The 69,923-nt window shown below is 44.1% G+C and overlaps 3 protein-coding genes across 6 annotated transcripts in view; 2 read left to right on the forward strand and 1 right to left on the reverse strand.

Moving 5' to 3' along the window:
- The first annotated feature begins 3,706 nt into the window (after positions 1 to 3,706).
- Positions 3,707 to 49,956, forward strand: LOC104344076 (ubiquitin-conjugating enzyme E2 E1). Of its 2 annotated transcripts, XM_086467849.1 has the most exons (5): positions 3,707 to 3,873; positions 5,994 to 6,044; positions 40,426 to 40,558; positions 48,686 to 48,833; positions 49,834 to 49,956. In XM_086467849.1, exons 1-5 carry the CDS (start codon positions 3,722 to 3,724, stop codon positions 49,929 to 49,931), a joined length of 582 nt encoding a protein of 193 aa, XP_086323975.1. In that variant the 5' UTR covers positions 3,707 to 3,721; the 3' UTR covers positions 49,932 to 49,956. The 2 variants fall into 2 exon arrangements, with proteins under 2 accessions (XP_086323975.1, XP_086323976.1); XM_086467850.1 differs by lacking the exon at positions 5,994 to 6,044 and having other exon boundaries at positions 3,722 to 3,873.
- A 4,808-nt stretch (positions 49,957 to 54,764) lies between these two features.
- On the reverse strand, positions 54,765 to 65,009 carry NKIRAS1 (NFKB inhibitor interacting Ras like 1). Of its 2 annotated transcripts, XM_086468197.1 has the most exons (4): positions 64,916 to 65,009; positions 59,409 to 59,444; positions 57,819 to 58,060; positions 54,765 to 55,008 (listed from the first exon to the last, which is right to left on the reverse strand). In XM_086468197.1, the coding sequence occupies exons 1-4, from the start codon at positions 65,007 to 65,009 to the stop codon at positions 54,769 to 54,771; spliced, it is 612 nt and encodes a 203-aa protein (XP_086324323.1). In that variant the 3' UTR covers positions 54,765 to 54,768. The 2 variants fall into 2 exon arrangements, with proteins under 2 accessions (XP_086324323.1, XP_009959494.1); XM_009961192.2 differs by lacking the exon at positions 59,409 to 59,444.
- Positions 65,010 to 66,785: 1,776 nt separating this feature from the next.
- The window catches only part of RPL15 (ribosomal protein L15), a 5,187-nt gene continuing 2,049 nt past the window's right edge, over positions 66,786 to 69,923 (forward strand). The window contains exons 1-3 of one of the 2 annotated variants that reach the window (XM_086467814.1): positions 66,786 to 66,833; positions 67,796 to 67,980; positions 69,009 to 69,145. In XM_086467814.1, coding sequence (XP_086323940.1) covers positions 67,809 to 67,980; positions 69,009 to 69,145 — 309 coding nt within the window. In that variant the 5' untranslated portion in view covers positions 66,786 to 66,833; positions 67,796 to 67,808. The remainder of the gene's footprint in view (positions 66,834 to 67,795; positions 67,981 to 69,008; positions 69,146 to 69,923) is intronic. The other variant, XM_086467815.1, reaches the window with a different exon arrangement.

The following is a 69,923-nucleotide window of genomic DNA, read 5'->3' on the forward strand; positions in this document are numbered from 1 at the left end:
ATGCAGAGGTCCAAGGAAACAGAGGAGAGGGTGACAGAGGGAAAGACTGTCCCTGCACGGGTGTCCCCTCCAGGGGTACCTCTGGCTTAAGGATTACTGAGTATAAATGGTGAAAGATCAGTGCCACGACCCGATCCTTGTGGTGACCCACGAAAGTGTGAAGCTGCCGTCCCATGGAGGAGAGCCTCAGCATCCCCACGCAGTCCTGCTTACAGCTGGCCTGAACACCCCTTTTCTTCAGGTCCCAAGTATCCCCAAAAGAAGCCACGAGAGGCTCGCCTCGGGGGCCAGCTTCACACCCCCGTCCCACCGGTGGGCAGAGAGCGGGTCCCACGGGAGCAGCACCTGGGCAAGGCCGCCCGCCGCCGCGGCTCGGCAAGGTTTCTCCCGGCCGGACCCAAGCCCTCCGCCCGCCGAGCCCCTCAGGCCGCCCAAAAACCGCGGCCCGCCCCCGCCGCCGCCCGCCGGGGCCATCTTGGCGTGCCGGGCCGGAGGGAGCGCCGGCCCCGGGCCCCGCGGCGGCTCCCGGCGACGGGCAGCGCCTGGCAGCGTGAGACGGGCGGCCTGGGCGTCAGGAGGAGCCGGCCCCGGCTGCCGCCCCGCCGCCCCGTCGCTATGAAGCGGAGATGTCCAGCCCCGGGATGTCCCCCCGGCGCGGGGCCATGTCGCCCCTCCGTCCCCGGCCGCTCCGGCGGCCTCGCTTCTGTGATCGAGCCTCCGGGACTCCCGAGGCGTCATGTCGTAGCAGCGCGCTGTCGAGGCAGCAGCCGTGCGTGCGCGCGGGTCACCTCGAGGTCCTCCCGCGGGAGGAAGGGTGGCGGTGCAAACTCCCGTTCGTTATCGTGACGCGCGGAGGTGACAGGCTTTGTATTTTCGGTCAGCGAAGGCACCGAGTAATTCGAGAGGCGATCCCTCGATAGGCTGTGGAAACCGGCGGCACCGAGCCAAATTTGCCCCGGGTGAGGTCAGGGGGAATGCTGGTCCCAACTGTCCCTTCACGAGGGGGTCCGGCACCCCTAGGCAGAGCGGCGGCAGCCCCAGCCCGCCGGGGCGCCCCGGGGGCGGCGGGTGCTCTCCGCGCCACGCGTGGGCTGGGGGTGGCGGGTCGCTCCGGCCAAATCGCTTTCCTCCGTTGGGTGGACAGCGAGAGATCGACAGCGGAGATTTCGGGGAGATGAGTAAAACGCCTCGCAAACACAACACGCTAGCAGCCCAGCCGGCTGAACGCCGCTGCGCCTTTCCCGCAGGCGGGCTCCCCACCAGGGCACTCGGGGAAAAAGGGGGGAGGAAAAACCCAAACAAACCCTAATACTTTTACGTTTGGAAAACTGAAGGGGGGGTCGCGCTTTCTCTGCCAAGCCCCGAGCCTAGGATTTTGTTTTCTCTCCCAGCATGCGTTGATGACATCACGAAGTACCCCTTCTTTGTGTGTCAGTGATGTCACCAAGTGCAGTGTGGGGGACAATGGAATCCTGAACTCCGGGCGAGGGCGAGTGGGAAGCGGCTGCTCCTGCTGCTGGTTCAGGGCTGAGCCGGGGGAGGGAAGACACAGCTGCTGCTTTAGGGTTGAAACAGGTGAGAGACGGGAGAGCTGCCGGGGATTCCTTTTGGCTTGCTTATGGGGGGGGCTATGGGTAGGGCTTTTTTTCTCCCCCCTCCCCCCCCCCCCTTACTGCTTTGCAACTGAGACAGGTGAGAAGTTGCTGCTGCTGCCGGAGGGACAAAGCAGATGAGGCAGGGGAGAAGCTTTGGGGTTGAAACAGTTGTAAGAATAGGAGGAAAGCAAGCAGCCCCCCCCGCCAAGCCTAGTAACCCCCTCTCAGCCTTCAAAAAAGCAGCCCCGGGAGCTTTACCCCTCTCCCAGCCACCTGCCTCGACCGCGTCCCTGTGGGGCTCTCGCACGGAAGCAGAAGCGGAGACGGAGAGGGCGTTCATCCGTCCCCCCTTGATACCCCTGCAGATCACTTTACGGAGGGTCTCCATTAAAAACTCACGTTCCCCCCCGAGCGCCCCTTTCTTCCTTCCCCAGCACCCGCCGAAGGGGGGGGGTGGGGGACACGGGGGACCGTGGCTGCCGGGATCCCCCCTCCAGCTCCGGAGCAGGGGCTCCGCCGCCTGCTTCCCCCTCGCCCCGCTCTGCGGGTGGCGCCCCGGCCCCGCCGCCCCCCAGCCCCGCTCGGCGGTGGGGGAGGCAGCCAGGGAAGCCATTGCCTGTTTAATAGTTGCTGTTGCAGCACTTCCGCTTCTCTCCCAGCGAGAGAGACACGAGTGGCCAGGCCCAGCCGCACCGAGGAGGAGCAGCCAGACACAAAGGGAGAGGTAGGGGGACCGGGCACCCCCCGCCGCCCTCCCCACCGGCCCCGGGGGCAGGGGCGAGGGGCAGGGCCGGCCGCGGCCCGGCGATGGGGCGGGAGGCGGCGGAGCCGGCGGGGCAGGGGGATCGCGCCCGGGGCTGTCAGGTACCGCTGTCCCCCCGGCCCCTCGCCGCCTGGCCCTGCGGGCCCGCGGCCGGGGGAGCTCCGCCGGGCCCCCCTGCCCCCGGCTCTCTCCTGGCGGAGGGGCGGCAGCGGGGGCGGCCCGGCGGGGGCAGGGGAGCTCCCCGGGGGCCGGTGGCCCTGGGAAGGAGGCGGCCGTGCGCCGGCGCCCCGGCCCACTGCTGCCCCGTCGCTGCTCGCCCCGGGCCCGCGGCTGCCCCCCTCGCTCCCACCCTAACTCTCCCGGGGTGCCCTGCCTGCCCCCCCCCGCCCCCCCCCCCGCCCATCGCTTCCGACGGCTTCTTGCCCCTCTCGGGTGCCGACCTGCCCGCGGTAGCCCACCGTGCTCGTCCTCCTCTCCTGTGCCCTCGAGGTGCCCACATGATACCGGGCTGCCTGCTGCCTCCCCCCAGCACCTCACTGCCCCCCTCCGTGCCACCAGGCTCCCCAGGCCCTCCGCTCTCACCCCTTGTAGGCCCTGGCCCTTCTTTTCTTCTCCCCCCTGCCCCGGCACCCCCCAGCACAGACCTTCTGTTCCCTTCCCCCTTTTCTGGCATGCCCCTCGGTGTAGTGGGTGTTGGTGGGTCCCCTCCAGCACCCCACTCCCTGCTTAGCTGTTCCACTTCATTCCCCCCTCCCTGCCTCCCCTGCTCCCAACACCTGATCCAGCAGGCAGGGGTTTCCCCACCGCAGGTCACAGATCCTTCTTCAGGGTCTCACTCCTGTTGCCAGTGATGCCCCACTTCCATTTTAGTGCTGGTGGTGGTCACCCCCCCAGCCCCATCCCTTCCCACCTCCCCCACGTGCCTCCCAGGAACCCAAGGGACCGGAGCTGTTCCATTTTTATCTCCTACACCCCTAGGCTGGATAGCGGTGGGTGGTGATGGCTCGTCTTGTGTGTGCAGTTTTGGGGGAGATAAGAAGGAATTGCTTTGAGCTTCCCTGATCTTCGCAGTCATCCTCGTTCCAGTCTTTTCTCTCATTTCGCACTTGCTTTCTGAGAGGAAGCTTTAAAAGTCCCTTTTCCCCTGCTCCTCGGTGTTACTAGTGCAGGGGAGACTACTGCTTCTCCTGCTTTGACTGTAGGGCCCAAAGAGGAGAGGGAGACACGAGGACCCTTTAAAAGGAGCATGATCCAAACACAGAGCGAGATTGTCAGCAGCCTTTCTCTGTGTGTGTTCACTGTTTGTTCCCCACGCCCCATGGTGTCTCCTCTCCAGGTTGGGGTGTGTGGTGGGGGGGTCGCTATGTCGGATGACGATTCGAGGGCCAGCACCAGCTCCTCCTCATCTTCATCCTCCAACCAACAGACAGAGAAGGAGACAAGCACACCTAAGAAGAAGGAAAGCAAAGTCAGCATGAGTAAAAACTCTAAGCTGCTATCTACCAGTGCCAAGAGGTGAGTCTGCAGTCAGTTTTCTCACTGATTCTTTCCTTTCTCATTTTATTTTGCTCCATTCCCGCACTGCTTTCTTGCTGCTCCCATTCCTAATTTCTAGCCCTTATGCTCAACCTTCCCACACGAAGCTGCCATTGTCTCACTTTTTTCAAAGCATCTCGGTGCAGTGAGTGCCCAGCTCCACAGCTGTCTGGTCTCTCTTCCTGCTTCTTCCCCTGTTCCATCCCAGATATTTTCCTGTCTTTTCCTCTGGGCTGTTATTCTGTCCCTTAATTATTTCCGTTGTCTTTTCCTTTTTTCTTGTTAGCATCAGTTATAGGGATGGTGTAGGATTGCCATGTAGGACCTTAATTCCTCCCCTGCTACTGGAAGCTATGTGGTCCTCAATGTCAGTTTCCCTCTGTAGGTTAGGATTGATCTAGACTGGCTTTTTTCTTTCCAGGTCTGCTTTGGGGATTAATTAACGTTTCTAAAGAGTTTTGAGTTTGGTTGCGCTGGGGGAGTACACTCCAGTGCAAGTGGTGTGATATAGCCCCAAATCTTTTCCACCAAATATATTACTGTTTTTCTGTCTGCTCATCACTTATATTGAATTTTCTGTGTATGGCTGGATGTTGACTAGAATAAATAATCCACAGCAGGTCCACTTGTGGACGTTCTGCTCTAAAATAGTCTTTGCTCACAGCACAGAGTGGGTTGGGTTTTTTTTTGAGAATGAAATCGTTTTTATTCTAGAAGAACGTCTACATGGGAGAGAGTGCCTGCATAGAATTGTAATTCCAGAACAGCTATGTCAGTCAGTTTTTTTCACCTGGACAAACTCCTGGAGGCACTCATTTAAAAAAATTAAAAATCAACAAATTGTTACCCTTTCTTATTTATTCTGTGTTTCACCTGAATTCACACCATCGTGCTCCGGGGAGCTAAGGTGACAAATGGAAGTTTTCAAGCAAACTTGCAGTACTTCAGTAAGAATAATAGACCACCTCACTGAAGAGCTTTGCCAAGCAGCACAGAGAAGTTGTATCTGTGGGTGTCAAAAGTGACTGGGGTTTTATGCAAATACCCTGTCGTCTTAACTAAGTTCTCTGTGGCTTTGCAGAATTTAAGCAGTTTGGTTATTCCAGATCTCCACTCAGCAGGTTTCCATGGCAAACTGACATACACAGTGGCAAGCGGTGTTTACGTGTCGTGCCCTTAACTGTTTTAAAAAGGAGATTGTAAATTGCCTAATATGAAAAGGCTGTGGTTCTCATGTGTGACAAGTGGAAGATAGGCAGAAGATGCTGGCTGAGTTTAAAGGAGAAGTGAGGCAGACTGAGTGCTGGGTGGGGAAATCTGGAGGGAAAGCCTGAGTGACAGTAATGGGACTCCAGGGAAGGGGATGATAGCTGGTTGGGCGTTTTGTGGCAAAACCAGCGTGAGCCCAGAATAGTCTGGGCAGGGAAGACAGGGTGTTGTCTGAGCGCAGTGAAGAGAGGGAGTGTCTGGAGTCCTGAGGGAGGGAACGTGGGGATGTTGTATGGCTCTTGAGGGTGAACAGAGGGGAGAATTGAAGGTGACAGGAATGTGCAGGAGCCTCGGAAATAGATATTCATTTTCCTTTAAGTGTCCTTGGGAATGGTGCAGTTATGCACTCCCTTGGGGCTGGTGTTTTTTTTCAGGATGATGGTGGGAGGCTTGGGGGAAGACAGAGGGAGCCAATTTGGCAATGACTGTTTGTCTCAGTCCAGCAAGACAAAATTCCTTTTCAGACTGGTTTCCTCCTAGCACTTGGTGCATCACATTTGCAGAGGGTTTCCCTCATTTGCAGGCTGGTTGGCAGAGTAAAGCAGACAGTCCTTTCCACTTCCCCATCGTGGCTGGCTTCTGTATGGGAGCATACAACAGCGCACCTGTCTGGGTTTGGTGCACGGTGCCTGTCTGCTTTTCTGCCTGTCTCTGTACAGGGCGCCTGTCCTGCCCGGTGTGTTTGGACTGGTGGGAGGCTGCAGCTGCGCATGCCCCTCTCTTATGTAGTGTTGCAAACTCGTGGTGACAGTATGTCTGTAAGGCATATGTGTTAACTGCTATCCCACACAGCCGCTTACCTTTGTTCCCCCTTGCTTTTATTGCCACAGGATTCAGAAGGAATTGGCTGACATCACCTTAGATCCACCTCCCAACTGCAGGTTGGTGCCTATTCCTTACCTGAGGAGGGTGGGGGAAGGTGAGGGGCTGAAGTGTGCCTGAAGTGTGCCTCTGTGTGTTGTGACTGTCCTCAGAGGCTCTGGATAGAGCAGAGGAATGGCTGTTTAGGTGGCTGACAGTACTGTTGTGAATGCTTGGATGACATTAAATAGTTTCCAGGTGGGGGGGCCTCCAGAAATTATATATGTTTTGATATGAGTTTTCTGTTTGTGTTTGGGGGTTGTTTTGGTTTTGTTTGAGGTTTTTTTTAACAATTGCATTTCAATCTGTTATGCTGCTTTGTGTGTATGTTTCCAAAACTGGCCTATGAAGAAGAGTGTGAAAACTTTCTCCTTGTTTGTTTTTTCTGGTTTATAAATCTAATGCCTGACTGCACTAATCTTATATAAATAAGAGTCCTGCCAAAGAAGCAGAGAATAGTAAAATGCTATGAGTTTTTTAGCTGAGAGTTCTGTTGTGAACACTAACTTACAGTGGAAGAGAAGCGAGAATTCATTACTCAGTGGGTGCCCTACAAGAGCACACACGTTAGCTGATGAAATAAAAGGCAGGGATATTCTGTTGCTCTTTATAGAGCAGCTTGTTTTTAAGTATGTTTTAGAAACTGGTACTGTTTGTTTGAAACACCTAGCAGGTTGATTTGGTTCATTGCATGGTGGCCCGAGTCTCTTTGCATTTGGGGAGGACACAGTAGTAGTGTAACATCTTTGGTTATGCTTGTTCATTTGAGAGGAAAGTGGCTTTTGATCTGGTTTGTGTTTGCTGTAGTAGCCAAAGCACAATTCTGTTGCTGTCTTCTTGCTGTGGCTGAGATTTGAGGCCTTTCGATGTTGGTATTAGCAGAAATTGAAGAAAATTCTTTTTATAAATAAGTATTTAAGTTGGTCTTTTTCATGTTGAGTTGCCACCCACAAATGCACGTGAAGCTTTTCGCCGCTGTTAGTCTGCAGGGAGGCATTAGCACAAGAGGTGGTCCAGAGCCGCTCTTTCAGTACCAGTCCCAAGGATCATAATTTGAAAGGAGGGATGGAATGAGGCATGTGAGTAGAGGTCTAGGTTGATACTAAGATTTTTGTGCTGTTTGGAAGGCTTTAGCTGTGACAATATTGTTTTAGTGACAGTAATGACTACCTGAATATTACAAGACCTTCCAGCTCTTGGGCTGGAGGTGCCTGTCCTTTCTGCATCCTGGCTGTGTGTCAAGATGAAATCCACATGTTTTCCCCTCCTCCTCCCACTATAACCTGATTTTCATGGGAAAGAGCACAGCTCAGAAAGGTACTGTGGCTTGCTCTCCAGATAACTGAGTCTGCATGATGAATGTGCTGGGACTGCAGTCTGAACTTTGCAAATATATCCAAAAGTTGTGATAGTATATGAGTATGTCAGGTTGCAGGTTTCATCTGAAGGTTTGTGTAAATAATATTAGAACTCTAATTTGTACTTGTTTCAGTTAGCATCGTTCACAGATAAAGATGAACTAGCAGACTACCTGTCAAGACAGACTATGGTTTTGATTTTTTTTTTTTTAATTACATAGACCACTGAGGATAATGCATTTCAAGGCCCATATAGTAAGTTTGTGTTGTTTCAGCCTTTATAAATATTTCTAATGGTAAAAATTAGTTCATAGTACAAGTAGTGATAATTAATCTTTGCCCATAATGTGATTACAAGTCTTCTGCATTCCTTCTGGCCTTCAAATGAGTAACAGTGAAGGCTGGTGACTCTTGCAAATAATACATGAAACTGGTGTAATTGTTACTGTCTCTTAATATGTTGATAGGTAGGAAAATGTGAATGAAGGAGTTTGTGTGTATGTGACCAAAGGAGTTTTGGTATTGCTCATCTTGGGGTGAAGTCATCCTACTCCAGTGAAGGTAGTGCTGAGAGTGAAGGAGAGCAGCTCTGCTTGTAGCTAACGAGGTTCCACTTGCACAGTCAAGCACTGGAAGTTTGCTTCTGTAGCATCTGGTTTGTAAAAGGGTAGACAGGTGCCGATTGCCACAACAGTGAGACGAGTTTGGGCTGTCACAGCTACAGGGGAAGTTTGCCTCTTGTGGATAAAAAAAATGGAAATAGTCAATTTGTGAGTGTGAGGAGATTAAGCAAGTGAGAGGCTCTGGTTGCTGCGTGATGTTTAAGGTTGCCAGAATTTACTCTGGGGAAGACTGCTGCAGTGTCACTGCTTTCCTTTTTTTTTTTTTTTTTTTTTTTTTCCTCCCTACGTATGAACATTATTGGCACGCTGCGAGGGAGGCATTAAATACATAGTTCCAGAACTTAGTTTCAATTTCCTGCCTTCATGAGTTTGCTTATCCTCACCTTTCCACTGACCTCCAGCCCTCATCTCTCTGACTTTTTTCAGGTGTCACTGGAGGGGAGGGCAGTCCTCTCCTTTTAGGCATTTCACTCTCTCCTGCAATCTCAAAACTTACATATTCAGGGAGCTATGTACAATACCAGGTACTACCTATTCTGCTTCAACTTTAGGGGTCCCGAAGTCTAAGAAGTCACATTTGAAAATGTGTGTCTGAAACTGTATCCTATGTTACGTTGGAAATGTCATATTCTTTTTTTCTACAGGACGTTTGTTCTTACACCCTTTACCACCATCTTTGTATTTTCCCCAGTTCTGTGTTGTGCCCAGTGTTTGATAACAGTTCTTTGTTGGCCATGCTTTAATTTTTGGCCTTGTTGCAAACTGCTGTTCTGGGAGTTCAAGATATTTAACACATCCCAGAGCAGCTCTGCATATTAAAAGAAAAAGCTTTATGTTATAAATGATTTTTAGTAATAACTGTTTTATTTTTCTTCTTATAAAACACCACATATAAGATGCAATTACAAATAATGAAAACCATTTGATATTTCAAACGAAATAGCTTAAAAACGAATGAGCTTCATTTTATTTTTGTAGCTTGCAGTGACCCTATTTTCATGTGTTACCCACAGATCATCTGTTTAAAAAAAAACAAAAACACACACACACACAAAAACCCTCAAACCCCAAGCACACTCAGCGCCCTGTGATTGAGTAGCTGTGTGGGTTTTACACATATGTGGCTAATATGAGGGGAAGTTTATCCCAGAACTTCCTCTCCCCTCAGTAGTTTCCTTGCTTCTGGTTTTCCATACTTGCTTCTGTCCCCCAAATTCTGTGCTCATCTCTCATTGACTGCTTCGTTGTCTCTTGTAGTCCATTTGCCCCTCATGTCTCTGTCCCCAGGCTATGACTTTGATTTTATGCAGGCTAGTACAGTTACTTGTACAGAGATGCCGGATATGTGCATGGAAACACAGTCTGTGTTTGGCCTGCATTCAAAAAATAGATTTTTGGACTTGAAGACATTTTCTAAAAAGATGTATTTAATACATGTCACAAATTTGTGGGTTCCTGGTGGAGGTAGTGCTGTCCTCCTAAGTGTCCTAGTGGAGTGTGTGAGCGGCGTTTGGCTACTTCTGAATGGTCCTTACGCCTGTCATTTTCAGTAGGCCGGTGCTCTAGAGGTCTTTAATTCTGTTGCCTGCAAGATGATTTGACTTACGATACTAATACTGAGTTATGAAAGTTAAATGTGGCTTTCAAGTTCAAAAGGTGGTTAGTGGTTAATATGAATTGGAGAATAACTGTTTGGACCTGAAGTGTTCTAAATCTTTTAAGAGAGTACCCAGTGATTTCTTCTTCTACTTTGTATTATGTCAGAAAGTTAAAACTCCTGTTTTAGAACTCAAAGAAGGTATCTAGAGACTTTCGACTTTTGGTCTTCTGTATATGTTGGTGACAGAGTACATCGTGTCTTTCCTTTGGGTCATGGAAGCCTGCGTCCGCGACTGTCTGCAGATGTCAAAATACGGTTCCATCTTTTTATGTAGGCAGACCTGATCTTTGTTTGTAGATAACGCTTGTGGGTATTGTGCCAAAGCTTTCCTTCTGTCACTGTGATGAAGTTTCCAAAGCTTTACCAGAAGTTAATTAAAGCTTTAAGTGCCGTTTATTCTCATTGTGTCATTTATTTGATCTCTGTATCTAAGCATCTCCTGATAGTAAATCTGCTTATTGCTGTGAGGTTATGAAATAAAATGTTTTTCCCCATTTTAGGGATGGAGAGTTGCAGAACACAAAACCCAAGTGACTTGTCCAAAGTCATTCAGGAAGTCTGTGGCAAAGTGGAGAAATGGGTGTAAATCTCCTTTGTTTCAGGCTAACTTGCAGCTGAGCTGTTCTGCTGGAACTGTGTGCATTGGTTGTGTTATGAGCAGGGCTTTGAATTTGTGCTTTATTGGGTGTCTGGTATTGACTGTATGTAAGAATGGTAATTTAATATTATTTTCCCCATCTGTGTGGAGGGACCGAAATGGATATTAACTAGAATTAATGGGTTTTAATCTTTCTTACCCAAACTGAAAAAAGTTTGTCTCCGCATGGCTCATTTGAGTCCATACAGGCAAGACCAGCTGTTATTTAAACAAAAATAATTTTCAAACCTTTAGTGAAGGAGACATTTGCCTGCAAGGCTTACCATTGCTTCAGAGTAAAATGCTATCACAAATTCATTATTTAAATAATAATAAAATACAGTTGTGTTTCCTGGCTCCTTCAGCCCAGTTTTCGTAAATTCACAGAATAAGGACCAGATCTCCCTGAGAGTCTTGTGAAAGTTAACTGTCAGCACTTAATAAATATATGTCTCAGTATAGATGGTGGTGAGAAGTGCTCTCCATTATAATGTGTGGAATATTAATAGTTTTCAAAACTTTGCAACGTGGAATTAAGATTTCTTGGCTAGAGGAAAGTCTGCAGAAAATGTGTGTCTCACAGACAGTTTCAAACTCAATAGTTTCATATTATAATTAATATATTTCATCTATGTACCATGAAAGTCTGGCATTTGTTTTGATTACGTTTGGTTTTTTATGGTGCTTGTAATTTTTTGCAAATTTATTTTCTCAATACCTCCAACTCCAATAATGCTCTAAGTGCTTTTGCTTTTAAATCTAGTGTATTAGCTAAGGATGGATTGTCACTGTTAAACTGTAATATCAGTGTTGGTTTTATCATTTTCATGCTTGGAATAGTCCTTCCTGAATATAGCCATATTCTAGTGTAAACCTTCTGGTCTTACATTTTGTAATTAAAAAGCCTCCTTTCAGTATTACCTTTTTTTTTTTTTTTTAATGTGCATGCTTATATTATTAGATCAAGAATGACACAAATGCTGGGTTTTACTTCCTTGTAGAAATAAAAAATGCAGATCATGTTTAATGAAAATTATCAGCTTATGAAAGTGGTTTTAGCACTTTTTTCTTTTTTTTTTTTTTTTTTTTCCTGTCCCTCATGTTGTTTCTCTGAAATGGGAGTGTTTTCTGTGAGAAGTTTCCAGCCGTAGGATAGGAAGGACCTTCATAATTAGTGCTGTGCGTAGTTGAAAAATATCTTGTCATATAAACTACCAGTGGTTCAGCATTCCCTCCCTGCTTTGTTTGGCACATGATCCCTGGAGAAATCTCTCTTCCTTTTGAAACGGTGTATTAACTAATTTAGAGATCCTCCACAGCTGTGTATGGTCTAGCTTGCAAACCATAAAAATAATACTATTTCTACACTTGGTGAGTTTGAAGTATGTGTAGATAGCAGCTCCGGCAGGCAAAGTCCTCTGCCTGACACACTCAGACAATAGCTGCACAGGAGCAGCTTCTTTACTATAGATTGATTAGTTAATATTACAGGAATCCACCTTTCTGAAGATATTCCTGTGTTTATTTATTGACTCACTTTAAAAATCAGAAATGTTTTGAGGGCCAGGCTGCTCGGACGCTGTGGCAGGAGCTGGCTAATGTTGTGGTAGATTTTGTGTGGCAAATCCTGGCTCAGTAATTCCCCAATGAACTGCATTCTGTGCTCTTGCATGCCAAACATCAGAACGATGAATCTTGAGAGCGGCTGTGAAATTGTATCATGGCTAAGAACAAAGAGGATTGAAATCCCTTCTGTGCACACTCTCTTGTATACCACTTAATTTTATTATTTGGCTTTCAGCTTTGCTGCCCTTGGAGGGCACTGTGCAACTGTGTTTATGATGCTGCGAATATGTTTTATCTGAAAAATTCTGATATATCCTCTTGGTTATGCAGTCTTTAATTTGGTTTAGTTTCCATTGTATTCCAGCTCTGCTTGTCTAGGGTTTTATATTGGGTATGTGTCTAGCAGCAGGTTATGGATCTGGTTTTGTTTTAAGAAATATTCATGATATGTGTATGGTACTTTATAAACATGAATGGGAAACACTTTTTATACTTTAAGGGCTTGAACCTATCTTGTCTTTTTATATGAAGACAAAATTATCCACAGAGAAACGGCTAGTCTAGGGGACGGGGAAAGTGATAGGAGATGGGTTTTGTGTTTGAGGATTTCAACAAGGGCAGGTTGCTAGTGACAGAGAGCTTTGTATTTTCTGAAGAATAGGTTGGTCTTGAGAGCTGATAAGATGCTGTCTGACAAGATGTGGACTTGGCCCCACTGTCAAAGGGGTTTCTTCTGGGAATGGAGACAGAGCCCACTTGCAACCAGTACAAGTTATGTTGGTGGATTAAAGTTATTGATCGTAGAATCATAGAATTATTTAGGTTGGAAAGGACCTTTAGGATCATTGAGTCCAACCATAAACGAAACACTGCCAAGCAACTCGTAGAGGATTTTGTACAGACTTTGGTAAAAAATGGGATTTTATCTGGTTATTTCTTTGTAAAGGAGTAGCAGAAAGGGCAAGAAACATGAAATGTAAAAGAAGAATGAAGGTTCTTTCATACCATTTGGAAATCAGTGGACAGCAGGCAAAGATTCTACCTCTCCCATCAGTTACGTGGCTGCCAAGGCCTGCATGGTCCTACCCTTGCTCTCTAGCTCTGTGACTTCAGGGAAGCAATGGAGACCTGGTGAGCAAGAGCTAGTTGAACAAACCCGCGTGCTGAAGACTTGCTAATGCCATTACTATCCTCAGCTTTTACTAGTATTTACTCTGAAAATGTTCTCTCCCTTTGCTCTACTTGCTTCTTCATTTCACCTGCCCCCACTCCATGACAGCTCTCCATGAAGACCTGATCCCATGGGTATGTGAGCAAATCCTGCCCAGTACACCACCACCTAAAGGGAGGCAAACAATGAGCCCTCTAGCCAGGTCAAACATGCAAATCATCACCTTGCTCAAAATCTCTCTTCCTCTGGACTCTGTAAACTTTCTGGAGAAGAGATCTTCATTTATTTGTCATGTCCAATACTGACCGAGAGAAAGAGACAGTCTAAAGAGGCAACTTCCATCTAGTTTCCTGACAGTCACAGAAATAATGAACGGTGCTAAAGCTGATTCATGAGTTGGTGCATAGTGAAACTTCTGCAGCCTCTGCCTGCACTCTTCTGTAATTGTGCATGACAGACCAGCCTTCTATACAGCACCTCTCTAAAAGTACATGTTGTACTAAATAAAAAGAAGATACAATTTTATATGAATGGGTTGAAATTACTGCACATTTGTGCAGACTTGCACACCACATACCTTTAAAGTTAAGAGCTAGGCTTTCTCCACCAAAGAAAGTGCTTTAAACGAAGTCAAATTAATAATGTAATGTAGTCGTTACAGTAGAATCTTGCCAATCTGTACATTTATTTGAATGAAATAAGCTTATACTTTTTTTTTCCCTCTGTGTCTTAACAGTGGGGGTCTAAATACTGACTTTGTTATTTTACAAGATGAACTAGAGAATGTGTATTGTCAAATACTATAAATAAACTACAACTGTCAAAATAAACACTGTAGACTCTGGAATTTAGAGGGGTTTCTTGTTTCTCTTGCCAATTTGCAAATTTCAGCAATGTGCAATTGGCCTTCCAAGGCATATGTGAAAAGTGTAATTGTTACTACAGTGCATTTAATACCTGTTTTCTGTGCATGAGGGGCTAATTGACATTACCAGGAGAATGTATCACAGATCGGTATGCTTAACTGCAATGTTCTTTTCTTTATTAACCTGGACTCCCCGGGATGGGAGGTGGGGAAAAAAAAGGAGAGTGGGTCATGCAGACTGTAGCTCCAGGCAGATGTGGTGTTTGATTCCACACTCCCTCCAATCTCTCCCTTGATTTCACAACTGAAAATACAGATCTAGTAAGATGAAGTTGAACTGTTTTGAGAACTGGGTCCAGGACAAATTTTGGCAGTTCATTTGTTTAAGAGAAAATAGAAAGTAATTGGATTAAAGAGGCTGTACAATTAATGATCATTAATAATAACAACAGAGTCCTGTTACATTTCTTTGCTTCTGTATTTCTGTGAATCAGTGCAGGATTTAGGGCTTGATTCTTCCCAAGGCTTCAACTTTTAGAGTCAAAAGTGAGTGTAAACCAAATCAGCACGTTAGATGTATTTTGCACTTTCTTTGTGTCAGTGTAAATGATTATTTAACAGATTAGAGAATTACATTTCTTGTCTTTCCCCCTGGAGCCGCTGGACTTGCTGGAAACAGAAAATCTTGAACTGGTACTGAAAATTGTAAAGGCAGTAGTAAATGTTGTGGGCTAGAAGAGAGGTGCTTCCTGGGGCAGATGGACTGCTAATATTTAATGTTATTTCTGTGATGGGTATCTGAGCAATAGATTTTTGCCATTGAAGCTAATTCCAGTGTCTGTTAAGGAGAAACCAGGAGAGGCGTCTTGGGGTCTTCTAGAAAGTTTCAGTGTGTTATTTTGTATTCTGAACAAGTGTAGACTGCTCTGAGAAGTGGCCTGTAAATGGTGGAGAAACTGCAATATATTTAATTAAAGGAGTGTTTAACTGTTGCAGATGGTTTTGAAGGATTGCTAAAATGCACACTGTTGTAGTAACGTAGTTCTAAAGCAATTATAGCAATACTGTAGTACACCACAAAAGGTCACTTCATCAGAAGTTTCTGATCAATCAAACTGATTGTTGTAATACTGTATTTGCACATTATTTCCTGTATGTCTTGGTAACCTTTTTAAAGGAGATAAATTAGGTGATGCATGCAAGCATTTATAGCTGGTGTCTTCCTTGGCTTCCTTGTAAGCAGTTTATCAATAAGAGTTGTCTAGTTTTGGTTTTGACAGGGTAATTCTCAATTTGAGAATCTCGTCATATTTTGTAGTCCTCTGGCTTTTGGTAAAAATATTTATGCTTGCTTACACTTGGGGGTCTGTCAGACAGAGGGGAAAGACTGAAGGCTTTAAATAACCTGCCAAATAAAATCTCAAAATGTCATGAATCTGACGAGATTCTCCACAGTGTTAAAGCTGTGGTGATGTTTTTCTTCCTACTTCAAATCAAACTTCAACAGCACCCTCATGATCTAGGCAATCGAGCAAGAAGATTTGTAGTGGTAACAAGAGTGACCTAGGAGATCTAGGTTTTGAATGTAGCTAGTGTCAGGCCTTCAGCTAGCCTACTGCTTGTCTTTTAGTTGCATCCCAGGATTAAAGTCGCTAGTGAAATGTCAATACTTTCTTTAGAATAGCACTTTTGCAATTTTTCCCATCCCCTCAGTCCCCTTATGAGGTTAATGAGATTGCAGGCATTGCTAAGAGTGAGAGAATGAATGAATTGCAAGTGAGGAACAGAAAAGGGCATAAAACCACTCAAGGCAGAAGGGTGTTACGTTCCTGTGGACAGCAAGATTGTGCAAGGCATTAATGGTGACTGTAAGGGACAGCAGAGGGATGGCCCATCAGTGTGGCTGAGGCAGTTTTGCACTGGTTGCTGAAACAGTTGCAGCAAGGTGGAAGCGAAGACAGACTGAATTTATTTTTTTTTTTAGTTTCTGCTCCAGCAATTTAGCTCTACTTCCTTATTGGCTTCTATAAGGAGCAGAGGCATCCTCCTCTTGAATGAATGGGCCAAGCTGTTCTTGGGCATGAGTGAATTTTCACAACAGGTGAGCATGCAAGCTGCAGTGATAGTTTTTGCTGTGCTGCTTGTATTACACCCCCACCTGGGAGGCAAAATACTCATATAGCAGTAAAGGAATACACTTATACGGTATTATACTGTTTACAATGCTCTGTAAATCAAGAAGGCACAACCTACTATGCCTTGAAGAATACATTTAACAGGTGCCCAAGTGTGTCTTTTCAGGACCCCTTGAACTGTTGCATGAGCCATATGTGGCTCTTGAGCCATGGATTGTCCTCCTAGAAGTGCATGAGCAAGATGTGAGGATGGGAGAAGAAAATTGGAAGAGTTGATAGCAAGAAAGGAACAGGGAGAGAAAGGCAGAGGTAGAAATGGAGGGAGGAGGCAGAAGGGGGAAGAGAGAAACAAGTAAGCAAGCAAAAAGGGTAGGAAAGTTTAAAAATCACTTAAAACTCAGTCAATCCCAATCAAATAGACTCAGTCAATCCCAATCAAATAGACTAATATTAAAGATAGGAAGTTGCAAATTTAATTTGTTGAAGGCACTGTGAACCTGCATCTCCCAAAGAAGCACGCCTTGCTTTTGTAGCAACTGGAAGAGAAGCAGGGCAAGAGCTGTTATTCAGTAAATTCTTTAATACTAGAAACAGAGATGTTCACTGAAACTGCTAAGAGATCGTTTTAGAACAGATTAAGTCCTTCTACTCAGTAGGCAGTGGAGCTCTGGAAGCTATTCCTGCAGGAGGTTGTGGGGGCAGATAGTATCAGCACACTCAAAGATGGGTTGAACAAATTTGTGGGCAACAGGCCCATAAACAGACACAGAGAGAAAAGTGAGGGATGTACCCTTTAGTTCTCGTAATCCAGTGGCTGTGGATGCTGCAGGAGTACAAGGGGAATGGACTGCAGGTAGTGATCCCAGTCATCTATTTGGAGGAGTATCTGCTATTGCCACTGCCAGGAGGAGCATACTGAATTAGATGACCCCAAATGGTCTTTTTACATTCTACATGGAGTATCCATAAAATGACCTGCTTCCCCCACCCCTTTGTCCCTCATTCCAGTCCACTACCTTCAGTCTCTTTTCTGTTTCCTTGTTCCACTTGACATTGCTTTTAGCCACATAAAATGTTCAGCTTCTGCCCTTTATGAAACCGTTCTTGCCTCTCTTCTTTTTATGCTTTGCTGTTTAGAGCAAGCCCTTGTTTCCTGTCACTCATCTGCTTCTCCTTGCTTTTGTGAAGGGTTAACCTTCATGCATTTGTCTTGCTGAATTTAGACTAAAATTTTCAGGGCAATGGACTTCTTTCATTTTTGTCCATGTTTGCAAAGTGGTATGTAAATTTCCAGCTATGTTTAAATGTTCTTTAATAATAAAGTAGGTTTAGTCCTTGGGCTTGTAGTTGTCTCCCTAGCCACCCTTCCCCAAAAAAACTGAAGTTCTGCTTATGTAGTGACATTGCTTTTTTTTTCCCCCTTATCTGATTGAGGTAAATAAGCGAGTTGTTTTATTCAGCAGCTATTGTATTATCTTGAATATGTGATTTGGTTATTTTCCGGTTTTATGCACATCAAGGTTATCACAGCTGTTACTTTGTGATACTACTACATTGTAATAGGATAATGTGTTTTGAGATATATTAGTGTCGGGGTTTTTTTTCTTCCTGGATAGTGGCAGAGAAATAATAAAGGTATCCAACAGCTAATCTTTTTCTTTGCTGTCTTTGTGCTTCTACTTCACCTTCCACCTCAATAACTAGGAGGACTGTAATAACTATTTGTTAGGGAAATATTAGTTAAATTGCAGAGCTATTACATGTGCTAAGACATTTCCAATTTAAGTTACTTAATATTCAGTGTGTGTACTCCTAATGACTATAAATATTATGTTACTTTTGAGAATTTGTAATGTATCAAGTATGTCTTGTACATTGGGTTTTTTCCCCCAGAAAATGCAAATTTTCTAACTCGTAAATGGTGCAAGCTGTACTTTCTACATTGCTTTACAAGGAATTTTGCTTTGCTTTTTGTAGTAGAGTCTTATTTATGAGGAGATGTAAAGTTCAGACAAATAATTTAGCATTGAGATTGTTCGGGTGCGTGTTTCACTGCAGTGCTAAGTAGCACAGAACTAGCCATTTAGGACATTTAATAACTAGTACTGGATTTTTTCAGGAAAGACTGAAAAATAGGGATTGGATAGTGGAGCCTTTGTAAGGTAACACTTTGCAGCAGGGATATGATGAACTGGAAGGGTCCAGCCATAAGCTGTAGCAGCAGAGTAAAAGGGCTGAGGGTAAGTGGGGATGCGCTGTGACCTCTCTCATGGCTGGCTGAACGGCTGGATGGGATTTGTTAGTAAGTCACAGCTTGGCTTAAAGAGAGATAAGGAAGGAGTGCTGATTGGGGTCTGGATCTGGGAAGGAGCCTTGTCTGTTACCTAGTGAAGTCCGTTCTATTTGCAGCATCTTCATCAACGCAGAAGGAATGGGGGGGAAAAAAGGACAGAGCTGGAGTTGATGGCTGAACTATGACACACTAGGAAAGGGTGAAAACGTCAGGTGGGGTTAGATGTGACTGTTAAAAGTGGGGAACAGTGGGGAAAAAAAAAAGGCATTTTGCCAGATCCCTTTCTGGTAGTAAACCGGCCAGTCTTTTGCACAGATTCCCAGCTCTCTCTGTACTTCTTTCCCAGGCTCTCTCTCCATTACAATGCAATGTGTCCCCAGTCACCTGTCGTGTAAGTTCTGCAAAAGAGAGCTAGTGTGCCTGTTCTGGCCCATGGAGCTGGCCCTTTCTGCGAACCATCACAGGCTTGTAAAGAACAGTGCTAGTGTCTTCTGCCTCCTTATCCCACTGAGCTGAGCAGGTTCTGGCCCCTTCTCTGTCCTGATGGCTGCACTGATCCTTCAGCAGCGAGCCATTACATCTGCCAAAGTCGGCAGCTCATGCCTGCAGAGAACTGAAGAGGCAAGGTTGTCCTGTTGACAGAAAGAAAATGTTTGTGAGGAATTAAAAAATAAATGGACAAACCCATTCTTGTTTTATTAATTTACTTGTAAATGAAGTAGCAGTGATCAGCTAAACTATTGAATGTGTATGTAGGTTTTTATTTTTTATAAATTGCTTAAGTATTTAGATCACAAATCAGAGGAGCTTGATGAAAGGAAAAGAGACAAGTGTTTTTAAAGTACTGAAATGGGCAATTGGGATAATCCTGAGTGCAAGGTAATATAAGAATCGACATTTGTCTCCTCTCTTTGAGTACTCTTTGCTCATTGGAAAAGTGTATTTTATTATCTTGAAAGGTTTCTAGTCAAGATGATGTGTCTAAACTTCACTTTGGGGTTACGAGGACATTAGACATGTGCAGTAGGTGAGCCTGTATGAGTGTTTACACAGCAGACAGCTAGCTGCGTGGCAGGCAAATCAAAGGTTCTTTGGTCAGTATTTTTACTAACCTTTCTCTCATGTACACATTGAATGACACATCTAGAAAGTCATCTAGTTGCTGTTTTAGCAAATGGTTTCTTTTCAGAGGGAGGGTCTCATTTTCTGGATATTAAAATAGTAATGAAACTATGATGTTTGCTTAGATTGGCTTTTCTGGAAAATAATGTGTTATAACCTAATGACACGCTAAGTCAAGTGCTAAATTTCAGTCCTTGCTAGAGATAGTGAATGAACTGTGTCCAGAAATAAGTGGATTTGTGTGTTCCTGTTCGTATTACTAGAGTTCAAGGTCACTAGAAGAGTTGTGGGTTTTAATGTAAGATATGTATGATTTACCCATTCTTTCTTAAAGTGCCAGACTTTACTGAACTACATGACCACCTTACTGTTTTATGTATAGCCAGTTATTTTCTTTTCCTCAGCTGGTTGTACACAAAGAGGGTAAGCATTTCTTTTTTTCTTCCTTTTTTATTTATTAATTATGCTGAGACAGATGGAAGAGTACACCTTGCTTTTGGCTTCTGAAAGAAAGATCTCTCTTTTTTTTGTTTAGTGTGCTGGGTTTTATATAGGGATATTCTCTAGTAGGGATTATATAATATGATTATGAATTTATCTTCTCTTCCAAAGGGTCATATACGTGATCTCTGGTCAGTAGGGAGAAACTCATGCTTTTGACAGCTGTCTCTTTGGACACATTAGCTGTTGGACATAGTGGTGCTTCTAAAATTGTTTAATTGTTCCAAAGAGATCATTTGTGCTTACTCCGTTATTGCCGTTTGATGCTGTCTCTCTACACAGTGCCAAAAGCCCACGGTATATTACAATTTTTATTGTTATGTAAAGCAGCTGTAAAACGAACAGTGTGGTTGTGTGAGTGTATTTGAAATCTTTGCTATTGGCTACTTCATTTTTTTCCCTTTATGTCTGTAACTTTTGCATTTATAGTTTTACCACCACAGGGAGCTAATGAAGAGCAAACATATAGACTTGTTTGTTTAAAAATAATAATAATAATGCCATGCACAGATTCATATTGCTTCCTTGTTCATCTTTATTATCCTGTTTCACAGTATGAGAAGAGCTAGGGCATGCTGCACTGAGGTGGCTTTTGGTAGGAGGATTGGGGTTTTTTTTGTCTTCTCTGTGCATTGGTTTGATTGTTGCAGTCCTCTGATTTTAGGAAACTTCAACAATTGTAGAGCAAATAGGCATATAGCAAACAAAGAAAGGACAAAGATAAATGTACATGCAGTAAGACATTGATTTAGATGAAGGGAGGTCTGTTCAACTGTTTTGGTTTTTTTAATACTTGCATGCCTGTAGGGAATCAGTCCCATGTGCATCCTTAGCACACTCACAGGATTATGAAAGGTGATTTATTTTATGTGTTCAAGTTTCTCTTTACAAGTAGTACTGAAGAAAACAAGGGCTTAAATTATCCTATATTTTTGATTCTTTCTGTGCCTCTTTTGGTGTGTAGTAGAATTGCATGTCTCAGGAGTAAAATTATGAAATGCATATATTTATTAAGGGTCTGACTTTCAACACTAGCTGTTTACCGTAAGAGTACTTGCTGAGATGATGAGTCTCTTGATCATTCTTTGCCCTAGTGGGAAAAGTGTGTAAAAACAGCACAACAGCCACTGTGCAGCCTCTCTCACAACTTTTCATCCATGGTGGTCGTAGCTGCCAAGACATTTTTAATAAATAGAATTTTTCTTAGTTTAAGCTATTTTTCTATTTTAATTGGAACTTGCATAGCTTAGATTCTGCTTTTCACTCTATTCAGAAAGATACCTGAACTCAGTCACTGCTGAGCCAGAGCTGCCTTCCTTCTGTAGCCTGTGTTGGGGAGGCATACCTACTTGTTGAGGGCCTGCTGTACTTGGATTAAAGGAACAGAAACAAACTATAAAGATTAAGAGATGCTCAGGAGAGGAATGTGTACTTGGATTTTGCCAGCAGTTAAAAGTAAATCCCTTACAGTAAGGAAGGCTCTAAATAGTGCCTCTGAATATGTGTTTTGCAGTAGTTGAATTGTGCGAGAAGAATGAGAATATAATACAACTGCCAGACTTCCGCTTTGAAATAAATGAAGTGGATTTTTAGCTTGGTTTTTGTTTTGTCCACCATTTCATTTTGCAAATTATGAGGTAATTAATAATAATTTACAAAATTTAAAACTGTTAGATATTACCTGTACAACAGCTCTCAGGGAACAGTGTTTCATAGAATCGTAGAATAGTTTTGGCTGGAAGAGACTTTCAAGATTGAGTCCAACCTTTATCCTAGCTCTGTCAACACCACTAAACCATGTCCCGAAGTACAACACCTACCTGTCTCTTAAAACCTTCAGGGATGGTGACTCCACCACCTCTCTGGGCACGCTGTTCCAATGCCTGACAACCCTTTCAGTGAAGAAATTCTTCCTAATATCCAGCTTGACCCTCCCCTGGTGCAGCTTAAGGCCATTTCCCCTTGTTCTATCGCTTGTTACTAGGGAGAACAGACCGATCCCCGCCTCACCACAATTTCCTTTCAGGTAGTTGTAGAGAGTGATAAGGTCTCCCCTCAGCCACCTCTTCTCCAGGCTGAACAGCCCCAGATCCCTCAGCTGTTCCTCATATGAGACGTGCTCCAAATCTTTTACTAGCTTGGTAGCCCGCCTCTGTACCCTCTCCAGCACCTTGGTGTCCTTCTTGTAGAGAGGGGCTCAAAACTGGACACTATACTCAAGGTGTGGCCTCACCAGTGCCAAGTACAAGGGCAACAGTGACCTCCCTACTCCTGCTGGTCACACTATTTCTGATACAGGCCAGGATGCCATTGGTCTTCTTGGCCACCTGAGCACACTGCTGGCTCATGTTCAACACTCCCAGGTCCCTCTCTGCCTGGCGGCTCTCCACCCACTCCTCCCCAAGCCTGTAGGGCTGCTGGGGGTTGTTGTGGCCGAAGTGCAGGACCTGGCACTTGGACTTATTGAAACTCTTGGAATTGGCCTTGGCCCAGCGATCCAGCCTATCTAGATCCCTCTGTAGAGCTTCCCTACCCTCAAGCAGATCGACACTTCCACCCAGCTTGGTGTCATCTGCAAACTTAGTAAGGGTGCACTCCATCCTCTCGTCCAAATCATTGATACAGATGTTAAACAGGAGTGGCCCCAGTACTGAGCCCTGGTGGACACTGCTCATGACCGGCCGCCAACTGGATTTAACTCCATTGACCACAACTCTCTGGACTCGGCCATCCAACCAGTTTTTCACCCAGCAAAGCGTATGCCCATCCAAGCCAAGAGCAGTCAGTTTCTCTAGGAGAATGCTGTGGGAAACAGTGTCAAATGCCTTACTAAAGTCGAGGTAGATGACATCCACAGCCTTTCCCTTATCCAACAAGCGGGCCACCCTGTCATAGAAGGAGATCAGGTTTGTTAAACAGGACCTGCCCTTCATAAACCCATGCTGACTGGGCCTGATCACCTGGTTGTCCTGCATGTGCTGCATAATGGAACTCAGCATGATCTGCTCCATCAGCTTCCCCAGCAAATCTGGTTTCATCAGATCTGGTTTTTGTTACTGGTGTGTTTAGAGTGTGCGTGTGGGTGGAAACACCCCTTTTGCATTCACTTACGAGAGTGCAGTTGTATTTCTGATAAAGTAAAGGGTTATCTTTTTCTTTACTTTTCCCATCCCAAATGCACAAAAATAGCTGTATGGAAAAGAATTATCGTAAGATCAACTTTCCTTTTCTTCAGCACTTCACTTGACTTGCAGAAGTCTAACTTCTGTGAATACACGTTTTCCTAAACTCTGAACATTGCATCACCCAGGAGAAGCACATATGGGAAAGTCTCTTAAGTGCAGGCAAAACAGACTCCAAGGGTAACGCTGGCTTGCCACAGTTAATCTCAGTGGTATAAAGGGTACGGCCAAACTTCTTGTCGTGACTGAGAGCAAAAGGTGTTAGCTGGGATCAGTGCCGCAATATTGTATATTCTTGTCATAATTTTGTAGCAAAAATGATAATATAATTCTAGATCTGCCATTATGGAAGAGTATATAGGAATGTGTGGGTTCTGAGCAAATAATCTAAGCAGAGGGGTTGAAGTGGTCTAATTCTCTTTAATCAATCCTGGATGATCTTTCTACACTTCTGCAGTATTATTATGATAGCGGTAGCTGTTCTTTTTAACTGCCACTGAGCTGAGTTAGTACAGCTATGGAGGCGTACAGATTTTGTGTGTGTCTGCATGCACATTTGCATGTTTATAGGCACATGCCTATATACTCAGATTTTATATATGAAATAGTGTGTGAATGATCAGAACTAGATATAACTGTACCTTTATCTCCCAGGTTTTTTTGAAAGATGTGTGACATTTTTAGAAAACACGATCTGAATGTCATCACACTCAATTAGGACACCTCATTTTTTATTTCACCCACCTGGGTTTCCTTTTTCTATCCAATCCTTCTGTCAGCAAGTAAGAACTAATCGTGCTCTTGTGCCCTGCTAATCATAGCAGATTGGTGGCTTTCCCCCAGTCTTTGCAGAGTTTTGACTTGGAAAAATGAACTTCTTAACTGTGTAAGAATGCTTTATTTGTTTCATAAACTGTTTCATTGTTGAAAATGTACTTTTAAAAAAAACCCGTGTGATCCAAATGACGTGTATTGTCAACAAGAGTTTCTCTGCTCCAGAAATTTCTTTTCAAGTCCTCACAGCTGATCACATACAGCTGATGCCTTTTCATGTGTAACTAATGTATATTAATGCTGCTGGTGTAAAGACCAAGGATCCCATGATACTGCAAAATGAAGCATTGTGATGTAAGCATATTTTTCCTCAAGTAGCATCATTTCCATTAAACATCAGAACAAACAGATTATTCAAAATGAAGAGGCGGTAGTCCTGTTTGAGTAGCAAGGACTGTGATCCTGAACTTTCTCAAATCCATTGGTTTTGTATTTGTCCTTCTGAATTACTATCTTCTTGTGATTTTCAGTGCCTAGCCTAGGAAAGAGGATGAGCCAAAGTAATGCAAATGTCTTTCAAGCATGCTCTCTGCATACTTGACAGGTCGCTAGATTTTGTACAGAAACTGCCAGAATTCTGAAGTAAGTTTTTGTCCTGCATTCTGTGGTTTTATCTGGCCAATTTGATGCTAGTTTGGATGCAGCTAATTGCAGCAGTGTCTCAGTCATTGGAAGGTAAGGGAAGTTGGAATTGGATTCAGTAAGCCACAGTGCAGGCTCATATTGGGTCTGAGGGTAGGTAACCTTGTATTTAGGGATCAGTCCTATAGCTGAGGTAATACAAAAGCTCTGTAGTTTCTCTGAATTGTCCTTTTATGTCCTGCAGTAACTACAACAAGCACGTTTTCCAGTGAAATTGTAACACCAATGTCATCAGTTTGTAATCTGGTGAAGTCCTCTGAAATCTGCTTCTACTGCTTTTCTAAATTTAATGCCTCTACATAGAGATCCCCATTTTATGAAATATCTGTTTTGGTTGAAGTTATGCTTGTGTCTGGTGTAGATTTCACCCAGATAACGGTAGTTGTATACAAATATAGAGGTACACTTTTCCTGCAAGTGCCCAGAAATGTCATTGCAAAACTGTGGCATTGATTCCTTTTAAGCCATTCATCTGTGACCCTGGTGGTGGCACCTGAGAACTTGCTTATGCTTGCAAAGTAAGTTGGAACTGGTGTCTGTAACTGCTTCTGCAATGAGGTTTAAAGTAGCATGCTGAGTATGTGTGATATCAGAGGTTTGGGTGACATTACATAATAGGTTCTCTTCTTTTGCTTTTTTTGTTATCCCTCTCCCTCACTAGCATCTTCAGCCATGCATGCTGTATTTCATTTGGTTACTTTGTGGTTTGGTTTTTTTGTTTGGGTTGGGTTTTTTCCTTCTTCAGATATAGACATACCAGAGTTGAATAGAGGACAATTTTTTAACACTTGTAGTATTTGTTTTCTCATGTTCTCTCATAGGCCTCTTGCTCAGAGATTATAAGTTTGAGTTTCTTTACTTCCTTTACTTGTTCATCTTTCTCCTAGTAGGCAGACAAGTCTACTCTATCTTGAAGAACACAGTCAGGATGAAATACTTCAGTCATTTAACTGTTAGCTTCATGCTGCACTGAATACTAGTGTAAAAGAAAATAAATTGGAAACATCTGTTTTCTTTTTCTCATACCAGAAGAACAGAGAGATATGTTCTACTGAAATCAAAGGTGGCAAATATAAGAGTAATAAAAGGAAGGTATTATATGTGACTTTCACACGTATAATTAGTCTATGGAACTTACTGTCACAGGAAATTACTGAGGTGAAGAACATAACAGAATTTGAAATAGCCACATGCCTGCCCATTTCTATCGTGGATGTTCAAAGTCAGTCTTATTAATTGTGATGGTTTTGGAGCAATATTAAACCCATGCTCCTGGGCTTAAGCAAGTTTATCTTGAGATGTTGTATCTGAAGCATGTGCTTTTTTTGTGTTCCTTTGAGTTAAACTTGCCTATAGAATAAATTTTACTTGAAATCTGAGCATTGCATGGAAATCTTTTTGTTCAGTCCCTGTTTGTACATATGCAAGTGTTTTTCTCCCTCCCTTCTTCCACATACACATGTACACTCCTATCCTATATCTCTTTGGGACTGGATATCCTTCTCACTTATTTTCTTTGTCTCTTTCTGTACCCCTTTTCCACATCCCTTTTCATATCAGCTCATCCCAGAAATGACCATTATGCATCATGTCTGATCAGGTTGCAAGGGATTGCCTACAGAAATGACCTACAAAGTAAGCAGTAGAATCTGGAGACTTATGAATGATTAATGCCTACACAGAGCAAGAGCCACAACGTTGATTAAACTTGAGTATGCTGTGATGAGTGAAATCACTATATTTCTGTAAAGGAAGTGATGATGGTAGCAGGCTCTTTACGATGTCTTGGCTTTTTAATAAGTAGCACTTCAGGTTATGGAATTAATTCCACAGAGTGGAAAAATATCAGGAGTAAAGTAATAAATATGTTAAAAGGTTTGACTATTGTAGTTGACATTTATGCTTGCGAATCTCAGCAGGGCTTTAAACCACACAGTTCTTATACATTGGGGCCAGGGAGGAGAAATATCTTCTTGATATGCTAAAACTTTTCTTTTTAAAAAGAAACAACCAATCAAACAAAAAACCCCCAACAAATCCACATCTGTAGTATCAGAAAGAAAAAAGTAGTTGAGCAAAAGCATAATAGAAACAATAATTAGAAATCCCTTGGCATCAGCCAAAATATTCCTGGTCTTCAGATTCTCTTACTGGGAGCTGAGGAAAGGCGAATTGGATAAATCATGTGGCTGTAAAGAACCTTGAAATATCTCCCATAGAGGAGTTCAGCTCTCTGCAGAGCTGTGTGCATTCCTTTGTAAGGTTCTGATCTTCTGTAATTATCTAAAAATTACAGTCAGATAAATGACAGAAATAAAACTTGTTGGTTGTTTCTAACATGCTCAGCTGTGTTTGGTCTTCCATAAAGAATACGATTTTCTGTCTTTTTACAGGATGCAGAAGCAACAAGGATGCTTTCAAAAGCGTTCTTTGCTGACAGTAAGTGTGAGAATGAGGAATGCCATAATTACTGACTGGGCTAAGTGTGATGAAGCAAGCCCCCACCAAAGTGCTTTGCAGCAGTCTAGCTTTTGCAGTCACTGCTGGTGTTTTCCAAGTTCCCAAAAGAGATTTGTCTGTCCTGCATTGCATATGAATTTGTACTGCTGAATTTAATGGAAGTTTTATCATTGACTTCAACCAGCCCAGACTGATACAGAAGTAGTGGCTTCTAGAAAGACACTTGACAAATGCATTTGCTAACAGGACAGATCTTTAACACTGCATGGTCTGCTGCAAGCTTCTTACTTTGAAAGTGGGGAAGAAACTTATTCATTACTGGCCTAGTGCTCATTAAAGGCTTAGCTATGGTGATAAGTCTTCCTGTTTTGAAAAAGGAAGGGCAGTAGTTTTTTCTGTCATGTAAATGAGAAAAAGGCTTAGTATAGATACATACTAAGTAATGTCTTGTCCAGCAACTTTTGTGTAATGCTGTCCACTTTATCTCAAAAAGAATATTAGAGAAGTAGGTGGATTTTGGAGGGGAGAGATGGAAATGATTTAAAAGGAAACTGGAGGAGTTCTTATGTGAAGACACAGGGATTGTTTCTGTTGGAAAATAGACTTGAACATTTACTTTCCTTATTTTTATTCTCTGAGAAAATAGGCAGGAAGCATACTTTCCTCTGTTTTCTAATACAAGAACAAAGGCATATGGAATGAGATTAAAAGATAGAGAAATTTAATTATTTAATTTTTACAGAATGAAATTAGACACAGGGATTCCATGCTGTATTACATTGCTGAAGACAGGAATTTAGCAAGTTTCAAAAAAGACTTAGACTTCTAAGAAGGCCAAAACCAGACAGAATTACTGCAGCTTATTTATAATACTGATTTCAGAAGGGAGACATAGATGCCTGGCGTTGAGGCTCAATCAGTTACTGCTGAGGATGTTGCGAAGGTAAGGGAAAGCAGAAGACCTGGCAGGAGCCTTCCTATGCCCATTGCTGCCTCATTTGACACTGGAAACCAGTGAGAGGCAGGGCATTGGAATGGGTGGGTTTCAGACCAGATCGAGCCTGGTGAATTCCTACATTTCTTTTGATAAGCTAGTAGAGGAACCCAGTTCTGTGACAAAATTTGCACTGAGCTTTATGTTAACATTGTTTTATAGGGGAAAACTATGTTTAGAAAAATTCTTTGTAAATCTTGTAATAAAAAGGTTTATGCATGATGAAACACACACAAATGTATCTATAGATCTGTGCGACAAAAGCACCTGGAAGAGTGATTTCCAAAATTATTTCTCATAATGTCTTTGTCTAATTAATATCTGTCTCGGAGAATTGAGTCTTAAAGCTGAAAACAAGTGCCCACATTCTTTAGCGTCTTACTGCAGTACTTTATCTTGAAGTTGACTTTGCCCAATCAAATTTTGAGTCTGTTTTAGCATTAACTCATGGCTTGAAAGTTACATGTGTGACATAGTTTTACATATATTTATACAGGGTGAATTAAAAAATAATTTTAGTATTGGTTAGTTTGCTACTCTGTTAATGATACTAGCATTGGGATGAATTTTTGTGTGTGATCCGTTTTGCTCTTCCAGGACCAGCAGAAGCTCAGCAGAAGAGAAATATTTTCAGTTAGCTTGCCTTAATTGGAAAAAAAAAAAAGGAGTTGTCTCATCATAACTTGCAATTACATTTGATTAAAAACCCACTATAAAATAAAAAAATATTAGAAGTCTGTTTTAATGATGGGAGTGTCAGCTGCCTTTGGAATTTATCTGTTCTTACTGATTTATTAAGGTGGCTCTGTGTGTACTCTAAGGGTTTTATTTACTGGCCTTTCTGAACTGAGATTTTGACACAAACTTAAGTGAAGAAATATCTCTTATTATTTTATCTTGAAAGTTCAGGTGGGATTGCCTAGACTGGCTGAGGAATTTTCTAACATAGTGTAAATATATTTACATTGTAAACGTATTCCTGTTTGCACATCTTTATTTCACTAAAAGGAATATTTCAAATGCCTTTTAGTGAGAAAATCAAAGTGAGTGAAGCTGCAGTGACTGAAAACAAATCATTTTCCTTTGTTCTTACAGTGCTTTCCCTACCTTCATACCCAAAATGCCTATGATTTGTAGCTAATGATAGATTTATTTCTCTTCTTTTGTTGTTGTGTATGTAAAATTACATGAAGCATGGGTATTAAGGCTGTCAGTTCTTCCAGGTGTTTTGCCATACTATGTATGCTATTATGCCATTTTCATATTTATGCCTAATTAGAAGTAATGTGTTCAGTTGTTCTTCAAAAAATTAATAGTGTAGAATTAGGTGCAAACTGTACATCTATCTCTGTCAGTTTTACAGCTTTGTAGGTATGCCTCTGTTTCTGTTACCATTTGTATGGAAATGGTTATAGCATAACAAAATCAATGCACAACTCTCAAAACATACCCAGGATCTCTCTCCTGATCTTGTCGCTCATGCTTTAAGGTGTTACTTGTAACAATGCTCAGGTTAAAAGGTTAGGAAATATAAACTGCTGTCTCTCACACACTTGCATGTGTCTGTGAGGTGTGCTTTCCTCCTTCTGTCTCTATGAAACATAATAGAAAATCTCATGCTAGCACTACTACCAGTTAAAACATTAACACCATCCAATAAAGAAATGTGAATTTTTACTAAATGCCACTGAAGAGCCTTCTCTGTGAACTTCATGGGTTGTGCAGGAAGTTTGAGGAAAATAAGTTTGGTTGGTTTTTTTATGACTAAAAAAGCCTCCAGATCATGGGAACATGCCTGAAGTATTATTTAATATCAGTATTTTCAGCTAATTAGTGTAAACTTACCATGATTTTTTTTGTGACAGCAAAAGGTTGAAGCTTAATTTAAACTAAGAATGCCAGTGATCAGCTGAAGGAGCAATGTTTCCAAGCCGTGTGGGACCAGGAGTGATGTTGAGGAGGATGCCTGGACTTCTTGTGCTTCCTGGCAGTTCCCTTCTACCTGCTTGCTGCAGACCTCTGTCAGCAGAACTTAACTGCCACCCGTGGGTGTTGTCTTTCCAGCTTATTAAATCGTTGCTAAGTCTTCTCTCTTTGGTGGAAATCAGGGAGGAGCAGACACCCGTGTTGGCTTTTATGTGTGTGAATGCGGTGTGCTTTTTATAAAGGGTGTAAGTGATGTAATGCACTAAGTTGAAACTCTCATTACCTGGCACTTTGTTGTCTTTAATGTTTCCTTACATTGAGGAGATACTTCCAGACAAAAATGTCATGAAGTGAAGGCATTGGAAAGTTTGCAAATCAGTGATGTGGTTGGTTTTTGTTTGTTTGTTTGTTTTACTTTGGGGGGAAGTTACTTAACATCAATTGCCAAATAGGGCTCTGGAGAAAAAAAAGCTTATTTGTGAAGGACTATATCTGTCCTTCAAGTTAAGGCATGCAAGTTGGCCCCAAAACTGTATACATTATTTAAGAGCACTGCTTAGTCCTCTTGTGGCTCCTAATGTGGATTAAATTTAATGTTCCTAATATTTTGAAAACAAAAAAATAAACAAAACTTTAGAAAGCCAGCATAAATGCTTATTCAGGCTGTCCTTATGCATGTGAATATGCTATCAAAAAATCAAAAGCCTATTTTTATTTTTAAATCGTTTAAAAGGTTTTTTTGTTTTTCAGGATTTTGCCCTCGTGTCAGCTTCAGAATAGTATTTACATACGTATCTGCTACAATAAATGCTGATTAGCTATTGTAACTGGCTCATGTTTGCAACTGTTAGTAATGAGAATAACTTGCAGTGGTATATAAACAATTTTTAGTGACTGCTGTGTAGCTGGCTGGCAGCTGTGCTGTATTAAAGTGTAGGTAATCTTGTTTTACTTAAAATAGTAAACTCTCATCTTAGATCTCAGATAAAATTTCTAGTCTGTGCATGTCAGTTTCAAAACTCAAAGTATTTTCAAATTACTGTTCTGCTAGGCAGCTCTGATAGTAGTTTAGAATTGTGAAAATCAGGAAGGAGATGCTCTGGGTAGCGCAGTGTAATTGAGAATATTTTGTCGTTGTTTTGAGAAGAGTAACCAAATTTTGTTTTGGTATTGGGTGATTTGTGTAATTTTGCTGTTACCACCTGCAGTGAAATAGGTTAATCCAAATGCAGTGATCTTGGTTTATTTATTGAATGGCAAGGAAAGGAGGTTAGTGTAAGGAGTTTAATGTAGGTAAAGGAGAAGGGGAAGACATCCAGATTCGATTCTTTTAAAATGTTTTTTTTTTTCTTTCTAGGTTTCAAGTATCATTAATATACATCCTCCGAAACATAATGTGTTTTCGTTACCAACATAGTCTTATCAGTATCAGTATTGGTATGCTGATGGGAAGCAATATAATCATGTGAAGCAGAGATAGTGGGATGATCTGGTTCTCTAGTTAAGTGATGTTGACTCTACCCTTGATCTAATAGGAAAGAGACTCTTGGTGTTGATTGGCTGATGGATTTGTTTAATTTGTAGCATCTTTTTAGAACAATTTGGTTGGTAGGTAGGTGGTGGGACAGGTGGATCAATTTTGGAGCATGTGGTACTTGAGGAGATTTTTTTCCTTAGATTTTGTTCTCTTGAAGACTTAAAGCTGCATATAAAGTAGCAGTCTTAAAATACTGCGTCATTTGTTCGGAGTAGACTTTAAACAGAATTCCTGTAGTTCAGTGCAAGAGAGATGGTGGTGTATCTCTAGTCTGCCTTCTTGAAAATAGCCCTTTTCCTCCCCATGGAAGTGAGAAAGCTAGCTCGAGGAGACAGTTGGGTGAAGGCACGAGAACAGTGTCCTTACTAGTTTGAGGCAGCTGGAGAGTCTTGTCTGCTTTCAATTTTCAGCATAGCAGGGGCGTCTTGCCATGTGTTAGACATCATCTTTAACTTTCTGGGGCTGGTTTTTCCAAGCTGGTTTGTAGCTGCTGTTACCCTTTTGATCTAAGTTATTTAGTATATGCATTTCTTGACCTACAGAATTACTAGTTATAATGAAATCAATAAGGCAAACTGGTGATAAAGTCCAAGATGGCCAGTCCATGTTATCTCAATGCTGGATAGGTAGGCTTTTTTTCTAAACAGGTCAAGTGCCTTTTGAAGAGACAGAAGCCTTCAGATCATGTGGGTCCAAACTTAGCAGTTTTACAATTGATGCACTACAGGGCGCCTAAATATTTATGAAGTGCTGGGCTTTTTTTATCCGTTTATTGAGACCACCTTTCATATTCCCACACTGATACGGACAGGACAGAAGGGCATGGAGGACAGAAACACAAATGTAGGTCCCAGCTTGGTTCTGGAATGGCAGGTTAATTGTGGTGGATTTCTATTTCCCCTAATGGATTAAACATGGTATTTAGGGGAGAGCCCTCTGATCATTTAATGTAGCACAGTTAGGGCTTCTTATGAGGGGGGAAGGGGGCATTATTGAACTGTTCTGTTGTCAGAGAGGGTAGTTTCTTTTCCATATGTGAAGAACCTATTACATCCCAATAAGTGCCAGGAGGAAGCAGAACTTTTTTGTTTCCTTTTGAGGGGTACGCAACATTTGAGATTAGTGACACGAGAACTTTCATATTTGTTAACAGTATTGATTCTCTTTTATTGTTTTTAAATACAGGACTGTCAGTTTGATGCTGGGAAACCACTTTAAGAGTGTGTTTGCTTTCTGAAAGCATTAAAACTACCAACCAATATTTCTATACCAACTTCCAGAAACCTGTTGGAATGTGAAGAGGCCCCAAGCAAATGCTGTAGTTGCAAAAATGATGCATTTGTGAAACTGCCTACTTTTGCTTACCAATTGTAAATTGCACATCTGTGCCATAAATACTAAATTTGGAAATGAGGTCTGATGATGTGAGACAATTTCTGTCCCCATGTTGGCAGCTAATAGTCCAGTTGACAAATGGCAGGAAGGAAACTGATGTAAAAATAACACAAGGTTAAGTTGGCAGAGCACAGTTTCTACTATCACGTCTTCTTGCCATTTTGAATAACCTGTAGCTAATTGTTAGGCAAGTCAGATTCTCTTCTACTCTTTCTCAATTTGTTTTATTTTTACTTGTGCAGGCTATTGTTTAGTGGGAGATGCAAGGTCAAATATAAGGCAACACATTTTAATTTATTTAATTTTTGGTCATGGTGTTAAGCTGTAACTGTGAGGAGAAAAGGAAAACAGATGTGCATACAATGAAAAGAATTTCATTGACTACTTAGGTTGGCATTTTCTGTATTTGCATACGGTACATACTAAAGCTACAGACTTGCAGAAACGGCCTTTCTGCAGTCATGCTGGATGGACACTGAAAATGTTCCTACATGTCATGGGACAAACTTCCAGTGCTTGGAGGCTGAGAAGGCTAGGAAGAAGCCACCGTGAAGGAAAACGGAAGTCCTTGAGAGCTGAGCAGGCTGGATTTATTTTCAATTTTGGAACCAATGCTAAATGAATTAATTTCTCTTGAACCTTTTTATGAGGACTTGCTCCTAAATTGAAGTGATTATTGTTAAACTAAATAGAGCTGCAGCACACTCCTGAGACTATCGTAAGTCTCCTTCTGACCTCCCTGTTAACTGAGATTTTATTTTAAATCTTTGAAGCCTGGTTTAAAAATCAAACTCTGCAGTGAAATTATTCAAGAGGGTTGGCCTTTTCACCAAGTAGTTTAGTAGTAACTTCACAGTAATATTTTGCAGAGACTGAAATATTTCAGGTGAAGGTCCTAAATTTGCAATTACTCCTGGGCATTTCTCTTCCTGTTGTAATTGAAAAGAGTGAAATCTTGGCAACGATAAGGCTCTTGATTGTTGTGTGATCTTATTGCCAAGTGGTTTCTTTATATAAACTGGAAAACCTTGTCTTTTTCTTTTTTCTTCCCGCAAAGAAATCCCCCGAAACAGTCCTCCTTGAAGTCTTATAAATCCCTGCATAACACCTTATCAGCTCCATTATCAGAGCTATTTAGTTATTTAGTTCCTTTTTTAACCTCATAAGACTGTAATTCACTGCACCGTTTATCCTCCAGTTTAAGCTTTGTGCAATTTTTCAAACCTCCCCTCCCCAACTTTACATTAGTCTGATACTTAAGGGAAAAGCTTTCCCAGATGCTAAAACAGAAATTTTGTGCATGCTCTTCTCTGTTAGAAATGCGATGGGATTTGTAAGGTACTTACCCTTGTGCAATAATATTGTGACCGACATTTTAAGTTTAAGACAGAAAATACAGTACCTTCAATGAGTTACAGGAAAAATAATATTATTTACTGCTTTGTACTTGAAAACCATGCCCCTGAACGTGCATTAGAAGGAGAATTAAGTTCTGTTTTCCCAATTTTATAGCTTGGATTGCTGTAGCAATATGATGTTCCATCTTCACTCACTTGCCTCTCCTTTCCCTCCTTTGCTCCCTTCTTATGTTTTAATTAAAGCCAGCTGCAAGTTTTTATCTTGCTGTCTTTTCCCACTCTCTCTCATTGAGCTCATAGGCATTTCACCTATGGTTAATCCATCATTTTTAGCTAATGTTAACACAGAGGAGCAGCTTGGCTGTGTATAATGACAGTGGGCAAAAAATACCGCTCTGATTCACGGAATCACGTGGTAATTCAGCATGTTACCTTTAGCTTTCCACAGTTGTCCAGGAGGCATTTTGTTGTGTTGTGATTTTTTTCTTTTTTCCTTTCATTTCCATTCTTTGGCTAAAAATGGGAGGCAAAAAAAGTATATCCTACTTTTAAACTACTTGACCAAAAAATGCCAATTAAATGGATGGCCCAGGGTATCCTTTTAACTACTTCTGTCTTGTCTGGTTGAATTTCTTCCTAATAACTGTGTAATGTTTTAATGCTTATTTTATAATTGAAAAATCTGTGTAAGTTGCGTGCACAAGTCTTTGGATTGCTTTGCAGCTTGTGTAGCATGGTGGGGTCCTGTCTGTGAATGGGCGTCTTGGTGCTGTAGTTATAGTAATACATTTTGGTAGCTAAAGCATGTGTGGAAGGTGACAATTTATTTCTAAAATTAGAACTAAGCATTAATACAAAGTTTTTGAAGTGACATTGTGGCCAAAAGATTAGCTGCTTTTTTGTTTGTTTGGTTTTAACTCTGTTTTTTGACATTCCCATTTTTTAACTCAGCTTGCTTAAAGATCTGTAGAGCAAAATTTCTTTGAATGAGGGATTTTAGAAGTGTAGATTTCAATGGATAAGCTAGATGAGCTGTCCTGGTTCTTTGTAGATCCTGCATCTGCCTCCCCCAGTGATCTGGTACTTTTGCAATCTGTGCATCAGATTCAGCCTAACAATGTAGGTGAGCAAGCTCAGCATGAACCTGCTTGGTGGACTACCAGAAAAGAAAGCATATTTACCCTGATGTCAGGAATGGGGTGGATTAGGAGGGAAAATCAAGGTGCACCAGAACTTCATGTGAGAATGATATGCTGCCTCCCTGCCAGTTAAAATTTCTAATGCATTTTGGGCTTGTGTCCTTTTTTTTTTTTTTTTTTTTTAAAAAAAAAAAAAAAAAAGGAAAAAACAGGGAAAAAAAAAAAAGGGGGGGGGGGGGGGGCGCGACGGGGGGAAGACACCTTTTAACAGTGAACTAAATATTTCCTGAAGCTGCCTGGTAAGATGATGTGTACGTGATCAAGATGCAATTCCATGTTCAGGCGTTCACTGTTTCTTACTACAAAACAGAAGGGCACGAAAAAATTGATGTTGCTGTCAGTTTGTAGAGCACAGCTTTGTGTTGGAGATCATTAGATTCTCTGCCATCTTGGAATTCCCATGTACCGTTAGTATGTTGTTTCCTTCTGATTTGAGCTATGTCCCTTGGAAAGGTCATGTCTGCAGTGTTTTTGGAAATTTTATTTATTTTCCACAAGTGTGCAACTTCAAAACAGCTTAGCTACTTGCATCAAACTCTTCCTGTTCAGGGCAAAATAGCCCCAAAAATAACATCTAGGGATACAGAGTAGTTGGAGTATGCCTTCGTGGTTTTGTTACTTGTGGTTTTTAACTGCAACATAGTGTAGTTTTTCATTAGCTGTTATTTACTTCAGCATGCCATGAAATTGCCCTTCTCATCACCCTGATGGATAGCTGTCTGGCATTTTTAAACTGCTAAGTTAGTTTGCTTTTGAAAGGAATATGCCTCTGTGGTATAATAGAGTATTAAACTAGTGTCTGTAGCATTGACTAATTTTTGATTAATTTCATTTATCACTACCGTGACCTGCTATATCTTGCTTTCCATATCTCAAAGAAGAGGAACTGAAGTATTCACAGGGCTGTATTTTCATGAGAAGAAAAGCTTATGTTATCATTTGGTCAGCTCCTAGAAAGGACTAGGTAGTTTCCAAATCCACTAGCAAGTTGACATAAACAGTGGGCTCTTTCTGAGTCATTCTCCTGGAAAGTACCAGCAGTGTGTTCCCAGGGATTTTCATACATTAGCTGTATGTGGTGAACACCAAAAAATCCTGCTTTCTGTCCATGGCATAGGCATACTCTGAGTGATTTGCCCAGGGATGCCTGGGCAGAGGAGGGAGCTGAGTTTGTGTGTGCAAAGTATGAGGATGGTATCACATAATGCAGGCCTGTGGTGGAGGTTGTATCTGGCTGGCTTAATAGGGAAAAAGCCACAGGCTGGCTGCTGTTGCACACTGTCTGTTGTTTCAGCCTTTTCAATACTTGAAAGTGTGTGTGTCTTCTCCATGAACACTTAATCTCTGAGACAGAGTCCTGTGTTTACAATTGCTTAGTACTGCAAGGCATCTGAGTGTGCAGCCAAGTTACCTAGGCATCATTCTGCTCCCCAGCCTCTGCTGTGGGTGTTTCTAATTTACCTATTTGGGTTTTAAGTTGAGAAAGAACATTGCGCCTGCCAGCAAAGGGAGGCAGAGCAAGATGTGGTTTTTCCAAAGCAACACAAGGGTGGCTGGGACTTGCTCCAGGCAGAACTTTGAGCTTGGTCTCACCTGTGCCGAGACTTTCTCTCTGCCTCCTGTTTACCAGGAGGAATCAGACCACTGCTTCTAGACTTGGAACATTAGATAGTCCTTGAACAAAAATTGCCTTGGCACTGGGCTGTTTCCTGAGGGCTTTGCTGTTTTAACATCTGTCCTGAGGATAAGCCAGCAGCAACTTGGGAATGATCAGAAACAGTTGTTACAGTGGATGCTGCACATCTTCACTGAATATATCACTGTTTTTCCAGGGAAGCAATCTTGGTTGCACTGCTGTGTAACACATGCTGCCTGATATGATAATGATGGGTTGGGATTTTTTCAGTTTTCTTTCTGATGTGATTTTTCGCTCTGCATTACCAATCTTTGTCTCATTTTTCTTTGGAAATGAAGAGGTTGTGGGCTATTGAGTTCAATACAGAAAGCTGTTGCTCTCATACTCTTGTCTTGCAGTGGAAACAATTTCTATTTAATTGGTTAAAATTGTCTTCCCCGATGGTCATATGTGGGACAACTTCAAAATGTTGCATTAGTAGATCTAGACACTTAATTTGAGCAGTGTTGACACACATCAGGCAAGGTGGCAGCTGTGCCTCTGAGCCCTCTATATATGCATCAGTGAATTTCTTTTTGAAGCAGATAATTGCAAAGATTTTAAACAAAGAATGTAATCTTTAACCTTTGACAATTTTTATATCTCCACCAAAAGTTAATGCCACTGCACTTACATTGTGGTCCAGTATTGTCACTTTTCTATTAAGCACTCGGTCTTTTTGAGCTGCTTGATATTACCTAATCCTAAGTTAAATCTGAGCAATATTGCTTTCTGAAGCTGACTTGCATCTTCCTCTTTCAGTCTTTCCTTTATAAGAAATCAACGTTAATATGTAAAAATTGGATATGTACAGCTATTTCACTCTGTTAATTGAATTATGAAAAGCTTAGAAGGTAAGCTTAGTACATCAGTGTTAAAGCCTACTGATGTCTTACAAAGATGTTGCACTCTTTTAGTACGGAGGTCTAGCAGTATATTGCTTGTATGCAGTGATAGCTCTAATTGGAAACCTAATAGGATATAAGAGATTTCTAAGACTATTACAAATAATAATATATTATTTTTTAAGTCTGTGGGATTTTTTTATTGACAGTCCTTTGGGTTGAAGCTGGAAATAAAATGCAAAATGTTGAAAATATTTCCCGTTGGTTGAGAGGGCTGTATTCAGTGCTAATCGCACATCACATTTCTTGAGTGCTGAAGTGCTCCCAGTGGGCAGTTCTCGTGATATAAATTCCAACTGTAAATCGCTGCTAACAAAGCTCAAGTACCTGTTCCATTCAGTAGCTTCGTCTTTAGGGGAGGAAGGGGAGGATGATCGCCAGTGCAACTTGCAGTAATGGCAGTGTGTCAGTAGGTTGCTAATATGTACATAAAGAGGTGATTCCTTAGAGTGGTGGCTAAGGGTGCCCCAGAGAGTCCTTTTCGGTAAGTTTGCACAGTTAAGCTGGTGTCTTTCAAGGGGTAGAGCTTCCTGTCGAAATGCAGTGATCTTCCAGTCTCATGCACAAGTGGTAGCTGGAGAGTGCTGAATGCCCAAATATATAGACCTGCATAGGACAGGGACAAGTCGTTAAGGTGGAGTGGGATGCCAGGAGTGTTCAGGATGGAATGGCTTTTACTTTAATTTAGTACCGATCTTGAGCTACGCAGGGCTTTGTGTTCTGAGGAGAGAAATCTTTCCCTGGTGGCTGGTGCATCACTTTGCAGAGAACCTGTCTCCCTTTTCTGCTTTCTTACATGCTTTGCTTCCTCTGGAAACCTCCGTTTAGTCATAGCTTCGCAATTGTTGAACTGTTTAGCACCAACATATTGTGAACTCTTATTTTTAGTTTAATCTGAAAACAAAATTTTAGGTTTGATAACAGAATTAACTCCCTTTCTTTCCCCTGATTCTCCTGCTGTCAAGAACGTGTTCACTAGTACTGCAAAGAGCAGGGAAAAAGAAGTGTCTCTGGTCGCTGTTGTTACATTGAGAATTTATATTTTTGTAATTGTATTTCTATTTGTAACACTGTTACTGACACATAGCAATTACTCTAGTTCTCTTTGCATTAATCAAATGCATATTGTCATGTATATATTGAATTTATTGGATTGCCTTCCCTCTCAAGTAATACTGCTCCATGTTATAATATGAAAAGGGCCTTTTTTGATCCTTCTGTCTTGTATTAGCCTTGTTAAAAGAATAGGGAAAGAAGAGCAAGGCTGGTTTTCACTAAATTAGGGATGTTAAAATTCAGACCCTTACAGAACAAGGGGAGAAGAGATTTCCGAAGTCATAGCACATCCGTGATGGAAAAAGCTGTGTCAGCACCTCCCTTTATGCAAAGTGAGTGTTCAGCTCTGACATCTTACAGATAAAATACTACCATAGCAGCACAGAAAGAGAGAGGTAGCAATGGAGTCCTAAACCATTAATGGCTTTATAGGCTGAGCTGTACTTAGAAATACTCAGTGACATATGGCACGCCACAGAATACAAGTGTCTCAGGATCTCAATAAAACTAATTTTCAACAAGCAGACATTTGTGTTCTGCAGCACCTTTAGTTTGTGCTGCTCTTGGTGAGCTGCTGGCAGGTTAGGGAGACTCTAGAACTAAACAAAGCTGATTTGAGAAAGTGCTGTTTTAATTTGACACAGTGATTTTAATTCCCCTTACAGAAGCAGTTCCACAATACAAACAATATCAATGGGATGAGTTAGCGAGGCCTTATTTTCGAAATCAATGTAGCAAAATTATAAAAGTGTAGAAAACTTTGAAATTTGAGAGTATCATCATATATTTGGCTTCCTTCAATTATAAAATGAGCCTTGGTTTAGCAATAATATAGGAATATATATTAATTTTAAAGAACACACAAATTAATAAAATCAACATAAGTCCTCTATTTAGTATGGTCTTTGTGTATGGTTTTATTAAGGCTAAGCTGGAAGAGCCATTTCTGAAATACAATAGGAAATTGTTCTTTGAAACGTAGCTTTTCCATTGTGTTGATGTTGTGTATCATGTTTAGGAGTAGTTCTAGACAATGCTGCTCTTATAAATGTCAGGAGAGATAAGTTGAAAACCATACCCCACCTCTAGTTGCTCAGCTTTGCTAAGCAGTCTGGAACACTGGTAAGACCAGGTAAGATCTCTGAGATTTTTGGAAGCATTCAGTCTGCTTTTAATCCCCGTCTTTACTTCAGGTGATCTATGAAGTGTAACACTGGAAACTTTCTTCCATATCATACTCGAAGAATGCAAGAGGTCATATTTAACTGTGGTAATATTCCTAAACTTTTTTTTTTTTAATCTCTTAGCGCTGGCCCCAAAGGTGATAACATCTACGAATGGAGATCAACCATTCTAGGACCTCCAGGTTCAGTCTATGAGGGAGGTGTTTTCTTCCTTGACATCACATTTACACCAGAATATCCTTTCAAGCCTCCAAAGGTAAGAGACCAAGACCTCTAGCTGACGTCTTAAGTCATGGATGCTCAACCATTGCATAGCAAGCAGTGTTAATGGAATGCAGCCCATTTGAAAGCCACACTCTTTAAAAACAAGCTTAAGCTCATTTCAGGCATTACATTGGCTTCTATTAGCTAATGTTAACAGCTTTTCCAGTCCTTTTGATCACTATTTTAAAGCTTGTTTTCTTTTTCCCTGCTTCTGTTTATAAGAGATCCTGAACAGTTAGTGCAAGCACCAGGACAGGACTGAGAAACCATAAAGTAAATAAACTTGGGGAGAGGAGAAAGGACAGAAAAAAGGTTTGTTTCGCAAACCACGCAGTTACCACAAGCACAACAGTTCTGTGTGTTTTGGCCGCTAAAGTAGTATTTAATTTTTCAGTTTTGTTGGTATTTGTGTTGTTCACCTACTTGTACAGTAACAAACTTTTTGTGGAGGTGTGTTATATTTGGGAAGCACTTATATTCCAGTGTTTTTGTGTTCCAATGCCACAAGGCAAATACCAGTGCAAGTGAATGTTATCTTGTGGTTCACATACTTGGCCAGAGGAAGAGTGTTGGGTTACAAGAAGAGGTGGTTGTGTATACACTTCATGTTTGCCTTGTATCTGACAGCATTTATGTGCATGTTTAACTTTCGACTTAGAAGTTGTTGCATCAGTGAGATAAATGCCGATGACTGCCCCATCTTCAGACTTTGGTCTAGTCTGCAGTAGAAAGGACTTGCCATAGTTCAGGCCATCAGTCCATCTCAACAGAGACAATGCTAATTGATCATACCAGACAAATTAATATAAACTTCCCAAATTAAGGAAACTGTTTGACTGTTCTTGCTAGCATAACTTCAGGATTTCTGGTAGTATCAACAGGACCTTAAACTCTACCCCTAAGCTAGGGCTCCAGTTCACAAGCAGCATGGGACATCTCTAGAGATTTCCTGCTGATGCCTGTCCATCCCTTTTTTGGAGGTTCTCTGGCAGCACAGATGGTTCTCTTGTGTCTTGTGTTAGGGTTTAATTCAGTTCAGAATAGTTTTCATTATTTTGGTTTAATTAGTTGCATTGGATAATTTATTGTCCAACCAACTATATGCAATATCTTCTGTCATGAGCCCAGTAAGCGTTTAAAGAGGAAGCTATTACCTTCCCATGTGTGCTTTGCTACACTTTTGCTTTCTGTGCTGTAGGTCGGAAGCATTTATCATCCCAGGCTTATCCAGCCTGATGCCTTACAAAACCGGATCATAGCTACCAGTGGTATTGAGACAGCCCTATATGCCAAGTTCCCTGATGCAGAACCAAAGATACAGTTTTGTCATTCCAGCTCAGCTCTGCTTTCTGCTCTGTGCTTCTGACAGCGATCTCTTTGCCTTTATCTTTGGATCTAAACCCTCACCCAGATGAAGAGAAGGGTGAGATTAAAAAAAAAAAACCAAGCACCACTTAGTGAGGCCTTAAAAGACTAGGTTAGTGGAGATTCAGTTCATTGTAGCAGAGTTGCATTTAAATGGAGTCTTTCATCTAGCAGAGACCAAGTTGGCTTACAAACCACATACGTGTATGGAAATAAAATACATATAGCTTCAGTCACAGTGAGGTGGCATATAGGAGAAAGTGTAGCAGTGTTCTAATAGAACGTGCTTGTGCTACTTGGGTACTTCAGGTTTAAATAGGAACCATTTTTTTTGCTGAAAACCAAAGGCTCTTACAGCGGCTCCTGTGTTAACACCTACGCTAGTGTTAATCAATGATAATGTGGAAAACATAATTATCATATTGCTCCTGCTTTATTCCTACTAATTTGTTGTTTTCAGATTGCTCAACTGCTTGCAGTGACTGATAAATATTGTTTTTGGGTCATCTGGAAGTGGTAGGGCTAATGTGATTACCATAGCCTTCCCATATTTGTCTTTTAGGGCAAGAAATAAAGAAACAGCTATTTGAAACAAAACCCAGTGTATCATTTTGATGATAAGCACTAGGAGAGCAGAAGAGTGGTTGACGGTCATTTCGAAAGCCTTGAATTCTGAAAAGATTAAGCTTTCTGTAATGAAAGGACTAGTTTTCTTTGAATCTTCCTTGGTAAGCCTTGTTAAGACCAGTGGAAGAAAACCTCTACCACCTCTTTTTGTTCTCAGTAATTCTTACGAGGACAATCCCTGCTGTGGGCCGCCCTGTGGTGAAGTGCCTATAGTGGAACACATTTCATAACTTGAAAATGAAACATCATTAAAGGATTTACCTTCTTAAATAAAGTGAGGTGAAACTGGTCATCCGGGCAGGTTTCCAAGCCCTAAGGAATATGCATGAGAGAAGGTGTTGAGGCATAGCCAGTATTGACAAATGCTGCGGTGCTGGCGAGCATCCTAGAGATGTGCGATGAAGGATACACAGGTGCAGCCTTTGAGGACTGGGTCTAGCTCCAGCTGATGGTTTGATTCAGTATGTTTGTTGGAGCAAACTTTTAGGGGGAGGATGTTGCTATAGGAGAGCCAGAGGACTGTGCTGGAAGTGATATTAACAGATTCCTGGAAGGATATAAAGAGGGACTGCGCTACTGTACTTGAGGCTGGAGAAATTAAAGGTCTCAAAATTTGACTTGGAAATGCATTGCACAGTACAAGGAACTTCAGTGGGAGAAATCTGATACAGGGACAGATACTCTCTCTCCTGTCCTAAATACGTATAATGGAGCTCTTTTGCATTTACTGAGCATTCCATACAACACTTTGAAGATGCTAGCATCAATCTGTTCTCTGCTTTTATGTTTTCTCATTTTGTGTGGTATTCTGGTTTTGCCTTTGTTTCAGATAGCAATTGAGTCAGGCACATGCTGGGTGGGCCTGGATTCAGAAGAATCCAGTAAACAAGTATAATTAGAATTTAAGAGTTCAGTACTTAGTCCTCAAGATGATTGCCATTCTTTTGTACTATTACAATGGATGTTTTCCCAAGAGTTATATTACAGTTGGGTTAGATTTCATTTATTGAGGTGAAAACAGTAGCTTGTGTTGACCTGGTGTGTGCTTTGATCATTTGTATTAATAACCTCTAACCACTTCCTTCCCCCCACTCCCATTTTGCTGCTTGTGTAAATTAACCTCTGCTATCACTTCAGGGTAAGGTTGAGATTAGCTTCTTTCATGTCATTTCAAAAGCTATGCTTAACTCTGTGTAGTTACTGCATTAATGTAATCTCAGGTGGGACATTTCCAAAGGATTGCTCAGTTACACTATATTTTTCTGCTGTTCCATATGCTGTTCTCTTGCTGGAGGCAAGTCCATGGTCAGAGCCACAGGCAAACTCCCTCCTTTCCCACCTCTTCCCCTCCAGGTGCCTCTGTACAACAGGTATGAGGCTCTGGATGTGGAAGGCCAGTTAATGGATGATGTGGACGATGGTCCATCTACAGCAGAGGTGTCACCAAGGTCAGAGAGGCCTACCCCCTGTATCACAACCACCTCCATGAGGAAGACAAGACAGGTTATAGTTGTAGGAGACTCCCTTCTGAGGGGAACAGAAGAGGATCTAATATGCCAGACAGACCCCCCATCTTAGGGAAGTCTGCTGTGTCTCTGGGGCCCGGGTTAAGAACATCACTAGGAAACTCCCTAGCTTGGTACAGCCCTTCGACGATTACCCATTACTTCTCATCCATGTGGCTGGTGATGAAGCCGCAACATGTGATCCAAGAGTGATAAAAAGACACTGTAGGGCCTTGGGAAGGTTGGTGAGGGCATCTGGAGCACAGGTTATTTTTTCCTCTCTCCTTCCAGTCGCGGGCAGCGATATTAGATGAAACAGATGGACCCAGTCTATACATGGCTGCGTGGCATGGTATTACTGCCACAGTTTTTGGCTTTTCAGTCATGGGATGGCCTACACGGCACCAGGCTTGGTGGCATCACATGGGATTCACCTTTCTGAAAGGGGGAAGAGGGTCTTTGCTCAGGAGCTTGTGGGGCTCATTGATAGAGCTTTAAACTAGGCTGGAAGGGGGAGGGGTATAATATCAGGCTTGCCTGTGACAAGCTGTGGGAGGACATGCCACGGTTAGAGGGATGGGGTGCTAGCGAGGGCCCTCAGCCTGCATGCTGGGTATACTGCAGCACACTTGAAGTTGGAGGACAGGGAGGTGATTTGAGACAGCCAGCATGGCTTCACAAAGGGCAAGTTCTGCCTGACCAACTTAGTGGCCTTCTATGATGGGGTGACTACATCAGTGGACAAGGGAAGAGCTACGGGTGTCATCTATCTGGACTTCTGTAAGGCCTTTGACACAGTCCCCCACAACATCCTTCCCTTTAAATTGGAGAGCTATGGATTTGATGGTGGTCCTCAGTGGGTGAGGAACTGGTTGGATGGTCTCATCCAGAAAGTAGTGGTCAATGGCTCCATGTCGAGATGGAGACTGGTGACAAATGGCATCCCTCGGGGATCTGCACTGGGGCCAGTGCTGTTTAATATCTTCATCAATGACAAAGGCGGTGGGATCGAGTGCAGCCTCAGCAAGTCTGCAGGTGACAACAAGCTGAGTGGTGCAGTTCACATACCTGAGGGGTGGGATGCCATCCAGAGGGACCTGGACAAGCTTGAGAAGTGGGCCTGTGTGAACCTCTTGAGGTTCAACAAGGCCAAGCTCGAGGTCCTGCACTGGGTCGAGGCAACCCCCAGTATCAGTACAGGCTGGGGATGAAGGGATCGAGAGCAGCCCTGCCAAGAAGGACTTGGGGGTACCAGTGGATGAAAAGTTGGACGTGACCCGGCAATGTGCTCTTGCAGCCCAGAAGGCCAACCATGTCCTGGGCTGCATTAAGAGAAGCATGGCCAGCAGGTCGAGGGAGGTGATTCTTCCCCTCTCTTCTGCTCTGGTAAGACCCCACCTGCAGTGCTGCTTTCAGCTCTGGAGCCCTCAGCATAAGAAAGACATGGACCTGCTCGAGCAGGTCCAGAGGAGGGACACAAAAGTGATGATCAGAGGACTGGAACACCTGTCCTGTGAGGAAGGGCTGAGAGAGTTGGGGTTGTTCAGCCTGGAGAAGAGAAGGCTCCAGGGAGACCTCTTATAAGCAGCCTTTCAGTACTTAAAGGGGGCTTGTAAGAAAGATGGGGGCAATCTTTTCAGCAGGGCTTGTGACAGGACAAGGAGTAATGGCTTTAAACTAAAAGAGGGAAGATTTAGACTAGATAGAAGGAAGAAACGTTTTACAAGGAGGGTGGTGAAACACTGGCACGGGCTGCCCAGAGAGGTGGTAGAAGCCCCGTTCCTGGAAACATTCAAGGCCAGGCTGGACGGGGCTCTGAGCAACCTGATCCAGCTGAAGATGTCCCTGCTCACTGCAGGGGGGTTGGGCTAGATGAGGTTTAAAGGTCCCCTCCAATTCCTCCACCTCTCCCAGCTTCATTTGGGTTCTCTGCAAGGCTGGCTTTTGTACCATCAGCAAAAATTGTAAATGGCAGACAGCTGGACTACATGTGTCTAACACCATCCCAGTTCTGGCTTATTGCTTAAGTGAAAGCAAATTTAGATTTTTCCCACAGCGCTTTGGTTAGGTAGAGCTCCTCTACTGGAGAAAACTGCTTTTGGTGCCATGTATGTAACCCTTAAGGATCATATCTTAAGGTCTCTTAAGGAACCAGGCTGTTCTGCAAATATAAGGGAGTCTTCTCTCTTTCTCTCTTTCCACTCCTTCATGAATGATAATTGAAAAGTAAGACTTAATTCTTAAAGGCAAACAGGATGCATGCTTTGTTATCAGTTGTTAGTCAAGCGGACTGAGAGACTGCCTACAGAGTATTTAGCTTTTGTGCTCTGAATCAGGATTAACAACTTTCTGTCTTTACAAATTAGAACTCCTGACCTCTCTGTTAATTTGGTCCTTACTGTATCAACTTGGAAATATTCCATGCTTCCCCTTCTGGAAGTGTTTAATCTGTTAAAATTATTACCTCACCTACATTTAGAAGCCTTCTTGGAAGGAGACCAAACCTGCAGGTCAAATAGAGAAATACTGAGCAAGCAGTGGGGCTGGGCTGAGGGCTGCTCAGGAACCCAAGGCAGAGCCATTGCCAGCAACTGCAACTGCCACAAACTTCTGTTTTGCCCTAAACAGTATGGGTTGGGGCAGGTTCTGCGGAGTCAGATCTGCCCTCTGCGCAGGCTGATGTACATGGACTTCCACGTGACTGTAGGCAGTCTTTGCTGCTTTTCCTCTGAGGATTAGGTGATCTGGGAAACAAAGGTCGTTTTGGTTTCTTACCCTGCTGTACCTCTAAGGTTCCCTAGGTAGAAAGCAGCAGGGGTTCTTGGTTTTGGAGTTGCAGCTTGTTGCAGGAGGTGTGGGAGGGGGCCCCATCTCTACTGTCTTGCAGACATTTTGCTATTCCCACCCATAATGTGCAAAAAGTGTAGGGATTTGGGTTGGGTTTTCTTTGTTTCCTTCCTGTTTTAATCTAAAATCCAACCAGTTTACAAGGAACAAAGCAGAAAGTCTCCCCAAGCACGGGTGTCTCCTGTGTGACAAGTAACTGCTTTTGCAAGTCCAAAAATAGCCCGTGTGCTCTGTGCATCAGGAACGTTCTTGGGAACGCTGCATGGATGCAGTGCACAGGGACACGCCAGGCATGGGGGTTTTGTAGCTGTGTCACCCCACCCCATGCCTGCTTCCTGAGCCTGCAAAAAGGAGAAAAATTTTGCATCAGGAAGACAGTAGAAAAAATGCAGGTTGGCTGGCAAGTTTTATGTGTGGGCTGGTCCCATCTCAAGAGAAAGCACTAGTGTGTTCTTGTCATACTGCACACTTAGCGAGTGTCTTTCGCAAATACCCCCGTGACCTATAAACAGACAGTAAAATTTGTGGGTGTGGATAGCTGACAAATTCTGAGGATTTAGGGCATGAACCCGCCAACCTTTATTCACTCTGATAATCCTAATCCATGCAAATTCCACCAAATTTGTTGTCACTGTTCAGCCTGAGTCAGAGTAAGGCCTTTCTGCAGGTCGCATTGTATTCCCCTGAAAACAGCTCGTGGTGCTTTTGTTTCCCTTTCACATAACTTCTGTGGCAAGCTGCCCGGCTCATTCACATCTCCCAGATTTGAAAATAATAAAATCCAACCATCTCCCCCGACTACTGAGCTCTTAGAAGGGAGGGGAGCTGTGATTTCAAGTGCCCTGGTCTGTCTGGGGGATTTTTTACAAGTCCTTGGGAGCCCAGCAGGACAACAGTCCTGGTGGTAAAGCCCCAGGCCCCTTTGCTGCTGTGAGCAGAAAGACGAAAGATAATATAATAATAAATAATAATAATAAAAAAATTAAAACCCGCACAACCTGGCTTTCGCAGTGACCGTGAGCACCCGAGGGTGGCAGGTTGGCCGTTGTTTTGCAGGGGGAGGGTGCGTGTGTTGTCAGGGGTGAGGCCGCGGTGATTCGCCCCGGGGCTCCGGTAGCTCACCCACGTCCTGCGTTTCGGTTCCCTTTCCCTGGGCTGGGAGCCCTGGGCCGTCCCTGTCACGGCGCGTTTAGCGGAGGGGCTGGAAACGGCCCCGCCAGCCACGCGCTCGTCGTTGGTTTTAAATCGGGCTCTCTTTGATTTGCCCCTGGCCCCCACGGTGTACTCGGGCCGTACCCTTGGTTTTACCCCGGAGCTACCGCTGGGAAATGGCTTTGCAGTGCAGGCGGCTGCAGTCGGCCGAGGTGGGGCTGTCGGGGACCCCCTGAGGAGCCGGGTCGTTCCCTGCCCGCCGGGGAGCGGGGCGGAGCGGGGCGGGCAGGCCAGGCCCCGGGCGGAGCGGAGCGGGGCAGGCCCGGCCCGGCCCGGCCCGGCCCGGCGGGGGGCGGGAGTGCTCCCGCCAGCGGCCGCGAGAGGGCGGCGGCGGCCCGGGGAGCCCGCCCGGCTCGGTCGGTGGCCCCGGAGCGGGTGCCGGCCTGCCAGCCCCGGCTCGGTCGGTCGCCCCAGGCAAGCCCGGGCCGAACGGCCGGCCTTCGTGCCCGCTGCTCCGCTAGCGTGCGTGGGCTCTTTTCCTTTCCCTTCGGTTCCTACCGCCTGTCGCTCTACCGCATTGCGTGCGGTACCCCAGCACACCGGCTGATGTCTGTTTCTTTCAGGTAACGTTTCGGACAAGAATCTACCACTGTAATATTAACAGCCAAGGCGTCATCTGCCTGGACATTTTAAAAGACAACTGGAGTCCAGCATTAACCATTTCTAAAGTTCTTCTCTCCATCTGCTCCCTCCTCACAGACTGCAACCCCGGTAAGTCCGCTGTGCAGCCACAGAGGCCTCCTGCCGCCTTGCACCCCGCCCGGCACCCAAATAACATGGCCCTCATCTCATCCTGTTGGCTTTGGCCAGCACGGCTTTGGCCTGCAGCACAGCACGTTTCCCTCTCCAGGGCAGCTGGAGAGGTGCTGGAGGTGGTGGAGGTGATACACCCTACCTACCTGCTGTTCACCGCTCCTCAGGCTGACCCAGGAGGAAAGCGGTGTCCTCCTGCACAGGAAAACTCCTTCCCCTTCCAAACCAGCTGTGGTTTTGGGTAAGGGTTAAATACTCTTCGCTGATCTTTAGGACTGTAGTAGTTCGGTAAGGGAGCTAGAAGAGCCACAAATGTTCTGAGAACAAGGGGATTAGCCCTTTACTTTCCATCATCCATTTAAAAACAATGACCAACTATGCCACAAGTAGTCCTCGCTGCTTCTCTAACCCACTTATTATCCACACCAGTTAAGAGGAATATGCCTTGGTTTCAAAGTCAATTTTACAGGTTGTATTCTAGACATGTCTAAAGATGAGAGAAACACCAGTTTTCACACTATATTATCTATAATAAAAATAAACTTGGTGGAAAAATAAAACCTCTCCTCGAGATCTGATCTTTCCTAGTAGGCAGATCTATATTGTTATAAGTGTACTTAGCAATGAGTATGTCCCAGACACTTTCAGAAGGGATAAAATAAACCTAAAACGTGTGAATTGGTGAAAGTCCTCAGTAATGCAAAAGATAATTATTGGATTTCGTCTTTTTAAACTCCTCAAAACATTAATTGGCATTTCACTCTTTATTAAGTAATAGATTAATACATTACCATAAATACACACAAATCAGTGAAGACACAGGTCATCAATTCCATATATTTAGATTGTTGCGTGTACCTTAGCTGTGTGATTCCCTTGTATTAAATTCACACTTCAGCTTTAAGTTTTTATTTGGTAACTTGTCTGAAATAAGTGGGGTTTTTTCTTTTCTTTTCAGCTGACCCCCTGGTTGGAAGTATTGCCACTCAGTATATGACTAACAGAGCAGAGCATGACAGAATGGCCAGACAGTGGACCAAAAGATACGCTACATAAATTGAATTTTCGTCAAACTCTTACATTATTTGTCTGTGATGGAAAGAGCTGCTTATGATTTTGAAGGGTGGGGGGAGGGAGGGTGCTGGTAAAGAGTAGGGTATTTCTATAACAGATTTTATTCAGTCTTTTATTTCCTAAGATTTTGTTGTTGTAACTTAAGGTATCTTGCTACAGTAGACAGCTAGGATTGGGAATAGCATATTTTAAGACTGTAATTAGTTCAGCAATATTAGCTCACATATAGTACCGAGAAGAATGTAAACTTCTTAGACTTCTTTGGTTTTTGGTTTGCTTGCAATATGTAAAAGATTAAAACAGCTTAATTTTGTACAGGTACATATGTTGACATTTATGTAAAAGTCCTTTCAAGACTCTACACACTGTTTTTGCTTTTTGTTTTGTTTTGGATTCAGGGGGTTTATTTTGTTCTGTGTTGGGGTTTTTTTGTTTGGTTGGTTGGGTTGGTTTGGTTTGTTTTTTTTTTTTGTAAAAAGATGTTGGGATTGTTTTCCCCTATGGAGGGCACATCGGTATTTAACAAATCCTTTTTAAAGACTGTCATCTCATGATCTGTGATGCGGAGAGGTGGATATATGGCCTCATATATGAAATGAGAAGTAGTTAATGTATTATTTTATAAGCCAATCTATCTTTGTGAGAAGAATAAAGGGTTTAATCAGGACTTACGGTAACCTGTAGTGAAATACCTTAAGCTGTTTAACTGTAAGGCGTGGAATAGGAGTCACTCAGTGGATTGGTTGTATGTTGTGGGCTACCTAAGTCTGCATTTGTTACTGTGCTAATAAAAAGATGTTTAAAAAAAAAAAAAAAGAAGAAGAAAAGATTTCTGCTTAGTGCCTTGCTGTGTCCTTTTGCCAGAACGGTGTCTCCCAGTAGGCTTTGAGGATTACCGTATGGAGAAGGACAAGGGACATCTGCAGGTGAGTGCGCCGACTGCTGCTATTTTGGGAAGACACTTCTAGACAAGCCTACAATGAATGACAGCAGAAGACTTTTTCAGCTGTTTACTGTGTAAGTGTTGTGCAGGCTGGCATGGCCCATGAGGAGGTCACCTGCCACAGAGTCCATGCTGGTTACTTTTTAGCTAAAGTTTTCACAGCATTGGCTTTTCAGGACTGGCATATTGAAGTACACCAGGAAAAGTTTAAGGGATCTGGAAGGGAAACAGGCAGGAGGTAAAAGGAAGAAGATAATATCTTTGTGGATTTCTGATGGAGTGGTCTATTCCCGCTTGAAAGAGGAGAAGGAATCATGTCCTGGTAAGCTAGCAGAAGACACATTAAAGGAGAGTAAAGGAGACTTAATCTGTAGATCCTTTAACTACCTACAAAGATTATCTCCTAGAGACATGGTGTTTACATTGGGGAGTGTAGCAACAGGGCAGTTAGTTGTGGATATGGCATTTTTGACCGCTCCCTTAAGGTAAAGGCCGGAAGTACAGATTCATTTTCACACGGCAAGGACTTCACCTGGCCACATTCTTCTGAGTGCTATGTGGTCATCTGCACTCTCAGATTTGTTTTGGTACTTTAAAATAAATTCTGTATACATTTTATTTATATACTTCTCTTCCTGTCTATATATAGATCGAATCTAACTTGGTCCAAAGTAATCTGTTAATTAGAGATACCCTTCCTTTGCAGGGTGGTTGTGGGTACTAGTACGTTAGCCTCATCTGCTGAACTGCCTTCTTTTGACACAACCTATGTTTTGGTGTATGAGCTCCCTCAGCTGTTTGGCTCAGCCGAGGAAGATTGTTGGTATATAGCTACATCACACCAGGAGCACCTCTGGTAATCGTTTCCTCCTCTCCTTTGCTGAGCGAGGCGGTAAATGGCTTAATCTCAGTAGGTTTTTGTTGTCTCCTTGCTTCATACTAACGGTTGTAGCTCACAGGGGCGAGGGAGCTGATTTGGGGTGGCTGATCTGCACAGCGTTTATTCAGCAGCATAGAAGTTTAAGAAGAACAGAGAAAGATGATTCAATTTACTAATTTAGTTTTCTTTTTTATAATAATTTTTCTCTGTTATGTTGTGAAGGGACTCTCTAGCTTTGTAGTAGGTAAGTGATCCCAGTAACCTAAGACAGGTTTTGAGTCAGTGGAATAGTAAGAACAAAATACATGTTCTGCCCTTTAGCTACTACATTATATTCTACTTTACTTACTAACCCTGTGTAAAACTGTACTACAGTGAGTTTCATTTTCAGTCAGTACCAGCCACTGCATGTAGGTTGTTTGCAGAGGAGACACTGCATTTTCCATCACTTGTCAATAAAATACTACGATATTTAGAAAAGACAATGGATTTGAGTGCTTAAAAAGCATCAGGATAGCTTGTGAAAGGAAACAGTGGGTGGTGGTTGTTTATATGAATGCCCCAAATGATCTAAACTTGTTTCTAATGAATTTAATGAATTTAAAGAAAACATCTTTGCCTTTATGTAACCTGTTTGGAAAAATGGCCTTAGTCATTCAGAAGATCCCTTTTCCTCTTGCCTTTCTTAAAACATTGTCAAGTCCTGAGTGTCCAGGGGAGCGAGTGAGCAAGCTGATCTCGCATGACACAGCTCTGGCAGCCTGCTGCTGACATCAGTGTTGGCAATGGAATTGGCATCGAGTCTGCAGGGTGCAGAACTGGACAGGAAACAGTCTTCTCCGTTCCTTCCATCTCCACACATTTTAAGTTCACTCTGACTTGCCAACCTGCACTCCCTTGGCTCAGGGGTCAGTTTCAGTGACGGTATGCGGTTAGCAGAGGTCTTTGCTTATCAAGTAAAGCTGAATCAAGTCTCTTCTAGAAGGGTTCTGCACAGCTGAAGAGGAGGAACATAACCAATTCCTTGGTGAGAGGTTGCAGCAAGGAGGTGAACCACTGCTGCCCTGCAGTCACCCCCACTTCCCAGGCACGCAGGCAGATGCAGAGTCTTCTGGGAAGGGAGAAGCCTTGAGTACACGTGTGTTGGGTAGGAAATGAGTGAGGAGGGAGTGTTCTGCAGCATCACTGGGGACAATGACTATTACTATCCAGGTTGGGGGAGGTCGTGCTATGGTGCTTAGTCAGCTGCAGTGTTGCAATGGAAACAATTGTATGTTTCCAGCAGGGCATTACAAGAGCTTGCTCATTCATAATTGCTCTCTTATCTTACTCCTTGGCCACAGCAATCCAAACTATATTGAGCAAAGCACATAAACAGTTTCGTCTGCCTTCATTATAAAGGTAGGAATACCTGCTTAATTTTTAGTGGATTGTACTGCCGCTCTGACATTAGTAATGCTGACGGAGTTTATTTGTCAGTATTCAGGAAGAGTAATGCTATAAGCACACAGCTTAATTGTGATCATTAAGCACACTTACTATTTAGCAGTTACGATATGACAATGCAAATATTGCTCATGGTTTTGCTGACTCACAGTGACATTCTCAATATTTGTTCAAAACAACATTAATTTAGTGGAAAATGAGGGAACTGGTACTTCACTCCCTCTCCCCACTCTTGTCTTCAAATACAAAGAAAAGCTAGTTTCAATTAGTATAAGAGGTTGTTAGAGGCCAAAAGCTGACCTCTCTCTCTGGGAATGGTTGTTAATTCTGTGCCTCTACACCCAATTTTGTTTGGTTTACTGACAGGCTGACCCAGGACAGCAGATTCCTGCAGCACAGGTTTACCAGTGTGGAGAGTCAAATACAGCACGTACAGTTGTGCTCCTGCTGCTGGACAGTGTGTGGCACATTAAGACCAAGGCCATTTGTCCAGGTATTTCCGGGTGTTAGCCATGGGAATGTTCCCAAAAGACAGCCTCCTACTCTCCCTAGCCCCCTCTCACAAAGTAGCACAGCACTCCATACCGCTTGTTATCTGGTCTCTAGCTTCGTACTGGGGGTGGATTACTGCAGTTCAGCTGAAAGGCTGGGTGGGAGTATTATGCAATGCACTAAGCAGAGCCCAGGCAGTACCTCCTGCACACAAAATTGCTCTGTATAACTCCTCAGTAAAATTATCACCTATGTGAATGTGACTGATTTGTACTGGACATGCTGGAACAAAACCATGTACAGCTATGTTGTCCTTCAGGTCGCAGTTAAATTAATGAGTGCTCTGAGAGCTTTTCTGGTTTGTACAAATAAATGCCTAAGCTGAAAGCACTACTTGTCAGACTTTGCTGACAAGCTTCATGTCGGGGTAGATGTGTTCTAGTATCTCCCACAAGATCTGGGGGGTTTTCTCTCTTTTTTTTTTTTTTTTCTTCCAGGCACTAGCAGAACTTCAGCAGCTAAATCCTGCTAGTAGTTGTTCCTCCTGTCCCAAACCCTTCTTCTGCAACAACACACTGACCTCAGTCTCCTGCAGCATCAAAAAGCCCTGTGGCCCTGTTTAAGGTCAAGGTAAAAGGAGTGTTGCCATTTCAAACATATCCTCTCTCCAAACTGGATGCTTTATTGCAGCTAGTGCTATTTGTGACTAGAGGCTATAGATCTGCAGGGGGATTGCTTAAGGATAAGCATGTTGATTTGTCCCTCAACATGGCTGTACCCAGGCATAGCCAAAGTCCCTGCTAGAGAGGCAGCCACCTGTCCCTCCCTCCTCCTTAACCCTCGTTGCAAGATAGCGCCTGTCATGAAGTGCTTTTCAAGGCTTTTACCACCAGTGACTTTTTCAAGTCGAGTCCATGAGAAGGAAGGATACCTCTTAGCCATAAGCTTGCTGATTTTATTGCTGAATGAGATTATTGCTTTAAGTGAAACTGCAAGAAGCAAATGGCATAGAAGGACTTAGGCTGTGGCATGGCAGCAGCAGACAATGCTACAGTAGCTTAGTTATCACAGTTATTCCCTTTGTTCTTCCTTCCAGGCAGGGGAAATGTTGATTTGTTCTGGGACTGGGAGAGTTTGCTAGCTAAGAAGGTGAAGGGCTCAAGCAGTGTTTTCCGATCTGTCACAGTCACTTCCCACAGTCTCACTTTCTCGACCCTTGCCCATTGCTGTGCTGCTTCTGTCTCCACTTGCCTTTGGTCCAGGAGGTCAGTTTTGTTTCCCAAGACAATAACTGTTACCTACAAACAAAATGAAAGGGTGAGCTTTATACAAAAAGCATTGACTACTCACAATGCTTTTAAACAGCAGGCAAGTAGCAATACAGTTCAAACCTGTTCTTTGACTTGGCACTGGCACAACGTAAGCTGCATGTAGTTGGGAAGATCAGGGTCTGGGATTTGAATTAGCCTCGTCTACCTGTGGGCTGGGAGCTGGTTTTAACCATAGGATATGCAGGACTTCCCCTTCTCTCCCCAGCTGCTTAAAGGGAAACAATATCTGAGAGAGCCAAAGTTACACAGCCCTGTTCTCCATTTACTTGGCAATTGAGCTGCCCTAGCCAAATGATAAGAGCATGACATCCGAGTAGGTCGGAGCAGCAGATGCTTGAGATGGAAAAACACACAGCAGCAGAGAAAGCCTGGACCCCACAGCTGTGGATTTTGCCCAGCTTGTTTTTTCCCAAGCCCCAGCCCACAGTATAACTAAAGCCAACCCTGCCACAGGGCCTCCTGGGCGGCCTGAGCTGTTGCGCCCCGCTCCCGCAGGCACGGTGAGCCACTGGAGGGACCTGAGGGGACAGCCTGCTGCCGCTGAAAGGGCCAGGTAAGCACCAGCACCGTCCTCTCGGAAGCAGTTTCAAGAGCAGCCAGTTGGCTACCTAGAGCAGCACAGAAGTCTCAAGGCAGACCCTTAGTTGTAAGGATCCATCAAGCGACTTCTGTATCACCGAGACAGCACAGTGTGGCTGAGCTCAGTGGCCTGCCCGGTGCTTCAGTTCTAGGAAGTGCTGGCCACTTAAAGGTACTGCTGCTGCTTATTTTAAGTTAACCATTTTCTAAAAATGTTTTACCAGCATCAGCTCTTAGGGGAAACCATGCCTGTATTTATAGTTCAAGGTCCTTACTCAAACTCTGGTCTCATCTCTACTCTAGTGGTTTGACAAAGATCAAGTGATAAAGTCCTCTTCTTGCTGATGATTTGGGGGTTTTGCTGTGGCCACACCTGCTTGCTCTTTCCTGTTCATCAGTCTAACTCCAGGACATCTTCTGTTTCTTTCCAGATAGAGATGTTTGTCTTGTTCCTGTGAGGTCTGTGGCTTCCTTTCTTTTCTATGGCAGCCCAGGGTGTTTGGAAAAATGTTTTTTCCCTCTGCAAAGGCTGTGAAAGAAGCTATAATCTTCATATGCATATACCACATGCTCCAACTGAATTTTACCTATGGTTAAGCTCTGTCAGTATGAGAGAACACAACCTCTATTTAGTATAAAATTTGGCCAGGCTTTAAGGTGCGTGCTGGAGAGCACCCACAGCCAGCAGAAGCAGAGAACAAGCCATCAGTGCTTTCTGTCATCTGCCACACAACAGGGGACTGTGCCGCTCAACAAGGTGAAATTCTGCCAGCTCAGAAGTGCCATGCATGGAGGTACATCCCTAATTCGGTTAAGGATGCATTCTAGCAGAGCCCAAACTTTAAGTCCCCTGATGCTATCTTAAGGTAGGGCTTCTGATCTCACCTTCTAGCTTCAAAGCCTATTTTGTATGGACCAGAAATCACAGGAATGAAACTAATTTATCCATCTTATTGTGGGCACCACTCTTTTAACTATGTTATCCTCATTCAACTATGTTATCCTCATTCAAGACCACAATTTTAAGCTCTCCCAGACTTGGCTGTTTTCTAAAATACCTGCGTGCAACAAGAGAGAAGAGTTCTGGCAGGTTAACGCAGAAGAGAGGGACGCAGATCCTGCTGCAGCTGTGACTCCCTCTCTGTATTACAACATGCTGTAAAGTAACAAATCGGGCCCCTCACAAAACACAGCGCCTGGGAAAAATTTCCTGCTTGTCCACCTTTCCTTGCCCTGCAGGGGAGTTATGATTGACTCCCATATCCCTGATATACGTGCCAGTCTGCAGCTCACACCAGCCCTACCAGCTTAACATACCTCTCCTGTGACTGCACGTTCAGCTGCTGTCAAACTTGGAGCCTGCCTTCCTCCACCACCCTATGTGCTGTCAGTACTAAACAAGTTACATTTTTGGAAAGTCTCTCCCTACCATTATCCAATTAATTCTTCATGCACTTTTTTTTTTTTTTTTTTTAAGACAGCATAAAACAGACATTTGGAAAGCTGTAGGCTAAAGGCATTTAACAGGGAAAACTACTCGAGAATATAAAGATACTGTAGGAAAAGCCATAATGCTAATGCCACATGCAAGTTATATTTGTTTAGCTAAGCTGGAACACTGTCAGCTGAAAACACTAGCTGCTTTCTAAGGGAAAATAGAGCAGTCATTTCACACAATTGAATTGATTCAATATGGTTGTTAAAATACATTAAAGCTGCTTTGCCAATTGACTAATGTCTGGGAGACCCATTGTCAATTACGCTAGTTTGTAAGCCATCAAGTACATGAATGCAAAACAAACAAAGATAATGCCCTTCGTTATATTATTCTATGCACTTGACTTCCCGTGTACAATATCTAAAAAAACATATGAACTGCACTGCTGTAGACCATATGTTTTATTAGTCATAAGTGTCCTGGCTGGTGCATTCAGCTAACTGAATTTTAACGGAATTTAGTAGAGGAAGTAAGAAGGAAAAAAAAAAACAACCCTGCATTCTTTTGCATGACCTGTATGGCATGTGAATTAGGCTTCCCCAGTATGAGAAACCTTCCTTTTGCTGATTGCCCAAGGCTGTGGGTACATTAGTTTTCCTTTGTATGCAAGTTTTACAGAAACAAAACCTATGCTTTGCAACCTTGGCTTCCTATCACTGATCCAGCGATAAGCCAAGCAGTTAAGGCACTGTGCATTTACCTCTTTTTTGTCTCTGAAGACATCAATCTCCTTTTTGAGCAGTTCGACTCTTTGGAAAGCTTCGAGGCTGGTCACAGCATACACGAGAACGAAGCCATCAGCAACAGAGAAATAGTGTTTTGGCAATTCCACACCCTCCTGCAGACCCCTGGTGTCGTAAAGCCGTAACTGTTCCTTCACGCCTCGGTCTGTCTCCACCGATGCCAAATACACATCTTCCATTGTGGCACCCTCTTCTAAGCCTGTTGTTTTAAAATAAGTGGGAAAGTTCAACTGGTGTAAGTGCAGCACCACTATAAGAATTTTTTGCAGTACAGCAGAATGTTACCCCACAATAGCTTTCCGTGGATGTTTTCCAGCGTGACTTGACCTGGACTTGACCTTTGCTGACATCCCCATGCAGGGCTGTATTCATAGATCACTGCACCAGCTATTTACAATAGTGACATTGCGTAAATACAACCATCTAATATATGAGCACATGACTATGCCTGTAAAATTAATCTATACAACACGCACATTCAGGATAGGATAAGATAGACTGCTCTTCCCCCAGGTTTCGCAAACACCAACCGCCCAGTGTAGTAGCTCTGTGCCAAACATGCTGCAAACAGGCCTGCCCAAACATACCCTTTTAGAAGAACAGGCAAGGAACACCAGATAGTCAAGTACTAACATCTCGAGCCTACTTCTTTGCTTCGTATTGAACTTGATCATACAGCAGAAGCAGGAGCCAAAGGAATAATTCTGGAAATGAATGTGTATTGGTGGTACAACTAACCAATAAGTGAAATCAAACCAGAAAGGGAAGGGGATGTTTGCATGCAAGCAAAATTGTATGCTGTGTGTACTCAAATACACAGTGTGCTTTTTCCATCCCTTAGGGATTTAAAATGACTCAGATTTGCTAATAGGAGCAAGCTAATTTACTGCAAGGTAAGAGCATGCACAAGGTAACAAGCTTTCATATATATATCACCTGCTCCATAGTAACTATCTGTATACTGGCTCTCCTTCCTTCCTCTCCTCATGGTAAATGTGCAGTAATTCAAGGCAGCTTACTTTGAACTAATTAAAATTATATTTTCCAAACCCAAAACCACATAGATCACCTTAGCTTTATGTTCCCCCTGGATGCAGGTGCATAAGGTTACAAATCCCAACAAACTATGTATAGTGAAGCTGGGCCACTTTCAGAGTCGGTTTTAAGTATTCGTATAAACCCTCTGCAATCCACATTTTTGCCTCCACTGCACTCCTATATACATGAATTGTTTGCCGTTGTAGGGCTACAATAATGAGTCCTGTATTATTCTCTTTGTCTGCCAAAAAGGGACCATATTATAGCATTGTTTAAGAAAACACAAGGGATTATCTGGCTTGTGAAAATAAGGATTTTGCTATATTCAATGACACTATTCAAAATACTTCACAAACAAGCTAAAGCATTCCACCCACGCTGATGGTTTCCCATGATGTATGCAGCATTCCTGTGCAGGAAAGTGGCACAAGCTGTTCTTTTTGCCCCTCTCTGTGCAGTCTTCATAGATCAAACTCTTATTAGGTTTGCAGCAAATTAATTTATCTCACCTCCAAATATAGCCATGCTAACGTGCAGGAGCAAAACTAAGAGCAGAAGGACAAAACAAAGGTTAATAAAAAGACAAAGCACAAACACATTCCATGTGGTTGGAGGATGTGTTACAAGGGCATTTTTAAAGACTGAAGTAGATAACAGAGCCCTTTCTGGATATAGCACTGTATTTTTTTCTTGCTCTGCCTCCTTGCATTGTACAGACCAGTCAAGGAAATATCTAGCATCAGTAAATACTACTTTGGCAAGAAGGAATGAACCCTAAGTACCTAGGTTTTCTTTCTTGAAAGCAATTCATGATGTTGTACATGTTTTTACCATCTAAATGCTGCACTGTAATTCAACAGTCTTTAATAGATCCACATTCTCCTGTGACAATCTCTTCCTAATGGCATGAAAAGTAGCAGTGAAAATTATGTCTTTTAAGATGGTACTTGAAAATGAGGAGGAAAAATTAAGACCTGGGACTTAAATCAACACAATAGAGCAACAAATTTTCATGTGAAATGGGGGAGCGCTTTGGAGGCAGCTGGAATTTATGCATCAATATCAGATTCAAGAAGTGAAATTTCATCTACATACATTGGAGGAGGGAGTATATGCAAGTAGATTCCTAAGCAAACACAGATAATTTTAGACATACCTCTGTCACCTTATGCTAGGCTCTGCTTCTGAAGTCCAGACCACATGCTAGCCACATCTTGCTGACAATGATATTTACACTTCTTGTTAGTACTGTCCCACTCAAACACTTTCCCTGTCTCCATTCAAACACATGCTGGGCAAGTTGTTATATGAGCAGCAAAACTAGTCAGGAAAGCCCAGTGCCCTGGGAAGGTGTCTGGCACCATCCCACCCTCCCTGTCACAAGGACCCAGGTTCTCCTTTCCTTCACTGGCATCCCCAGGCACCCTCCCACCTCTGCTAACTGGGTGAGCAAGGGCAGCTTGTGCTGGGGAGTTACTGCCCCGCAGACTGCTGCCAGCTCGAGGAGGTTTTCCTTGGAGGGGAGCATTATCGTGGGCCTTTTCTCTCTTTCCTGCTACCGGTTTTTCTAAATTTACAGAAACATATTTTGTGACATCTACTGCTGTGACACAGATGAACAAACAGATGGAACTAGCTTTCAGGTTCAGAAGCTATGGGGGGAAAGGGGAACTAACAAGACAGTTAACAATCTCGTGGTTTCTTTGGAAGCTAAAGACAAAAAAAAGTTAGGGAGGGAAAGGAGGACCAGACAGGAGATTGATGCCGTTCTCTAGTGCGCACTTAGCTGGTGCAAGTCTTGGGAGAGGCAGAGAGGTCTTCATCTGCGTCACCGACTGCTGCCACAGAGGAACTGCAAGGGGAAGCCTCAGTCATAAATTAGGTGGTGTTTCAACCCCTGGTGGTTTCCCAATGAGGAAAAGAAAAGGGTGAATATACTAATGATTACTGCACACTCAGGCTAGGCAAGGCAGAGATATTGCAAATACCAAAATAAAGGAAAATTTCAAGGTGGGTGGAATTTCAGAAGTTCCTAAGTGACCCTTGAACATAAATGCAGTGCAAATTTTGTGTCTTCTTGAGCATTTTTGAAGATCTCGTATGTAATCTCTCCTTCCCTCTTTCCAGCAGGAATTCAGCAAAGAGCTCCTAAAGCCTGCTATTCCTTGTGTTTGTAAACTGCGGGATAACAGGCTTTGCAGATGATGGCATGTCAGAGGATTGCTAACTTGGAGAAGAGCTGGACAGGCCTCAACAGGAGTTGGTCTATTCAGATTTAGCTGCTGGTTAAATACTGGTCCCAGCAACCAGTAAGCACGGTTGTGACCCTCAGTCGCATACATTCAGCTCTGTTTTCATCTGTTTCTAAAATGCAAAGCTGACTGCAGCTCTATCAGGAGGTAGTTTTGATTTAAGAAACAAAGATGTAAGAATGCGTAATTTGGTTAATTCGCCTCCACATATTTGGAGCTGTGAAAGCCAAAATGCCAAATCCCTCCTGCTGAGATGAAGCGAGGCAGATTCTCTCGTTACAGGTTCTACCACAGTAATATATGGTGTTTTCATTCCTAGCTAGGTAAGATGATTTAAAGTAGCTGCTTATGAATAACCTGACCATACCAGCTATTTACACAGCCAGGAGGCAGAGATAAGGAAAATCGTGTTTTCTACAGGAAGAGTTCTCATCTCTGCCGGTTGAGCTGATAAGCTTTACTATAGGTTGAGGGGCCAGAGATATTTTACAGGCAGAAGGAAGACTCCTTTCTGCACCATCGCTGAACAGGGACACTGTTTAAGGAAGAATACCTATCCTCTTTACAGACATGTCCCATGCCAAAGTTAAGGCAGCAACTCTCCTCTCAAGAGCTCAGGCCAAGCAGTGCCAGGTACCACAGGTATTTAGTGGGCCAATCTTCTACAGCCAGTCAAGGACCCATTTCATTACCGAGGAGGGAAGACTGGCCCCTCTTTCTTCAGGAGTGCAAGAGAAGGCGGAGGATTTGGACAAACACAACATTGAAGCCACAAAAAGAGAGATCATCCCAGGCACCAGGCAACTGTACACATATGTGCAAGTCTGACCTATGGCAACGTAGTCCCTACATGACTCAAAGCTAAATCTGCACCCGTTTGAAACACCTACTTTCAGGTTTTGTCTGATTCCTTGATAGCCCAGTACTACACATTTTTGCTTACATGCTCCAGGGGTACAGATACTCCTTTTCAGGAGGTATTCCTCCCTCCCAAGTACTGTTTCCTCTTTGACCTCAAGTCATCTTAGTGCCTTTGCAAGAGTGCTAGCTGCTGACCACGTAAGCAACGGCCGCACTTAGGGACTTCATCCATGACAAGCCAGGGAAATCTGAAGGTGCACATTTTTCTAGGAAAAGAAACAGAGTGCAACTGAGTTTACAGCACCATCACCAAGTACACAGCCAGGAGCATGGGCTCAATGCCAAGGGCTTTATATAGCAGCATGAAACCTCCAAGGACACTAATCACTTCCCTGTTAGCTGCTGTGCCACCACTCCTTTTTACAGGAAAGTCAACAGGAGGCACGTGAGCACTGACATAGCGTCATGGCTGCTTTACAGCTAGGAGGAGATCCCCATGTCAGTGGCTGGGACACCTCAGAGGATGTCACCAGACCTTGTACTCTGAGTCTACAACCAAGTTTGAGCAGACCTCTTGTCACTGGGAGGAGGCTGTGGATGCCGTCAGGAATGGGCAGACTCCACGTGCTGGCTCGGCAGTCCTCCCCACAGCTCCCTGGCCCTCGGACCATCCGCAGAGCTGCTCTTGACGTCAGTCAGGAAGCACAGGTTTTGAAACAGCTTGTGTCCATGTTGCTGTACCTGGTGAGCTCCCTTGCTGGTTGGCTCTGAACAGACAGGCTTTCAGCAAACACACTAGTCCTTTTCACTTCCTGCCAAAAAGGCCAGCAGCCAAGATGGGCATGTCAGCTCGCAAGCCTTAGGAAATGAGGATCGAGATTCAGTAATCATGTTTTAAGCGTGGAGGGTCCACCCTTGCAGCAGCAGCACCAGCAACTGGTCTATACAGCTTAAAGCAGCTCAGCTAAGGAGCAATCAAAGACTTGCCATTCCTCAAACTTCATCCTTGCCCAATGAGATCCTCACAGTGGTGTCCTGCCTCTGCAGTTTGAGGGTTAAATCAATACAGGTTGGAGCGGTACCTAAAGATCTTCTGGGAACCATTTTCACCAGCCCATACTTCAGGCACCCTCTGCCAGAACTGCCCTTGGGCTGAGGAAGAGGCAGGGAGGACAGTGACCACTCAGCAGGACTGCCAGAAACACCAACATATCAATCCATCCCCCAAAACGTGCCTGATGGCATATGTGAGTGATACCAAAAGCACTGGGCCATGGGTGCTCTTTCCTTGGGGCTGCAATGGCTGTGCATGAGCCCTCTCCAGACTCTGATCTTGACTCTGCTATTTGCCCTCTTTCTCCAAATGTCTTGGGAATGAGACTTGACCAAAATCATAGAAAATAGGAGACTACCTCCTTCCTTCTCCTCTTGCATCCCCCTCCTCTATCAGCTGCTCCCTCCCCTACTGTTAACTCCAAACAATAAGAGCAGAGCTGTGGGAAAGAAAAACCGATCTTTTTAAGAGAGGAGGGGAAAAGTCTGCATCGTGCAATGGCCAAGCTGGAGAGAAGTGTTCGGGAGTGACAGAGGGACACCCACAGCTAAACCCCATGCATGAGGCCTCCCGCCGGTTATCAGCCAGTATCCATGACATTGTATAACCGTGTACATGGCTGGCTCCATAAATAGCTCCTCCGATCAGCAACACCCGAATATCCTTCCTGCCCGGGTCGCTCACAGGAGCTCGGGGCAGGAAGTAACGCAAGGCAATAGGACTCAAGTAACGTGGCCTTGCTCATGCTGCTCCGGTGCCTCTGACAATCACCCAGCCCAGCGCAGAGGAGAGGCACGTCGGCAGCAAAGGGGAAAACCTTCAGCCTGCAGGTTTTGCAACCTTCACACTGAAAGCTACACGGGGCTACGTGCATAGGGCTCGGTAGGACGCTGGAAACAGACGTTGCTGCAACATTAGAGGAAATCCTCCTTTTAAACAAGGGTATTAGCACGCAGTTCTGTATCATGCTTTGCCAGCAAATTCCTCCCATCCACACATTTTAAAGGCACAGTGCCTGCAAAGCACCGTTCTAGAAATCCTAGTGTTTATCCAGTAACTTACCCCAACATTTAATTTACTGGCCCAAGGAAAAGATACAAACTGACTAGACATCTTCTGTCAAAGCCCTGGGATTCATCCCTGGTGGCACTCCCTGTTTCGGGGGGAGGCAGGAATAATTTGGCAGCCTGCTGATCATTGCCCTTCCTCTCAAAGCCAAGTCATGTGGAAACAGAGGTAAACAAGCCGGCTTTGCCTTCATTCCCTTTCTTTTGTGCACAGCAAGTCTCAGACATCCCATGCTCCTCTCTCAAGTCCGTTTGCCATAGGAGAATTTCTTTGAGAGCTGAGAAGGTTGGCCCTTGAAGTTCACCACAGAACATGGGACCTAAAGCCGAGCTGTTTTTCTTTCTGGTGCTTTGATTAAATATTAGCCAAAATAAAGCTTCAAGAAGACGGACCAGAAGTCTAAACAGTCTCTCCATTCAACATGTGACATCTATTTATTTTTCAGGCATCTACAGCATCTTTCAGGGAACAAGGCATTTCTTATGTAAATAGGCAGCAAGCACATCACCTACTTTCTGTGTTTCTGTTCTTTTCAAACATTCATGTATTTTATAACTGGGAACATCACGGAAAGAGTTCTTCTCCAAGTCTCTTTTAAAAATCAGTAAGTAATTTTGAAATTACAAATTTCAAAAACTGCCCAGAGATTCAACAAAACCACATTAATTTCGTCTTTCACCTCACTGCAGTTCACGGTCCATCGTTCCTGGTTTTTGGGGCCCACACAAAACAAGATGCTGGAAAAGGAAACAATCCCCCCAAAAAAGTAAAAAAATCTCACCAACAGTATGCTTTCCATAGAGAAGCTGCTCCAAAATCGCAGTCTTTCCCACCGAGGCCATTCCACAAACCACCACCTTGTAGCCCTTTCCCATCTTTCCCGAGAGGGCAGAGTCAGCAGGCGAGCCCTGTGCAGACACAGGAGTCTGTCAGCCTGGCGTGGTGGCAGAGCCCAGCACCAAGCAGGAGCAAAGCCCACGAAAGGCGAGAGGCAAAACGCAAAGCAGCGGGTGACTCGGAGGCACAGCTCCCTCCCAGGCGCTCACCAGCGACTGATATTTTTAGGACTAGAGTTTCCTCCCACACTATTTTTTAAGGTTTTAGGCTCCTACCACTGGTGCTGATGCTTGCCTGCAGCCTCGACACTTGTCCCGTCGGGCTTGGGGAGACTGTTTGTGAGCGCTGAAGTGTGTAAACCCTCTGGGGCAGGGGCTGTGCTTGTTGGTGCGTGTGTACACTGCAAGACTTGCATTATCGGGCTTCGTGCTTCTGCTGTGGGGCTGATGGTATCTGGTGATGTCAGGATGGCTTCTGAAAACGCTGTGAAGTGGCGGTTCCTTCCCTTTTATTGCACACACAGAAAATTTCAATCTTTTACAGACTAGGAGCTAGACAACAGGAGCGTTACAGGCAGAAGCGCTGGAAAGCAAACGCAAAAGCGGGTTTTTTTGGTCTGCTTTAAATCAGTTTGGTTAGGTGGGGGTTGGTCTTAGCGGGAGGCCTCCAGGAAGCCCTTTCCCTCTGCTAGTGAGCCATGGCAGGGCAGCAGGCCCTAACTCTCTGTCGCTGTTTGCAGCAGTTTGCCACAGAGCGAGCTGAAGAGTACCTTTTTGGGGCCAGGAGGGGCTGGCATTGACCTCCTTGGGTGCCAGTTGAGCCGGGTGAGGCTTCACGAGGCAGGGCGCCCTGCAGAGCGTACACTGCAAAAGGGGAAGGCCGCCCCGCAGCCGCAGGGAGGCAGGGGGGACTTTCAGGCAGGGAAAGCCTAATTCCCGTTTTGATTCCCCAGCAGGGCCCGACGCCTCCACAGCAGCACCCTGGGGACGCTGCTGGGAGCCAGGCGAGGGGACAAAAGTCCCCTCAGCACCAGGCCCCTTCCCTGCTCCTGCGAATGCGCCTCTGCGGGCACCGGGCGCGGAGAAGGTGCGCGGGGAAGGGGGGGGGGGGCACAGGGACGCTCAGGCACCTGCAGCGAGGGTCGGCAGCGGGGACAGCCGGGGCCTTGGCCCCGGCCCCGGCCCCGGCCGCTCACCCGCACTTCGCCGGGATGCCCCGCGGGCCAGCAGCACCGGGGGGCCCTGGCGCCCCCCTCCCCGCTGAAAAGGTTTTAGGGTTAGTTTTAGGGGTCTTTGCCTTTAGGGTTCATGATTTAATTGTATGCGGGGCTTTTTATTATTTTTTAAAGATTTTTTAAGGCTTCTTTTCAGGATTTCAAGGACTTTTTCACGTCAAAGCCCACCCCCACGCCAGTCCCTAGCTATTCTGGGGCTCTGGCGGGGGAGGAGGGACTGTTTCAGGGGATGCCCCGGCTCGCACGCCCCCGCCCCAAGGCCAGTCCCCACCTCCGCAGGACCCGGCCGGGCACCGCGGCGCGCCCCCGCCCGCAGCCCCGCGCGCCCCCGGCCCCGCGCGCCCCCGGGGCCGCGGCCCCCTCCCCGCCCCAGCGCGAGCGCGCACCTGGGCAGAGCTTCCCACAGGGCCCCATTGAGCCGCGCCGGCCTGGCGGCCCGAGCCCCGCCCCCTGCCGCCCATTGGCGGGCGCGGGGGCCGGGCTGGGGCGGGGCGGAGCGCGGAAGGTGGCCTGGCTCCCCAGGACTACATTACCCATGAGGCGCCGCGCCCGCCGCCGGAAGTGCGATGTCACCGCAAGGGGTTGTGGGAAAAAAGGCCTCTTCCTTTCCGGTGGTGGGCGCCATCAGGTGAGGGATAGTTTGTGCTTGGCCTTTTCCTCAATCCGGTTCCATCCCGGGCCCGAGGCGGCCGTCTGCCCGCCCTGCTGCCGCGCCCGCCCGCCGTGACGCTGGCGGGGTGGTTCGGGGCTGATCCCGCGGTGCGGGGCCTCTGCGGCCGGTGGGGAGCGGGGCCCTGGCGGGCCGCAGGCCTTGGGAAGCCGGTGGAGGCCCGTGGGCTGCGGCTCTTCGGGGCGGGGCGGGGAGGGGAGGGGGACACTCGGTCGGCTCCGGGGTTGCCCGGTGGGAGCGGAAGGCCGCGTAGCGGGTGTGGGTGGTTGCAGGTCGCACGTCCTGGTTTGGCTCTGGGTTTGCAATCGGGTTGTGATGTTTGATGCTATCGTGCAGTCAGAAGGGAGAGGTAGCTCGGGAGGGCGAGAGCTAGGCCATAGCTAGGCAGGTCAAAAAAGAAGGGCACGGAAAATCACCCATGAACTGTTAAATTTCTTTTGGATGCAAATAAAATGAGTCGCCTTGTTCTGATGGTGATTTGAGTGGGAGTTTGCTGGAGTTCACTTACATCTGCTAATTGCTGCGGGTAGGTGAGAGCTCAGAGGTTTTTAGAGGTAATTAAGTCATGCTAAGAATAAAGGCCACACCACTCACAGTCACATACTTCTTCATAGATTAATATTTGTAGCTTGTTTCAGATGTTAACTGTCGATTTTGGTAGTACCTGACATACATACCTGAAAACTTCTCAGCTGAGGAGTTCAACACATGAAAAGGAAGATAGTTGCTGAGAATGGTAACTGCCATGTGACCTGTTGGAGGCTGCCATGTTACCAGATGTGGCAGCGGTATAGGGAAGCTTGAGAGCATCCTGTGTTTCAGCGGTGTGACGTGTGTGGTTTTATGCCGTGTCTCTGTTGGAAGCCGTTCACGTTTGGGATCAGATTTGATGCATTTTTCTCATCAACCTCTCGATTCAGCAGGTAGACAGACATGGGTGCCTACAAGTACATCCAGGAGCTGTGGAGGAAAAAGCAGTCGGACGTGATGCGATTCCTCCTGCGCGTCCGCTGCTGGCAGTACCGCCAGCTGTCTGCCCTGCACCGCGCTCCCCGGCCCACCCGACCAGACAAAGCGCGCAGGCTGGGCTATAAGGCCAAGCAAGGTAATGATACGAAGTTTCTGCACTTTGTGGTGGAGTGGCTGAGTTTTACGTCAGTTTCCTTAAGTGGCAGGAGAATAACCGAATCTGAAACTTGAATATTCCCCAAGAGCCTGAAGTGTCCTGCAGGAAATGAACTTAACATTATAAATGTGTTGCATTGATAGCAGTGCCCCAAACCTTACTTTGTGTGATTTTTGAATTCACGCCTTCTGGGGCCACGTTGGCAGATGGAGATCGAGTGGCCTTTGCTTTAATTCTTGTTGTTGTGCTGGGTTACTGCCGCAGAGCTGACCAGTGCTTTTGGTATCCGAGGTTTGGGGGATGTCCTCTGCTCAGATGTCATCATGTGTTACTTTGACTGAATTACAGCTGCACGTGCTTGAGTAAGCAAGGTGACGTAGTTTGTGCTGTCGTTAGAAAAGAGTTACTGGTCAGTGAAAGAAACTTGGGGAAGGTGGCCATCCATCCATAACTTGAGCGAAACCTTGAAACAGTGTGTTTGTTCACTGTGAAAATGTAAAGCTAAGAGTTGGTGCTTCCTGTACTGCTCGTGAAGTTCGTGTAGTTTCCTTATTTATCAGCGATCAGATTTCAGCAGGGTTTGTGGATCGCTGGGGCTTCAGTGCTTGGCGATTGTTGCTATATAGGAACATGGGATTTTAGGCTTGGGGGGGGTGGTTGGGGGTTTTGGGGTGGGGTTTTTTGTATTACTATGTAGCTGTAGCTGTTCTTGGTGTATTTGGAATTGTATAGGGGAAAGGTGCCATAAGCTCTGGTTTGGAACTGAAAAATAGCCACGACACGACATCACTTCCTTTACTTAATCGTAACAGAAATAACAAAGACATCTTGTGGCAGCCATCTCCAGTTGTAGGTTTTGGTGAAGATTAGTGTAGTGACCTAACTTTGCAGCATTGCACGTAAAGTGTTTGGGGTTGGAAATGCAGTGTGGGCATCAAAGTTGTCTTGTCATCTGCACTTGCTACGCTACAGAATTCTTCTAGTTCCTAAGTCACTGTTTCTTTTAGGTTACGTTATCTACCGTGTCCGTGTTCGCCGTGGTGGTCGTAAACGCCCAGTCCCGAAAGGTGCAACCTATGGTAAACCTGTGCATCATGGTGTTAACCAGCTGAAGTTTGCCCGGAGCCTTCAGTCTGTAGCAGAGGTGACTATTCTGGTTATTGCTCAGAAACTTGGCAGTAGGAAGGTCTTAGTCTCTAAAAAGTGAAAATACTCAGAGGCAGAAAAACCCCAAACAATTGATTTGTTAATGTGTTGGGTAAAACGTCTTGAATACTGATGGCAGGAAAACACCAGAGTGTCTTGAAAAGCAATATTCAGATAACGAAAAAACAACACAAATGGGGTCTGGGGGAAGTACTACTTGGGTGGTGTATTGAAGTGTATACTTACTGCTAAAGTACGCCACAGTATCTGTAATGAAAAATAGACATAGAACTAGTATAAACCACCGTAAAATAAAGGCTTAGGCCTGAGAAATAAAAATTCAGATACGCTGAGTTGTCTGACTTTCCTCACCCCTAAATCCCACCTCTCTTCCCTGCCGTGTTGTACCTGGTACCAGCTTTAGGTAACGGTCCTTTCACAGAGTGTGGGTGAGTTCCTGTCGTAAAGCCTGTAGCACCCGTTTGTGCAGCAGGAGTGCTGCACAGCCTACCGGGCTGTGCCAGAGACCTTTGGTTCTTTGTGAACAGCTTTGCTACCTCAGAAGCACAAAAGTTGGTGGTTAGCTTGTTTTTAGGTGAGGTGGTGTTACCTGCTGAAATATTCAAAATGGAACCTTTAATTTGATGAGATCTTTAAGTTTCATAATGTCACAGTAGTAGCGTTGAAGAGATGTAGTTCTCGCCTCTGGGAAAAACTCTTCCAGTGGGTCAGAATTAATACTAGTCTGTGCTCTCAAAAAAGAGACATTGTGAAAG

This window comes from Leptosomus discolor, chromosome 7, assembly GCF_034619465.1.
Source record: "Leptosomus discolor isolate bLepDis1 chromosome 7, bLepDis1.hap2, whole genome shotgun sequence".
NCBI lineage: Eukaryota > Metazoa > Chordata > Aves > Leptosomiformes > Leptosomidae > Leptosomus > Leptosomus discolor.

Excerpts from the sequence above, each read along its gene's own strand:
- NKIRAS1 (XM_086468197.1), bottom strand. The coding sequence starts at position 65,009 with ATGGGAAAGGGCTACAAGGTGGTGGTTTGTGGAATGGCCTCGGTGGGA. Across the intron at positions 59,445-64,915 it reads CTATGGAAAGCATACTGTTG|TTTTGCTCCTGCACGTTAGC; the intron begins GTGAGATTTTTT and ends TTCTGCTCTTAG. Across the intron at positions 55,009-57,818 it reads TCTTCAGAGACAAAAAAGAG|GTAACAGTTATTGTCTTGGG; the intron begins GTAAATGCACAG and ends TTTTGTTTGTAG.
- LOC104344076 (XM_086467849.1), top strand. The coding sequence starts at position 3,722 with ATGTCGGATGACGATTCGAGGGCCAGCACCAGCTCCTCCTCATCTTCA. Across the intron at positions 3,874-5,993 it reads CTATCTACCAGTGCCAAGAG|GATTCAGAAGGAATTGGCTG; the intron begins GTGAGTCTGCAG and ends TTATTGCCACAG. Across the intron at positions 48,834-49,833 it reads CCTCACAGACTGCAACCCCG|CTGACCCCCTGGTTGGAAGT; the intron begins GTAAGTCCGCTG and ends TTTTCTTTTCAG.